The sequence below is a fragment of the Camellia sinensis genome, chromosome 8 (assembly GCF_055761805.1).
Source record: "Camellia sinensis isolate YWXY chromosome 8, ASM5576180v1, whole genome shotgun sequence".
Taxonomy (NCBI): domain Eukaryota; kingdom Viridiplantae; phylum Streptophyta; class Magnoliopsida; order Ericales; family Theaceae; genus Camellia; species Camellia sinensis.
The window spans coordinates 51,364,876-51,436,964 of record NC_138968.1 but is presented as its reverse complement, the minus strand read 5'-3'; the positions used below and the strand labels follow the sequence as shown (position 1 = coordinate 51,436,964).

Here is a 72,089-nt window from a genome sequence, read left to right as displayed (position 1 = left end):
AGTTAAAGCCTCAGTCAGTTGCGTCTGAAGCAACTAGAGTTAAGAAGGATGACTACGGTGGTTCACCTAGTGAGAGTAAGAGTGAGGGAAAAACACTTAAGAGGGATGACTTAGTCCCTAGCACTTCATTTAAGCCCAAGGCACCCTTTCCCAAATGCCTTGATACACCGTCCCCTTTTAATAAGAAGGCGGTATCTATGGAGGCAATGATGGAGGTCTTTAAACAGGTAAAAATCAACCTCTCCCTGTTGGAGGCAATTAAGCAAGTACCCTCCTATGCCAAATTTCTGAAGGACCTTTGTACGCAAAAACGTAAATCTAGGACACATGTGTCCCAAAAGGTCCTACTCACAGAGCAAGTAAGCTCCATCTTGTTGAATGACACACCTCCTAAGCTTAAGGACCCGGGTGCCCCAACCATTGCATGCATTATAGGGGACCATTTCATTGATAGGGCCTTATTGGATTTAGGGGCTAGTGTCAATTTGTTGCCGTACTCTGTGTACGAGGAATTTGGGCTTGGTGAGTTGAAGCCCACTACTGTTACTCTTCAGTTGGCTGACCGGTCCCTCAAAGTGCCACGAGGCATGATTGAGGATGTGCTAGTTAAGGTTGACAGGTTCTACTTCCCTGTTGACTTTTTGGTTTTAGATATGGAACCGGTAGCCAGTTCTAGGAAACAAATCCCGGTGATCTTGGGTCGACCTTTCTTGGCTACGGCCAATGCATGCATTAATTGTCGAACCGGGGTTATGGAAGTTTCATTTGGTAACATGCAAGTGAAACTTAATATTTTCCAAGCATCCCAACAACCTCATAAGAGAGAGGAGTGCTTATTAGTGGATGTTTGTGGATGAGATTGTGGAGGAGGCTTTGCCCTCAATTCTTGTAGAGGACCCTTTAGAGGCTTGTCTAGCTCATTTTGGGTTTGAAAATTTTGATATTAATGGGTCAGTTGAGGAGTTAAATGTCTTGCTTAATGCTTCTTCTACACCTGATTTTCCTCCATGGAAAGCCCGGTTTGAGTCACTTTCTCCTCTGTCAAGAGAGCTTGCCATACCATCTTTAGTCACACCACCTACACTTGAGTTGAAGCCACTCCCAGCCACACTCAAGTATGCATTTTTAGGGCCCCAAGATTCTTTACCAGTCATTATTGCATCTGACTTGACTGTAGAGCAGGAAAGTCAGTTAATGAGTGTTCTCGTGGCACATCAGAGTGCTATAAGGTGGTCAGTGGCTGATTTGAAAGGGATAGATCCCTCCATGTGCATGCATTATATACACCTAGAGGAGGACACTAAACCTTCTCGCGAAATGCAACGGAGACTAAATCCTAATATGAAAGAGGTGGTGAAGAAGGAGGTATTGAAATTGTTGGATGCGGGTATCATATACCCCATCTCAGATAGCAAGTGGGTGAGTCCTACACAAGTGGTGCCCAAGAAATCAGGCATCACCGTTGTTAAGAATGAGGGAGGAGAGTTAGTCCCCACACGAACCACTACTGGATGGCGAGTGTGCATTGATTATAGAAGACTAAATTCCTCGACTAGGAAAGATCATTTTCCTTTACCTTTCATTGACCAAATCCTAGGGCGGTTAGCGGGGCAGGGTTTCTATTGTTTTCTTGATGACTACTCAGGGTATAATCAACTCCCGGTGTACCCCGCTGACCAGGAAAATACCACATTCACATGCCCTTTGGGCTATGTAATGCACCGACGACTTTTCAACGCTGTATGATGGCCATTTTCTCCGATATGGTGGAGAAATTCTTAGAGGTTTCTATGGATGACTTTTCGGCGTTTGGACCGTCTTTTGAGGAATGCCTTAGGAACTTGACTAGAGTGTTAGAACAATGTACTGAGGCAAACCTAATCTTGAGTTGGGAAAAGAGCCATTTTATGGTTCGTGAGTGTATAGTGTTAGGACACATTGTGTCCCCTCGAGGTATAAAGGTTGACAAGGCTAAGGTTGACCTCATTGTAGGACTTCCTTCACCCAATTCGTGCGTCAAATTAGGTCTTTCTTAGGGCATGCAGGTTTTAACCGTAGGTTCATCAAAGACTTTAGTAAGATATCACGTCCTTTGTGTAGTTTACTGGTTAAGGACGTGCCTTTTGTCTTTGATGAGGCATGCTTAAAGGCATTTGAAACACTGAGAATGGCCTTGATCACCGCCCCAATCATGAAATCACCAGATTGGTCGCTTCCCTTTGAAATCATGTGTGATGCCTCCGATTATGTTGTCGGGGCTGTGTTCGGCCAAAGGGTCAATAAGGCACCATTTGCTATATATTATGCTAGTCGCACTCTCTCGGATGCACAATTGAATTATACTACCATCGAGAAAGAGTTACTAGCTGTGGTCTTTGCCTTAGACAAATTCCGGTCTTATCTCCTAGGTTCCAAGGTCATAGTTTTCACTGATCATGCCGCGTTGCGGCATTTCCTATCTAAGAAAGAAACTAAACCTAGGTTGATTAGATGGATTTTGTTGCTTCAGGAATTTGACTTAGAGATCCGTGACAAGAAGGGATATGAGAATGTTGTGGCGGATCACCTCTCCTGAATCCTTGTTGAGTGTACTAGGGACCCTCTTATTTTGCATAATTCGTTTCCAGACGAACAACTCTTAGAGCTGTCACAAGCGAGCCCCCCCTGGTTTGCACATATTGTGAATTACTTGGCCATTGGGCAAATTCCGCAGACTTGGTCTAAGCAAGACGAAGACCGATTCTTTTCGCAGGTCAGGTATTACTTTTGGGAGGATCCGGAGTTGTTTAAATATTGCTCCGACCAAGTGATCCAACGGTGTGTGCCGGAGAGTGAGGTGCATAGCATTCATACATTTTGTCATTCTTCTGCATGTGGCGGTCATTTTAGTGGGCATAAAACGGCCGCCAAGATTTTACAGTGCGGGTTTTATTGGCCCATAATTTTTAAAGATGCCCATCAATTTTGTAGAACTTGTATGCGCTGTCAGCAAATGGGTTCCATGTCTCGGCGTGACATGATGCCAATGTCCCCTATTCTTGTGATAGAAATATTTGATGTTTGGGGGATTGATTTTATGGGCCTTTTCCCGTTGTCATTCGGGTTTGAGTACATTCTCTTGGCAGTAGATTATGTGTCTAAATGGGTGAAGGCGATAGCTACCCGAACAAACAATCATAGAGTTGTAATCAAATTCTTGCATGAAAACATCTTTAGTCGTTTTGGGTTTCCTAGAGCCATAATAATTGATCAGGGTACATATTTTTGTAACCGGTTCTTTGAGTCGGTAGTTAAGAAATACTCTATCATACATAAAGTTGGCACTCCATACCACCCTCAAACTAGTGGCCAAGTGGAAGTCTCAAATAGGGAGGTAAAGCACACAATAGAGAAAACGGTGAGGCCGAATAGGAAAGGTTGGTCACAACGGTTAATCGATGCATTATGGGCTTACCGCACTGCTTATAAGACACCCATTGGGATGTCACCATATAGAGCGGTTTTCGGGAAAGCTTGTCATCTCCCAGTTGAACTTGAGCACTGAGCATTGTAGGCCATAAAGAAGTTTAACTTCGATATGGCCGCGGCTGGGCTCAACCAGAAATTGCAACTCAATGAGCTGGAAGAAATCCGGAATGATGCATATGAGAGTTCGAAAGTTTTTAAAGCTCAGACTAACAAATTCCATGACAAGCACATTAATAGAAAATCCTTTGAACCCGACCAAAAAGTGTGGCTTTTTAATTCAAAATTGAGACTCTTTCCGGGTAAGCTAAGATCAAGATGGGATGGCCCCTTTGAGGTTGTTGAGGTATTTATTCATGGCGCCGTTAAGGTGCGAGATCCAAAAATTGGCCACACGTTCAAAGTGAATGGCCAAAGATTGAAACCATATATAGAGAGGATTGGGAATGGGGATATGATTGAGTCCATTGCTCTGATGGACCCATTTTACTACGATTGATAGATTAATTTCTTGTTCTCTTTTCTTTCCTTTCTATGCTATTTTGTTTTTCTTTGTTCTCGTCATGCTTTATTTGTGTCTAGGAGACTTTAAATCCTCTAAAGGTGTAATTACTTTGGTGTTAGCCGTGCCCGAACGGCATCTGACGGTCTGGTATAGCCACCTAACCGTGTTTGTAGTGAGTTCCTAGGAGACCAACTGAGATAGTGGAAACTAGAGTTCGAATGGTAAAGCCTAGAACACAAAGGTTTGGGATTTCCGAGACTAGAGTCTGGTTTAAATACCTAGGGGTGTAGAAATTGCTTCAAAACTACCTCGGCTTGAACTCTGTAAGGCAGCCCCATAGGTTGAGGTAGCTTTATGCGCTTCGATTCTAGATACCGAATCAACCTAATCTGTCACCCTGTTGGAGAATAGGAAAAGTTACAAACACAATTAAGGAGAAAAGTAGTACCTGTGGTTTTCGCTTGAAGATTATACCTTTAGTGGGCATTCCGTTATTTTCTTATGTGTTATATTTATTTCGGATGTCAATTGAAGGTAGAAATGCTTAGTTTTGATTTTTTTTTTTAAAACAAAAACAAAAAAACAAAAAAAAAAAGCAAAAAAAAAGGGAAAAAAAGGAGGTTATACTTTTTCATTTTAACATAAATAAAAATAAGAATAAAAATAATTTTGTGTTGTACTTGTTGTAAAAAAAAAAAATTAATTTCCCGCACGTGCGGCACTGTTTACGCACGTGCGACAAACAAGTTGTGCACTGCTAAATAAGCAAGTGTGTACGGTGGAGCGTTGACCAAGCCACACGTGCAGCTTAGGCCCCGCACATGCGGGACGACGATTAAACCAAAAAAAAAAAATTGCGTGAGACAAATCGCCGCACGTGCGGGAAATTGTGCTTTGGTGAGTTTGCACCTTGCTTGATAAGCAGGTGCGGGGCCATGTGCGGAAAATTGTGCATTTGGTTTTATTTTTTATTTTATTATTATTATTATTATTATTATTATTATTATTATTATTTCTTTTCTTTCATTTTAAATTTATTGAAGTTAATAAATTTTAAATAAATACCTAAATAAATTTTACAAATAAATAAATAAATATATAATTATTTTATTTATAAATTTATATTTATTATTATTATTATTATTATATATATATATTAAAATATATATATAAATATAAATACAAAATAAAAAAATTGTATTTTATTTATTTATTTTTATTTTTCTATTTTCTTTTTTTTGTAAAAAAAAAAAACCCTCAAAAATCATGGTACTAACAATAATCCTAATTTAGTTTTTTTTTTTATTTTCTATATTTGTTTAGTTTAAATTGTTTCGTCACTGATTCTCATTCGTTTAATTAGTTTGTGGATTGTTTTATTTTTATTTTTATTTTTATTTGTTTAGTTAGTGATGTTATTTTTATTTTTTCTATTCTATGATGTAATTGTTCCTTTAATTATTAAGTAGTTTAGTTTTTATTTTATTTTATTTTCTTCTCTTCTATTAATTTATTCTATACTTTAGTCTCTTTTGTAGTTTAGTTAATTTATAGCTTAGTTTCGTTTAGTTTATTTTATAGTTTAGTTAATTTAATTTAATATCATTTTTATTCATTTATTTAATTAATTTTGTTTAAAAAAATAATAATAATTTGAAGTGTGTATATCTTACTCTCTGCCTGCCTGGATGTGCGCCTACAATTCTGATAATTTTCTCTCATTTCTCTTTACTTTTCCATTGAGGATAATGTCATATTCAAGTTGGAGGATGAGGGTTATATTTTCTTTTGTGCATTTCTATCTGGTTCATAATTCATGCTTATACATGTTTCACTTGATTGCATTACTTCACTTGATGTGACTTTTTGCTAGTAGGGTGATGATATTTGCATATGTTTATTGGAGAGCATAGTAGACTTGTATGAAAAGGGTTTATTGGGTAGATATTTGCATGCGATATTTGCACGAAGAGAGTTGTCTGTGTTTGTGGTATTAGTACACTTGTCATAAGTATGCCTTAATTCACATGAACACACTATCATAGCGGTAATCTTTTTATTATAATCCCTAGTGTACATCATTGATAATAGCTAGAGTTGCAGAAAAGAATAAATGAGGAGCCAAGATTCTTTAAAAAAACAAAGAAAAAAATAAAAAAAACTGCTTGACTAGTTTGGGTTCGTAGCCTTTTTAACTCGAGTTATTAAGCCCGTAGGGGTGTCTCTACACCTAATGCCCTAAAACCATCGGGTTTGGGAGTCATTGGCTCAAAACTTGCTACATGGGCTAATTAGAAAGCTCAAGGGACTTGGACATTGCATAGTTAAGGAAAAATAAGAAGAATGACTTGTTCAGATTCATAGCCTTTTCAACTCGAGTTATTAAGCCCGTAGGGGTGTCTTTACACCTGGTGCCCTAAAACCGTCTGGTTTGGGAGTCATTGGCCCAATGCTTGTTACATGGGTTGATTAGAAAGCTTAATGGATCAGGACATTGCACAGTCATCAAAACAAAAAAACAAAAAAAAAACTTCTGAGAATCTTGGCTGCAACAGGTTAGTTTTTCTGTATATGTTGGGTGTTATTATGAGTTACACTGGGCTATTATAGTAGACAGTTAACTAATATGGAGATTGCACTTTACACCAAGGGTACTCATGACTTGTCTACTAGAATGCACAAGTACAGGGAACTTTACTTTTGTGTTAACTGAATTGTGGTTTTGACTCGATAATTTCCTTCATACTTGTCCACTGTGCCTTTAACGACTCATTATGTCTCAATATCACACTGTAGTGGCACATGAGTTGATTGTTAGGTGGAGTAGTGTGGTCAATTGTTGTTGAGTATATATGAATATGTTAATATTTGTGGATATCATTTCTGGAAACCCTCACGAGACTTTACTCGTCCACTTGGGATCACTTTGTGGTTTAAAGGCTTGTTGCATATGCTAAATGCAACCGTTCTCTTACGAAAGAGGAACGAGCTAGATTTTGTTTGATTTGATTTTATTTTTATTACTTGCTTAAGGACTAGCAAGTAGTAAGTTGGGGGATGTAATTAAGGCCGAAATGTACATCACTGAGGCCATTAATTAGAATCTTTTAACTTCACTTGCTGGTCAAACTGTATACTTTATGTGTGTTGAATGTCAATCAGGTTGTACATAGTTGGAGCATAAAATGGGCAAAAAGACAGAATTTGGAAAGAGTTGATTTTCCGGCACGTGCGTTGACTTTCCTGCACGTACGGTGACTTTTTCTAGGAAAGTCAACCCGACGTTTTAAACCATTTGGAAGGGATCAAAAGTATAAAAAGGCAAGGAAAAGGCTGGATTAGGGTTCTGAACTTGTTTGGACCTAAAAAGAGAGGCTAAGGTTTGGAAGGGAAGAGAAACTAAAAGCTTCAAGGATGTCTCCCATGGTGATTCCTTCTCCATCTACCTCCTTCCACTCCTCCATGAGTGGCTAGTCTCCTTTTCTAGGGTTTTAATGAAACTCTAGCCATGTAATTATTTAGTTTTCTTTTTGATTTTTAATTATGTAAAGGTTTGAATATTTGTATGGTGATTTAGAAGTTTCTTATATATATTTTTCATTATTTCTTCGAATATTTGACTTTCTGTGATTGTTGAATGTTATTCATACATGAGTTTTCTATTCCTTCACATTCAAGGTATAAGACGAACTATGCTACGAGGAACGAGTCGTATCACTGCCTTAGTTTAGAGTGAATGATTCGTATTACTTGAGATGGTTCGTGCTCATACATTGAATGTGATGATCTTCTTGTTAAATGATTTGAGCTTGTAGTTGTGAGGGTTTGTTTGATAACGTTTACGCTTTCAGTTTATATTTACAAAAATTTTATAAACTGGTTTTTTTTTTTTATTTTTAGAAAAACATAAATTACAAACGCTTTTGGTAATTGACAAAATGTTTAAAAAATTTTAAAAATATAAAAAAAAGTGAGAAATGGCAAGTGGCGGCGGAAGACGGTGGTGGAAAGTGGTGACAATGGGTAACGGGTGGATGGTCATGGTGGGTGGCGGGTGGATGGTCATGGTGGGTGACGGTGGCGGGTGGTGGGTGGTGGTGGTAGTGATGGCGGGTGGTGGTAGTGGTGGTGGCAGGTGGGTGGCAGATGGCGGGTGGTGGTGGGTGGTGGCGGGTGGATAGTGGTGGCGGGTAGGTGGCGGGTGGTGGTGGTGGGTGGGTGGGTGACGGTGGTGGGTGGTGGGTGGTAGTGAGTGAGTGGTAGTGATGGTGGCGGCGGGTGGTGAGTGGTGGTGGCAAGTGAGTAGTGGTGGGCGGTGGTGGCGGGTAGGTGGCGGGTAGTGATGGTGGGTGGGTGGGTAACAGTAGCGGGTGGTGGGTGGTGGCGAGTAGGTGGTGGTGGGGGGTGGTGGCAGGTGAGTGGCGGATGGCGGGTGGTGGGTGGGTGGTGGCGGGTAGTGGTGGTAGTGGGTAGATGGGTGACGGTGGCGGGTAGTGGATGGTAGCGAGTGGGTGGTGGTGGTGGCGAGTGGTGGGTGGTGGTGGCAGATGGATAGCGGATGGTGGGTGGTGGCAAGTAGGTGGCGGGTGGTAATGGTGGCAGGTGGGTGGCAGATGGCAGGTGGTGGCGGGTAGTAGTGGTGGTGGTAGGTGGGTGGTGGGTGACTGGTGGTGGATGGTGGTGGCAGGTGGGTGGTGAGTGGTGGTGGCGGGCGGTGGTGGCGAGCGGTGGGTGGTGAAGGGTGGGTGGTAGTGGCAAGTGGGTGGTGGTGGTAGGTGGGTGGTGAGTGGTGGTGGTAGTGGGGGGTGGGTGGTGGGTGGTGGTGGCGGAAGACGGTGGTGGAAAGTGGTAGCTAGTGTTGGGTGGTAAAAAAAAAAAACTCAAAACTCAAAACGGAAACACATTTTTTGAGTTTACATTTTTTGGCCAAATTTATAAACTGAGACTACTGATTTATAAATAAAAAATTTTACCAAAGAAGTTTTTATTTGAGTTTTTAAAATTTTTGTAAATATAAACAGAAAACTAAAAATATAAGTGTTACCAAACGGCACCGAAGCATTAATCCGTTCAAACCATAGCATAATTGATTTCAATTGGAAACCCTAATTACGTAGCTAGCGGTGGACTCTTTGCCCTAGTTTTTCCCCCAATTCAGTAAATCCATTGTCAGTTATAGTTGATAATTTAATTCCTCAGTTTATTTTATTTGTTATTAAATTAGGTTATGAACAATCAATCTTTTTATCAAAATTAATTTAGGAATTTAACAATTAAATTAGATTAATTTCACAATTGTCCCTGTGGATCGATACCTAGACTTGCCATTATTCTAAAAGAATTTGGTGTAATTTAGTATTAAATTTTGGTGTGTTCAACGACCCATCAATCCCTCTCAAGCTAGCTTCATATATTTTTGCTTCTTCAAATCTGTGAATAACTATATGCTAAAACTCATTCTTGAATTCCTTATTTGTATGAACTCTGATTTATAAATTTCTGGACAAGTAACCCATCAATTTCTGGTGTTGCACATCTTGATAAAGAGAACTTGATTTTTTTCTTTGTGAATATTGGAACAATCAATGTTGAATCCTTGCTAATCCCATCAAAAAAATTTGGGTTTTGTTGTCTTGAAATCCATACTATTGAATCTTGAACCTGTGAGGGAAATGTAGTATTGAAATTCATGTTTTGGAATTTGGCCCTGTGTTAATAAATCTGACATAGATATAGTATTAATGTGGCAAATGAGGGATTGGTGTTGCTACTGAAAATTTTGTTAGACTTGTTCGTTTTGAAATTTGTAGATTAAATAAATGTTGTTGCAAAAGAAATCCAAGGAAATAAGTCTCTTATATTGTATATAAATCTTCTTGTCGGATAATTGATTGTTGTGGCTCCGAGAATAGTGAAACCCGATATTGAACTTTATATACTTGATGAATGAATTCCCGATATTCATATTCGGTGAATGTTTCGCTTGGAAGAATAAACTAATGTAACAGAGAATAAGAACATATATTGATGTGTGCTAATTTTGTGGACACTCAGAGAAAATAAAATGTTGATGCCGAAATTTTGTTGGAACATTGTTGCTTTATGTCGGCTTGAGAGGAATCGTCCCGAAGAGACAAAATCTTGATTGTTGCATTTTTCATGAACTCGCTTAGAGGAATAAAATTGTTGTAGCTTAAATAGATCATTATTATTTGTTGATGTTGCCCCATTTCGATAATTCCTGAATCATAATCTGAATTCGATATTATCTGTCTCATTTGTTGGCTTCACTATTTCAGGCAAATGAATTCTTGATCGAAATCCATGACCTCGGGGCCCTTAGAACCCGCACTAATGAGAGCAAGGGTTGTTCCTCGGAAGTCTGAACGGAAGCAAGACTGTCCCTCGGGAGTCTGAAAGTAGCACACATCCTACTTCGGCAAGAAAGATCCCTCTGGAAGGTAACCGAGTCTACCAAGCTTGCACCAACAAAAGTAAAGATTGTCTTTTGGAAGTCCGAGCAGAAGCAAGGCTCTCCCTCAGAAGTCCGAGCGGAAACAAGGCTGTCCTTCGGAAGTCCGAGTGAATGCGCACTTCTACTTCGGCAGCTAATAGAAGCAAAGGCTATCCCTCGGGAGTTCGAGTAGGAGTCCACTCTACTTTGAAAAGAAAGATCTTTGGAGCTCGTATTGATGAAAGTAAGGGTTGTTCTTCGGACCCACACTAATGAGAGTAAGAGTTGTCCCTCGGTAGTTCAAATGGAAGCAAGGTTGTCCATCGGGAGTTTAAATAGTAGCATACACCCTTCTTCAACAAGAGAGATCCTCGAAGCTCGCACTGATGGAAACGAGGTTCATTCCTTAGAAGTCCAAATGAAAGCAAGGGCTATCCCTCGGAAGTCTGGGCGGAAGCACACTCATTTCTTTGGCAAGAAAGATCCCTCCTGGCTGGCAATCAAGTCTACAAAGCTCGTACTAACAAAAGTAAAGATTGTTCTCTGGAAATCCGAGTGGAGGCAAAGTTGTCCCTTGGAAATTCGAGTGGATGTAGACTCTCTTCTTCGGTAATCAATGGAAGCAAATGCTATCCCTCGAAGCTCGCACTGACGGAAGCGAGGTCTGTTCTTCGAAAGTTTGAGAGGGAGCACACACTCTACTTCAGCAAGAAAGATCTTCGAAGCTCACATTGATGGAAGCAAGGGCTATTCTTTGGAAGTCCGAGTGGGAACACACACTTTGCTTCAACAAGGAAGACCCTCGAAGCTTACATTGACGGAAGGAAGGGCTATTCTTCAGAAGTCCGAGTGGGAGCACACACTCTACTTTAACAAGAAAGACCCTCAAAGCTTGCATTGATGGAAGCAATGGTTGTTCTTCGAAGGTCCGAGTGGGTGCAAAACTCTACTTTAGCAAGAAAGACCCTTGAAGCTTACATTAAAGGAAACAATAGCTGTTCTTTGGAGGTCTGAGTAGGAGTACACTTCTACTGCGTCAAGAAAGGTCCCTTCAGGTTGGTAACTGAGTTTACTATTCCTTTTTCTTTTTTGAAGAACAACAAAAAATTGAAAACTGTCTCAAACAACATCACATAATGAAGATACACAATATAGAGAGAATAAATTTCTTCGTAACATAAGAAAGATAGAACTTCTTGGACAATGCAGTAAATACAAATTGTAAATGTCATAGATAAACTTCTTCTATGGAATGTTGACATTTGCCCCTAGAGTTGTAAGATCATTTGGAAAGCTTTCACCAGTTGCTCGGGTTGTGGCCATCATGCACTATCATAGCCATATCTTCTAAGATATCCTGGGGCTCTTGTTCTCTGAACTCTATCTCATGTGCTTCGACTTTCTTTCTAAAGATCTTCTTAAGCATTCGGCACTTTTCTGTAGGATGTCCTAGTGATCGATGGAAAACATAATAATTAGGACCCTCGTGGTCCTTCTTCGGCAAAAGCTCTTCGACATGAGGCAACTTCAGTTCCCCATCTGCCACCCATTCATTAACTAAGGCCTTCACCTCCTCGACACTACACGGAAAAATGAGTGTTATCTTCATAGTTTTTCGTCTTCTAACCTCTGAATTCCTCCCCCTGCGACTTTCGTGTAGAAGACGTGGAAGCCGTAGTGACAGAAGGTCCTCGGGATGACTTGAAGTTGGCTTTATAACTAGTCTCGAACCCGATCTCCTGAGATTGAGGTATGTTGATGTTCCGAGATGCTTCAATTAGTGCCAAGAATGTGGGTAGCTTGTGATTAACAAGAAGCATCTTGTATTCGTTTAATGCCCCTTCAACACAGATTTGGACCAAGTAGCTTTCCTCCATAGCCTCATGACAGTCTACGGCTTTGTCTTGAAACCTCTTCACATATTCGAGAATGTCTTCATCTTCCCGCTACTTTTCCTTACATAGGGTAAGTGCGGTTATCTTCTCAGCCATTTGAAAGAATTTGGTGTGGAATTTGTTGACCATCTCCTCCCAACTCCGAACAGAGTTTGGGGTCAAGTTAACGTACTAACTATATGCTCGGTCGGTGAGGGACTTGGAGAATTCTCTCAGCTGGAGGACGTGGTTTGAACCATGAATACCCAGAGTCTCGATGAACCGCACAACATGTTCTCGAGCATTTCCTTGTTTGCCATCAAATTTGATGAACTTCGGCACCGTGTACCCCTCCGAGTATGGATAACTCAACATCTCGATAAGGTAAGGTGGCTTGACATTCGGATCAGGCAAAGAGGGTAAAGTTCTCTTGCCCCGTTCGTTCGAGATCGAACATGGCTTGCACATCGGTGAGAGTGAAAAATTGTTGAGGGAAAGAACATGATGGTGGTATTCCCAGAACTTGGCTTGTAGACCCGAAAATTGAACTTGGAGCGACTTGGCCATTTGGGTGCTGAGAATTCATCATCAGTGAAGACGCATGACGATATTGGCCATCGGCACCTATGGACATGCCATTTGGTGATGGGGCGTTGCATTGGGTCCCATAAAGTTCATTGGACGCCACAGCTATACTGGGTTGGACGTGCAAACTTGGCGTCGGAGCCAAAGAAGACCCACTCAGTACATGAGTAGAATTTACAATCGGTGGAACAAAATTAGGTATGGATGGAGCACTCTTTTGTAGAGAAATCTCTGTAGGCCTTCCTTGAACTTCCACATTCGCTGGAACACCATTCATCGCGCTGAAAACTCCTCCAACCACCGATGGACCATGGCTCGATCCTCCAGGCGCGTGATTTTGTGCTCCATGGGCCACAGGTTGGCCATGACTTGTTTCTCCTAGCACTTGATTTTGCACACCATTTTGTACAGCCTCAGGGAGAATTTGGAGTAGATCTTGATGGTTTGGACCATTTCTAACATTACCATGAAATTGTTGATGCTTGTCAGTGCCGACTTGACCTTCATTTGTTGCGGGTGGTGCGAAATTCGAACCCATCACCAATATGATGTGGGTGAGATTTTGAAGGGTCGTGAGAATCTCTTGTTAAGTGTGTTGGAGTTCTTGAATGGCTTCAAGGATGAAAGGTGAGTCTTGAACTTGAGTCCTTTCATCACCACCATTGGAAGAGCTTTGTTGATGAGTCTCATTATATGCCATTTTTGTCGGTGTTGTATGAGTTTCAGATCTCGTTGAGACCATTAACCAATTCGCCTCCCCAGTGAAGTCGCCAAATGTATGAGAGGGTTCAAGAATATCGTTGGAAAAATTCGAAGATCTTTGAAGAACAACTTCGAATTCTCTAGAAGATGATGAGAGGCTAAAATTCTTCAATAGTCTCAACTTAAGAACACAAGAGTAAAGGAGATGATGAAGATAAGAGATTAGGTGAAGAAGGAGGCAAAGTAGCTAAAGAGAGAATAATGGCAAGGCTCTCCCATGGATCTCCCACTTTCACTCTCAAGGTTGATAATGGAGAAGGGAAATTAGTTCTTTCCCAAGAGTTTTCTCTCCAAAATCCATCCCTTGTAAAGCTATGGGTGGGTGCTATTTATAGGCACCTCATGATGTAGGATGGAGCCCATGTGTAAGGCACATGGGGAATATTCTCTCTAACCACCTTGTCTGAGGAGGTGACATCTCCGAGGATGAGGAAAACCCCGAAGAGGAGATCAACCTCTCGGCGAACCCTTCTTCTTAGCCACACCTAACCAATGATCCCCGATCATCCTAAAGGGTCAGGGGTAGTTCAAGAGAACGCCCTGCCGCAAATATTGCCAAGTCTCAGGGACCCCCTAGATCGTGCTATCTCGACCCGGGTCTGGGCTAGTTTAACCGAAGAGTGAATTTATCTCCACTCACCGTCCTCGGGATCGGGTCCTTTGTTCGAACTCCATTATGCCCATGGTTCTAGTGCGTAGATCCTGGAAAGCTTCAATCCCGCAAGTGTTCTGGGACTCATTAACGGAGCGACTTCTAGATTGCGCCTGAATCCGTTCGAAGTCAAGTGCTTTAGATCTCTAGGTTTGTGGATCCGAATCCTTTCGAGTCCGAGTGCCTCGAATCTCTAGGCTTACTCAATGCCCTTTCTAGTTCGGGCCCGAGTAAGTCTCTAAGTTTGTGGATCCGAACCCTTTCGAGGCTTAGAGCGATTCAACCCGTTTGATGGCGATAAATCTGAGCCTGTAGACACCTCATTTTTGACCGACCTTAAGCCTCAGACATCACCAGTTGAGCGTTTGGTGATACTGCATATCGTGCTCATCTAGAAGTTTTAGAGTCTCGGCTGCAAGCCTTGCCTCCGGACTTCCGGACTCTTTTGTGCTTTGCCTCGGTTTGCGAACCAGGCTCGATTTTCTCTGTTTCTTTTCCTGAGGGGAGGGAGAGGTCCCGAAGACCATCTCTCAGTGGCCGTGGGCTACATTTGGTGGCCGTAGGCCATTTTGCCCATTTCGGAGTCTGGTTTCCGGTTTTTCGGGACCGTTGGCCGTGTGCCTCGGTTCGGGACCGCTTAACCATCTCCGTTTGCTCTAAATTTTGGCATACATCTTATTTTCTCCCTTTTAAGGGACACTGGGGCCTGAGAAACCCACTTCGTGGCCGAACGCCACTTTCGGTGCTTGGCAGCCCATTTTCGGGACCCCGAATTGCGTGTTTTGGCCCCCGAGCATTCGTTTTGCATTGCTTTTCGTTCATTTTTGGCAGGTGCCTCTGTTTCATCACCAGGGAGGTCACTGGAGGGTGGGAGGCCAGCAATTATCTTGGCAACCAGTTATGTTCCATTTTCGCCCTCCGACACCCGTTTTTCGCACTTCCGGGCCAATGTTGAACACCTTGGAGCCATTTTCTTCAAACCCAAACCACATATTTGTGATGTACACACATGGGAGGACCCTAAAAGTTCATGGCCAGCCACTAATGTTTATTGACCCTTTCGAACCCCTCCTTCCGAGCCAATGTTGAACACCCTTGGGCCACTTTCTTGAATTTTGAACCACATATTTGTGATGTACACACATGGGAGGACCCTAAAAGTTTATGGCCGGCCATTAATTCCATTTGAACCCTTTGAACCCCTCCTCAAAATGGCTTGTTCTCTCTCCTGTTTTAGAGTTTCCAAATTCGAACCACAGGGTTGTGAAGAGGAGACCTGGGAGGCCACCAATATGTGGTGGCCGGCCATTAAAGCAACTTGGCCTTTTTGACCCTTGGTCGGCCGGCTAGGGGAGGTGGTCGGATGGCCACATCCAAGTCCAATAATGGGCCGGCCATGTTCCTCTCTCTGCACACTTTACAGCTGTATAGCTGTTTCCCCCAGAAAATATCCCAATCCGGGGGATATTTTGTAGGGGAAAGCTTGCCTCCTTTTTCCCCCACCTTTACACCCTCTTTTTGTGCCTTATAGCCAGCTGCCTACACTTGTATGAGGGGTTGGAACAAAATTGCTTTGAAGTTTTACATACAACTCTCCCTCTATCTCTCTCATTTTCTCAAAAATATCCAAGTTCTACACCTCATTTTCTTCATCATCATCAAGCTCTACCACCACCCCTCCATTCCAGCAGCAAGGGGAGGAATTCCAGCAGCTTAAAGTCATCAAAGTTGGTCCAAGAAGCAACAAAAGCATTGGTCTTAAAGGGTGAGTAGCATTTCCCCCTTTTTGGTCCATTTCTTGCACCTTTTGTAAGCCATACATGCTTATTGATTTGAGCTCCGACCAAAACTGAAAAGGTCATTTTTTTGAGCTCATTTTCTTGTTTCATTAAGGGCTCAAGCCGGTTTGAGCCCTCCATATTGCACTTGCTTCAATATCCTCCTTGAATGCCATTTTCTTGCATGCTTTGGAAGCCTATCATGATTCTGTTTTTGGTCTTTTTACAGGCCTAGAAATAGTCTTATTTTGACCTTCTTAACATGTTTCATTAAGGGTCTTTGGCTGTTTGATGAATGCTTTGCATACTTTGTGTTATAGCCACCTTTTGAGCCTCATTTTGCATTGCATTTTTAGCATGTTTGTATACTGTTTTGGAGTTTTTACAGTTCTGTAAATATGCTTATTTTTGGTCCCTCTTCAATGTTGTAGAAGAGAATTTTTCCGTTTGGGCTGTGCATATACCACTTGCCTCTTTGGCCACCTTTTGGCCCTTTTTCTTGCATGGGAGTGCAGCCATACTTGTGTTTGTTTTTGAGGTTTTTACAGTTCTGTAAAGTGGCTTATTTTTGGCCCCTCTTCAATGTTGTTGAAGGGCCCTAACCTATTTGGAGTTAGCAGCTATGAGTTGCTTCACAATCTCATGTTTAGGGCCATTTTTGCATGCCATTGTTGCCCTATCTTTGCTTGCTGTTTGGCCATGATTTGTACTGTAAACATTCTTATTTTGCGGCTTTCTTGCTTCTGTCTTTTCATTGCATGTTCATATTGTGCATGTTTGGTATAGCTATAGGCCATTTCGGGTCCCAAAATTCAGGTTTCGGAACCATTCCGTGCATCGGGTGTACTTTCGCCTCGTTTCGGGGCTGTTTTCCCCCACATTTCATTGCTGAAAATCCATTAACATGTTTGCATGTCATTTTCCATGCATTTGCATTGCACATACCATTGCCTCGATTTGCGTGCCCGTGTGCACGCGTTTCGAGGCACTTCTTTTTCATCTACCGGCCTCTTATGTGAGTGTGGCTGAGGCTCTCTCATGTTAGTGTAAGCCCATATCATGTTTTCATGTCATTTGCATTGCGTATGCCATTGTCTCGGTTTGCGTGCCCGTGTGCACGCATTTCGAGGCACTTCATTTTCACCCACCGGCCTCTTATGTGAGTGTGGCTGAGGCTCTCTCATGTTAGTGTAAGCCCATATCATGTTTTCATGTCATTTGCATTGCGTATGCCATTGCCTCGGTTTGCGTGCCCGTGTGCACGCATTTCGAGGCACTTCATTTTCACCCACCGGCCTCTTATGTGATTGTGACTGAGGCTTTCTCATGTTAGTGTAAGCCCATATCATGTTTTCATGTCATTTGCATTGCGTATGCCATTGCCTCGGTTTGCGTGCCGGTGTGCACGCATTTCGAGGCACTTCATTTTCACCCACCGGCCTCTTATATGAGTGTGGCTGAGGCTTTCTCATGTTAGTATAAGTCCATGTTGCATTCTATATGTCATTTCCATGCCATTGCATTGCGTATGCCATTGCCTCGGTTTGCGTGTCCGCGTGCACGCATTTCGAGACACTTCATTTTCATCCATCGGCCTCTTATGTGAGTGTGGCTGAGGCTCTCTCATGTTAGTATAAGTCCATGTTGCATTCTATATGCTATTTCCATGCCATTGCATTGCGTATGCCATCGCCTCGGTTTGCGTGCCCGCATGCACGCATTTCGAGACACTTCATTTTCATCCATCGGCCTCCTATGTGAGTGTGGCTGAGGCTCTCTCATGTTGGTGTAAGCCCATTATTGCATTGCATATGCCATTGCCTTGATTTGCGTGCCCGTGTGCACGCATTTCGAGGCACTTCATTTTCATCCATCGGCCTCCTATGTGAGTGTGGCTGAGGCTCTCTCATGTTGGTGTAAGCCCATTATTGCATTGCATATGCCATTGTCTCGATTTGCGTGCCCGTGTGCATGCGTTTCGAGGCACTTCATTTTCATCCATCGGCCTCTTATGTGAGTGTGGCTGAGGCTCTCTCATGTTAGTGTAAGCCCCTATCATATTTCCATGTCATTTGCATTGCGTATGTTATTTTCTCGGTTTGCGTGCCCGTGTGCACGTATTTCGAGGCATCTCTTTTTTACAGCATAGTACATACTAGGTTATATCTTAAATTACATTCTGTCATTTTCTCAGTTTGCGTGCCTGTGTGCACGCATTTCGAGACATCTCATTTTCATAGCATTGTGCATGCTAGGCTGTATCTTAGTTGCATTTCATGCATATTATGCATATTGCATCGTGTTCGGGATAGGAGTTAGCCCGGGCACGGGAAACGAGGTGCGTTTCGTACTCCGAGTGACGGAACGTGTCTCAATTCCCTAGTCACCGACACTCCGGATCATCCATGATGGAGTTAGGTTCTTGTTGTGTTTATACATGCATTCATTCTATATTGAGTTGCACATTTCGACTCATCTGCCATCATGCATCGATGTGCGTGATTGGTGGCACGAGGATCGAGGCATGCATATATCTGTAAAAATACATTGCTATGCCCCTTTCCTGCTCTCTGTTGCAGCAAAATGAAGAATCAGCAACTTTTTGGAGTTTGGCGCGCATTTCAAGGAAAGGTGTAAACAGAGGCTAATTGGGGCATCCCAGTGGATTTCCGCGCAAGGCAGCCCAAACGTACGTCATTCATCATAAGCAAGGCAGTCCCTGGCTTGCACGCCAGTTTTACAACTTTCTTAGTTAATTTGATTAATTAATTAGGAATTTGTATATTATTTGGATTGTAATATTTGGACTGTAATATTCTTTTATTCGGGACTGTATATTTATTTGGACCCTCTGCACGAGGGCACAACTGTAATAAGTGTGCGTGTGTGTGATGTATGTCTTCCAACCCCACGTCTTTCTTCCTTTTTATTTATCCTCTTATGATGGTTAGGTTAGGGCATACTTCAATTAGCATACAGTATGACAGCATGTTTGCATCATTCATCTGTATTGCATGCACCGGGCTCGGCGCATCATACTAACTGCATTGTATTTTCAATTCCAAGTTGAATACATGATAGTTGTAGCATCTCATATACCATGTTGTGAATAGCCGAGCCTGCTATAGTTTGCATTTTTGCATGTGTTGCATTAGGCATTTCTGTATACTTAGGGTCATGCATGATTTCTAATACAGTTTTTGTTTTGGCTTGGAGTAGTCGGTAAGTTTTTATGCTTTAGCATCCTTGCATGCGTGTGAGTGACTGCCATGAATAGCATGTTTACCATGAGGCTAATTGCTTATGTGATATAACTGCCTAAGTGCCTGTGGGTGAATGTTGGGTTATTTGAATTGGAATAATTCATCAAATGTGTGTTTTAAGCCCACTAGATAGTGGCAAAATCATGTTTTCTAAGCCCACCCGAGGGTGGCAAATCCACATCTTAGCCTAACTGCGGGTAGCACCATCAAACCATTTTCAAACAAACAAACATGAAATGTTTTGTTCCAATTCAGGCGATCCAGTCTATACTTGTATGTTGTGCGCATCACATAGTAACCTAGGCTAATAACCGGAATAAAAACATACAATGTTTTCAAAAATAGATATCATGGTTAGTAGAGGCCGGTCTCTGACCGGGCGAGCGGGGGTGCTCACGAAGTGACCTTCCCCAATCGTACCCAAGTTCCCGAGCCGAGGCAACTTTGGTGATGACGGACACGTGGCCTTAGGCAAACGAGTCAGGGTTTCCTAAATTTCCCAAAAATAAAATATTTAGGTGGCGACTCTGTATCTGGCAAAGCAGTCCATGTTTGGCACTTCTTTCAAAAATCTGTTTTTTTTCTCAAAACGATTTGCCGGATTTGGACTCTTTGGTTCAGATTTAGAACCGTGACAATTTGAGAGTCCTGAGCTGTAGTGACCCCAATATGAACAGAACGGGAGCTCGTTCCTCCCGGGGCGTTCAGGGACGTCTACAGAGCCCACCAATCTTGGACTTACGACAAATTAGGGCCTGCCAACCTTGGACTACTGGGTCTAATTAATTTAGTTGGCTAAAATTAGTTCCTCTTACAAGCAGCAATAGCACTGGAAAAGTATGGCAAATAAAACCCCATCAACAAACATTTGTTTTGACAGAGTAAAACAAGAACACTTTCTCTCTTTCTAAACTTTCATTTCTTTTCAACTCTCTCTCTCTTCTCTTCATGTTTTCCATCTAACTTCTACACCTATGACCAAGCTTTTCACAGATAGCCTTTCAACCAGATTGAAAGAAGATGTCTTTAGTGGCTTCCACCTGCTTGGTGTAGCTTTCTTCGGCATTCTTAAAGCTATGGTCCTCGGTCTCTTTCTCTGCCTCATCCTTCTTCTTCTTTAGCTCCTCTAGCTCGGCGCGCAATGAATCCCTTTCTTGCTCGACGCTATCGAGCTGGCCGAGGAGTTTGGCGTTATCGACATTGGCTATTTTAAGTAAAGTCATAGCTCGCTCTAACTTGGCTTCTACGTGTTTCCCCGCCGCTGTAAGGTCAACCACCTTCTGCTGTAATTTGATAACTCAGTCCATAATGAAGTGGATCTTTTGGATCTCCTGTAAGAGAACAGGAAAATGTGAGACCGAGCAAATAAATCGAGCCAAGTAAACAGTTGAAATTTTGAAAGATCATACCCTTGTCATGGACTTCACCGCGGATTTGACCATCCGGGTGTCTGGGACATGGTCACTCCTAGTTGTGTCACTCGACAGGAGCAAAGCCTTGGTTAAATCGAAGGCTAAGAGATGCTCTTTGTCCCCATAAATAAAAGCGTTGATCAGGATCCCCTTATTGTAGTGTTTGAGCTTCGACTCCCAAGTAGGTGTGGGCTTAACCTCTTGCACTTCTTGCTCGGTGCTCAGCTCGACGATAAGCTCGGCGGAAGGGCCAGTTGTATGGGCCCTCTTGCTAGTCTAGCGTGACTCTGCGCCAGTTGATTGAGTGTTTGAGGCCAGAGCTAGCACGGTCTTAGCATTTTGACGAGTGAAAGGTAAAGGTTGTGTGTTTGTTGGCAGCTCAGACGAAATGGCAATGATAAGATTCGTAAAGCGACTCTCTTTGACCATCTCTTCTTCCTCGGTCAGTCGGATCAAGGGGACGTCGGGGAGAGTTGGATCTGGTGGAGGCAAAGGTTCTCGCAAAAAATTCGTAACCTTGCTCTTCCGCTTAGTCGTGTAACGATAGCTTGGCAGGTAAGCAAGAAGCTCGTGGCAGCTACGGTGTTTGTATCTCAGCACGGTCCTAACCGTGTCCTCGTTGTCATTAGGATATAAAGCCTGTAGCTCAGCGATTTCTGCAAAAAGAAGGCTGTTAGTTCGATAAAATCACAACATAATAATATGACCGGATAGTAAAACTCGGCTTACTTATTGATCCCTGGTTTTTATGGATATACTAACCGGGCACATTGGCGGTTTCGTAGTTCTCGGTCACCCAGAAAAAGCCATCGCCATGAAGATCTTTGTCCAGGGTGCCAGTCACCAGGTGTTCGCAGCCAGATCTTACTTTCAAGTACTAATTGAAACCATCATGTGTATGGCCAAGTATGTGTTGTCGTAATATCTCGTCTAATCCTAAGTTTAGGCCAAACCGGTTGTTCAGCTCGACAACCCCATTTATTATTCGGTATGTGTTAGTAGACACATGTGTGGGACACAGCCTTATCTATCTTAAGAACTCGTAGATCAGAGGTTGAACAGGGAAGTGGCGACCCCCTTCGACTATAGATAGCACGGTGAAGGGACAAGCGTCCTCTCTGTCCCAAAGAAAGACCCCTTCTTTGCCGAGCTTGAAGTGAACATCGGTTGGGACGCCATACTCCTCACGAAACTCAGCCAGTCTTCTTGGCGTGTTTACAAGGAAACAATAATGCCCCATAGAGCCCGGTTTAATGTGCTCAGCAAAGCGTGTTGGATTAATTACATAGCGGTTTCTCGACCAGTGAGAGCGCCTATTTTGGTGTGCCTGGTCTCCTAGGATTCTGCATAGTGTAGTAAAAATGAAGTGTAAGTGGTAGAGTAGTCTCACAATTGAGCTTGATTTTAGCTCGGTCATTTTGAGTACCCGGATTGCAGCTCAGTTACTCATCTAAAGTGGATCTTAGTTCGGTCGTGCGAGTGAGCCAACTATTAGCTCAGTCGTGCGATATTCTGTGCAATTTAATAGCTCGATCATGCTTATGAGCCATGTGTTAGCTCGGTAGCCCAGTATTGAATCAAAAGGCTCAGTTTCTTTTAAGTGTCATAAACACAAAATTTGTCTGGTTGAGTTAGATTTTTGGATTGATAAGTGGTTTTTTTGCCCGGCCTAACCTAGGTCCCTTCGTGTCCATCCCAAAAGATGAACACTGAGTTAAAAAATGATGACTCCCAACATCGTTTTAGCAATGAAACTAATACGAGGGCCTAACCACTTTAGTTTTACCTAGACCAATTAGGAGTTTGTGGCATTATCATCAGATTTCAAGGAAAAATAACACAAATGGAACTCAAAAACATATAGAACTTCGAAGAAAATAGTGGAATGCCAATGGGTATGGAAAACTTACTTGGTAAAGCCTTAATCGGTGCTCCAATCGACGGGTAAGGCTTCGACGGCAACGGCGGTGCACAGTTCACAACAAAAACACCACTATTTGGGCGAGGAATACGAGAAAATGGTGAAGAGGTCTCTGGTTCTCTGTGTTGCCGATGGAAGAGATGATGAACAGTGGGGATGAAAAGTTTGATATGATGATTAAATATATGGAATGAGAAAGGGCGCCGAGATTTGAATTCAGAGGGTCATTACGCGACAGCCGAGCTGCTCATACGGGCCGGAGATGACACGTGTCCATGATAAGACTTATGTTAGCCCTGAAAAGGATCGTAAAAGCAGAGGGTCGATGGAATGAGCAAAGTAAGTGACCGAGCATGGATTCCAACTCAGTCAAAGAGTGCAACTTCAGTTAAGCGAGCAAATGTGGAATTAAAGGCAAATAACTGAGCAAAAAGTCTAGCCTGACCTAGAAATGTAATTCTGGTCACACAGGGGTTGACAGAATTAAGGGACAATTGAGAGAGGAGTTTGCGCCAGGCAAATAGACCGAGCTGGTTGTTGTAACAACCCTCATACTGCTTACCGATTAATGACTGATTAGTTACCGATAAACGCCGATTACCGTGAAACTGAATTGATCATGACTGATAATTGAACTGATTAAAAGTACTGAACTGACTGACCGAAATTGAAACTGAATGGAATGAATACTTCTGTTTGAATTGCATTTTATCTGTTGACTGTATGATTATCTGTTCATGTTTATATGTTTAAACTGCTAATTGAAGGCCTTATCGGCGGCCGAACTGGGAATTGATTAATGTTTTATGATCCTCATAATTAATGTGATTTTATGGTGTATTTACCAGAAAACTGATTAGGTATGATTAAATTAGATTAAAATGAGTTAATCACATGAATTGGACTTATTTACCAAACTAGCCTTCTAGTGGGCCACTACCTCAAACCTTTTGAGGCTTATTACACTTAATGCATTTGATTAAAACCAACATTTCATCAGCCTTTGTGTTGCCTCTAACCGACCAAGAAGAGAGTTAGAGAGAGAGGGAATTGTTCTTGTTGATTTAGCTTGAGAATCTTGAAGAATTGAAGGAGTTTTGTACAATTGAGCTTCCCTATCCTAAATACAAGACTTAAGGTAGCTCCATTGTCTTCTTGTTCATGTTTTGAGTGGATTCTTGCATGGTTCATGTCATATTGATGGAGTTTAGAGCCAATCATGGGTTAGATGTTGAATTGTAGCTTGATTGTTGCATGCATGTTGCCATTCTTGAGTTTTGAGGTTGTAAGTTCATGTTTCCTCACATGCATGTCCATAATTTTGTAATGGTTCATGATTTCATCATGTTTTGGAAACAATTAGCTCCTTAGAGCATCAAATTGAAGCTTTGAATTGGTTTGAATTCATGCATGTTTGCATGTTCATATTGTTCATGAAATTGGTTTGAATTGATTTGAATTAAACACCCTTGGGCTTTGATTTCTCAAATTGAGCTTTGAACCATGTTATTCTATGTGTTTATAAATGTTTTCCAGAAAATGAGCCCAAGAGGATCGGTTTTGAGTTGTTAACAACTTGAGTTTGAGCTTGGAGGTGCAATCTGGGTTTTCCAGATTTCGCACTTCTGCTCGAGCGGGGAAGTTCCGCTCGAGCGTGGAATCCGAGCATCCAGCATCTTTCTGCACTGTTTTACAGTCCGCTCGAGCGGAGGATTGGGAGCTCGAGGGAAGTCATGTCTCAAGCTCGAGCGGGCGTCGAGCGGAGATTTCACCCATCCAGTACTTTTACAGTACGCTCGAGCAGGAAAGTTTACGCTCGAGCGTGTACCTTTGTTGCATGACCGCTCGAGCGGGGAAACTTGCACTCGAGCGGGACTCTATTTTTTTGAAAATGCTTTTAAATGTGCATCTTTGCATCCTCATCCCATTCTAGGCATTCTTAGGCCTAGTTTAAGACATCTTATTGAGGATATAAATGTAGAACACACCGAGGCATCTTAGGGATTAAGTTGTTATCTTTCCCAACTGTGTAGCTTAGTGTGTGTTCAACCTGTGAACTGTGTAGGGTTGGTGACTGGGGAGACACGCTCTAGCCTACTGTAGCCCAAACTCTGTGAGTAACAATTGTGTAAAGATATGTTCAAAATGATTATCTTCTGAATACTGAACTGAACTGTTTACTGAACTGATACTGTTTACTGAATGAATGTATGTCCTATATTCTGAACTGTATTGTGGCATCCTTAGCACCTACTGTTTACTGTTACTGTTACAGAGATCTCTGTCGGTTCCCTCGTGGAACCACTACTGTTTACTGACAGATGGCCATCATTACTGTTCGGTCTTTAAGACCTACTGTTTACTGCTATGCTAATGGATGTACCACATATGACTGAATAACTGTTCTGACTGAAAGACTGAAGTATTGTTTAATGAACTGATTCCATTACTGTAAGGACATTTCATTCATAACCTCTTTACGCATTATGTTATTCACTGGGCTTTAGCTCACTGTTTATATATATATATATATATATGTAGGTGCTCAGCCACCAGACCGGAGCTAGGAGCGTGGGTTAGACTCCAGTTTTGTCAAGCCAGCCTATGTGCCTCACTGCGAGGTTCCGAGCCTATCGTGTTAAGGCTTAGGGGTGTTTTACAATTCCCCCTTCTGTACCGTCTACTGTTCTGTATAGACTGAATGTTTACTGTACTGTTATCAAGGGATTAGGTCCTTGTACTGTGTGACTGTAAATTTTGTATAGACTGTACTGTTTGTATATGTGAATGCATGAAAAATCTTTTTGGCATACAGACTGACACAGCTCAATGGACATTATTCATTTACTGTATTGGCTTCCGCCAGGCCCTGCACTCTGTTTTACTGTACTACTGTTCTGCAGGCCTTTGGTAATCTCGGATTACTGGCCGGTTACGGTGCTAAACCCATAGGGCCGGGTTTGGGTCGTGACAGTTGTGAATTGGGCCATGTCTTTGGGCAATGCGACCGAGCTGGCATAGCTTGGTAAGATTTGGGCCGATGTCTTAGATCACACGATTGGGCTGGCTCGAGATTTGGAAGTTAGATCAGGCTAGTTGTTAGCCTCGTGTCGCGAGCCAAGCTAGTCATAGTCGTGCCTTCGACCGGGGCGGACGCCCCTGCAGACACTCCATTTTGACCGCCCTTAAGACTTGGGCGCCTCACGCTGAACACTCGATGATGAAAATGTTATGCTGTGCAATTATTCAATTTCTTCAACAAAAGGATTCAGTTTTGAGCTTTAAAACCTAAACCTTGCACCCCCTTTGAACTAAAACCTTATTTTTTTTCTAGCCTAACCACTCAGAGAAGAACTGGCCAACAAGTGGCCGACAGGCCATTTTCAGGTGGCCAGCCATACCCCTCCATGGCTGGCCGACCGGCCATGTTTAGCACAGACAGATATTTTATAGCAGCCAGCTATCCCCATGTGCATGCCTTGCACCAGCTGTCTCTTTACAAATATTTTCGACGTGAGATGTTGTTTTTCTATAAAAACAAGCCCCCTTCACGGTTTGAGGTTAGAAAATTTTACGAAGAGCCATAACTTGTCCAACATACTTCACCTTTCTCTTACAATATACATACACTAGACATACACATTCTAAGCTTAGACTTGAGGCTTTTGTTGAGGTTCTTGAAGATAATTTCAGCTCATTGAGAGTGCTCAACTTGTGGTTTGTGAACTACGAAGCTCTTCCTCTCTTTTAACGGGTAATCTTTGAGCTCTTTCACCATTTTTCTCTCTTTTCCTCGTGTTTACTTGTTGTTTTCAAAGTGTTTTGAGGCCTGAAATATGTGCTTTACAGTCACAAAAATAGGAGGGGATAGTCACCATTCCTTAGGCTTGTTTGTTGGTTGAAATCCCTTGGTTTTATTCCATATTTGCTCACTTTTTCCACCTCTGAAACTTGATTTTCAACACTATTTTTGTACTGTTTCAATGCTTTTTAATGTGTTAAATTATGCTTTGAATATTATACTTGTGTTATTGTAAGTTCTCATAGATTTGGTGTATAGGCCATAACTTCCAATCCCTTTGAGTTGATAGTCTTTTTTTTTTAATATTTTTTTTAAAGCTTTCATGTACATATTCGCACCATTGTAACCATCCACTTGTTCCTTTATACTTTACAATCTCCCTCATTTCTTTATTTCTTTTGATTAAGAGTTGTATCAAACAAAAAATTATCGCCCAAGGCATAAGAAAGAGACATCTCATGCTAAATGGTTCAATCTCCTCGGAGGTTCATTACCAGGGCATTACATCTCTCTTATGCTAAGCACAATCTCTTGTTTGATACCTCTCTTTATCGCCGGTGCATTTACTTCTAAGGGACTAATTTTCCATTTAGACCCTTGGAAATCATAAAAGAAAGAGTCATTATAGCTTATTATCAAGTTTGGATTTGAAGTCATTATCGCTCATTTCGAGTTTGACTCCGAGTTCATTATCACTTGTAAATAAGTTTAATTCTTCTTTTATAATTTACCCCCGTAGAAAAGGGCTTAAAGAGTTAATTTCTCAGGTCAAGTTATGCTTGTTATTCCTTTTTGCTTTTGGACTTAGTGGACGTAATTATCACATTTGGACAAAAAAGAGTAAAAGATAAGAAAATGGAAAGGTAAAATAAAAAGGTTAATAAAATTGGAGTAAAAAAAGGGTAAAAAGATAATAAAATTGGTTAGGTTTAGTCGGACGTTATACTGAACCTATTGCATCTTGAATCATCGCATACTATTTAAGTGATGTTTGGTGATTCGTGGAGCAAGTTTACCCCTCCCTTGAGGTAACTCCAAGATAGGGAGGAGGTATTGTTTGTCTCTTGTTCCATTTCATTGGGCTCTTGTCCTATCATTTCTAAAATCATCACATAACAAATTTGCGATAATTGATGATTTAATGATCGAATATATTTCTCCCTTGATTATCTTCATGATATGAAAGGGCAGAGATGATAAACATCTCCTAGAAACACTTTGTTTTTGCTCTATTTCAACTCTGTTGCAGTAGGGTATTTCCCAGAAATAATGGCTGTCCGGCCATCATTATTACAGCCGACCACTTCTCAAGGCCAGCCAACCACCAATTTTGACTGCAAACATAGTTGATCTTGGCAGCAAATAGAGAGGTTTTCGGAGGATGTTCTCGGTTGGTACGCATGTGGTTTCTCGTCTCCCATTCAAATCCATTAGATTAACAGCTTTTAGATTCATATGTTATAACTAATTAATTGTTTTGGTTTCATTCGAACTTGTAATAATTAGTTAATTAATTCATTCAATTGTGTTGTAATAATTAGTTAAGTAGGTCATTCATTTGAACCCTCTTGTGCGAGGGTCAACTTATAATATTTGTATATCTTCTAACCCCCATTTCTTTCTCCTTTTTATTTATATGTTTACCATGGTTGTATATAGTATCATGTTTTTGTTTCATATCATTATCATGCTTTGTATCTATTTTTGCACACATAAGGTTCGGTTCATCGTTTTTTGAATGTCATTGTCATTTCCTACTTACTTGAATACATGCGTTACTCCATCCTTTGAGTTAATCCATATGACATGTTAATAAGCCGAACCTAGTAGTTGCATTCTTGTATGTATTGCATTAGCCATTTTGCTTATAGGAACACGCATTTTTTCTAATTATTTTCTTTCCTTTGGCTTGCCTCGGTTGAGTACTAGGTGAGCATTTTTGTTTTAGCATATTACATATGTGTTTGTGTTGCCATGCCCAGCATACCACCCTGAGGCTACATGCTTATTTGAAATACCTCCTTGAATGCCTGTAGATAAAGGCTATTTCGCTTATGTTGGAACAACTTTGATAAATGTACATACAAGCTTGCTTTTTTAAGTAGCACGTATTCAAAACTCTTTTCAAACAAACATAAAATCAAAGCATTCCAAAGTAGGTGACGTAGTCTATACTTGTGTACCTTATATAGTAAGTTAGCATAATAATCAGAACATGAGCATATAATGTACATAAAAATCACATCATGATTAGTAAAGGCTGATCTTTGATTGGGCGAGTGGGGTGCTCAATTCATGACCTTCCCCTCTTATAACTAAGTTCCCAAGTCAAGGCACTTTGGTTATGACGGACAAGTGGCCTTTGGCACGGGTCACGGGTTTCTTAAATTTCTTAAAAATATTTAGGTGGCGACTCTGAAATATGGCAATGTAGTCTATTTTTGGCATCTCTGATGATTAATGGATTTTTAAAGATTTGCCAGACTTGGACTCTCATTTATTTTCTGTTTCACATTGCACTTGTGAAACCAGATTCGAAACCACGGGAGTCTGAATGTAGGGTTATCGTATCTGAGGAGACTAAACCCTCTGAGGAGCATGGAAACTAGCTATAGTCCCTGCTATATGCCGATGTCAAGCAAGGTTTACCTTGATGAATAGATGTGGCTTACGTAAGCTGTGTGGTGAGGTTAATAAGCTCGGCCCTAGATGTTGATCAAGGTTAAGGTTGGGACACATTGGGTTGAGCATATCCCGATGGGAATTGCCACGTGGTCCAATCAAAGCGTAGTAAGGAGATTCCGCTATCTGTATGCATCAATACCGTTAGGCTGTTTTGTTGATGTTGTTTGACAGTATTTGTGTATACACGTGTAAAGAGACGAAAGGGTAATACATCAACATGTCCAAGGAAGGACGAGCAGAGTAGTGCGCGCATAAACTATATAAACCGTGTGGCGCCTTTATGCAAGAGGTTTGGAATTCTTGTTATCAGAGCTACCTGCCTTCTGTCTTCTTTCTCTATCTTTCTTCTTCTCTAAGTGTACTAACTTGATCATCGGAGGGGTTTTTCGGCTGTACACCCGATGGGTAGCTCACCGTTGTTTTGTTTTTAGGTTTAGCATCTTCATTCGGAGCTATACAAAGCTTAGACCCAAGAAGTACGGAGAGCGACGAATATTTCCTCCTCGTGCAGTGACAAATGGCAACCATGTTAGTGCCAAAATAAACTGAAAACTAACATTTTTGCCCTTTCATTTTTCCTTTTTTTAATTTTTTTTGAGTCATTTTTTTCTTTCTCTTCCATTGTGCATTATCTTCTCTCTCCTGTTTGATTTCCTTTTCTCTTACTTCCTTCAACAACCCAACTCACACCGCAACACACACTGTATACACAACCACTGAAATAGGTAATTGATTTGGAATAAGTTATATTTTATAGATATCATAACAGCTGATGCGTTGTTGAGAAATCTCAAAGAGGTATATGCCTTAGAAAATTATTTTTGGTGGGGTTGGCTTTCGATGATTGGAGTTCCGATTGGGTCGATGATCAAATGTTTTCACAATAGGTTGGGAATGGAGTGGTATTTTCTGCTATCATTTCTCAAGAAGTTTATACTTATTTTTATCTCTCTACAATCTCTGCCTACTGTGTTGTGGGTTTTAGTTTGTTTGAGAGCAAATAAGATGTGTATATATATAACTATGGATTCATTTGGGAATGTGACTACTTTAATAATCTATTTTAGTTTTTAACTATTTTAGTAGTTTAAAATTTTTGTGTTTAGAAAGATGATTGAATTTTTTTTATAGTTAGATGTGATATTTGTGAGAGAAAAAGTGAAATGATTATAGATTTGATGTGATATTTTATCTTTTTGGCTATTTTAATCTATTTTTTCTTTTTATGAATTTTATGCCTCGTTTGAAAACAGACTATTTTAATAAATTTTTGACTTTTTTTATAAAAATATGTACAGAAAAAATAGAGAGAGTGATGTGATAATTTATAATGACTTTTTGACTTTTTTACTAAAATATATAATTGACAAACGAGATCTTAATTAAAAAAAAAAAAGTCATAAACCCACTTCCCAAACATGGCCTATATATATGGGTGTGTGTGTGTATATATGAATGCATATGGGGTTTCATGGTAGGTTCAAATAAAGCAACAAAATGTTACGTTTGGTTTAGTTTTAAAATCGTGATTTGAGTGTAGAGTTATGTTTTGAGTTTGTGAGTTTTTAAATTATAATTTGAAAAGAGAAAATTTGTTTGGTTATGAGTTTTGAATTAAATTTTGAATTTTTAAAATGACTTTTAAAATGAGAAAAGTTGTTTGGTTATGAGTTTTGAAAAGAGTTTTTAAAACTTAATTCAAAAATTTATAACTTATAACCAAACACATAACTCAAAACTCTAATAAAAATTCTGTTCAAAACTCATAACTAAACTATTTTTAAAATTTAATTCACAAAAAAAATTATTGAAAAAAATAATTTTTTTATGTAAAAAATTAAAAATATTTTGAAAATGTTTTTTATTTAAAATATTAAAAAAATATATATTATTTTTTGTTAAAAAATATAATCAGAATTATCAAATTTCCATTCACCTCTTGTTGTCTGTGATTCTTAGCATCAAGAATCAACTCCTCATCTTAAGATTCAGTAACAGTTTGGTGAAGAATATTAGTCGGAAGATCCAAATAACACCCACCAGGCTGACTCGAAATTGCAGTGATCGCAGGAGCCGAAGATCATGACTATAGGCCAACTGTTGACAGCGGCGTTAGAGAGGCCAGAGAGGCTGTGGACGTAACCGGGGCTGGAGAGGTGAGGAGGGTACCAGGGTGGTCAGTGAGGAAGCCGTAGGCGAAAGTGGTGTAGTCGGCGGATTGCTCGTTGTAGAAGGAGATTAAAAAAAAAGAAAAAAAAAGAAGGTGCTGTTCTGGCCAACTGACCGAACGACTGGTTGGACGTTTGGATAGATCCAATTCCAAAATTTAAAATTCAAAAACTCTACTATGCCAAACATGTTCTGAAAATAATTTTCAAACGTGGTATGGAATCAATTTTTAAATACTATATTCAAACACCACTGAAATATGAAGGTGGAATTAAACCAAACATAGTCAAAGTTTTCTCCCTGAAAAAATTTGAAGACAAATGGTAATTGGTAATGTAGTTGGAGGTTGAACAGTTTTCAATGGATGAATGAAAAAGAGACAAAGAAGAGGAATAAAAGAGGGCAAAGAAATGGAAGAAACTGAAAGGAGAGGAAATCTAATTTATAATGGTATTGAAGAGAAAATTAGAAAAAGAAATTAGGGTAATATAGGCTATTTACATAAGTTATTAATGCTATGTTTAGATTGAGTGATTTGGAGAGAAAAAAAAAAAAATTGAGAGATATGTATTTTTCTTACTTGTTTGGATAACTTACGTGGAGGGAAATTGGGAGAAATGGAGAAAAACTTATTTCTCTTGTAACTTTCATTTTCAATCTTCTCAAAAGTGGAGAGATTGTGAGAGAAAAGAAACTAATATTTTCAAAATACAAATTTTATCCCTATAAAAATAAAAGAAATAAAATGATAGAAAATATAAAAAGATTACTTTGATAATATAACATAAAATAATTTTTTTTTAATTTATGAAATCTAACGAAATAAGAAGGAGAGAAATCATAATCATTTATTTTATTTTATTTTTTACTTATCCAAATAAGAATAAGAGAAATTACAATTATTTCTTTTATTTTATTTTCTTTTATAATTTAAGTAATCATTTCATTGCTTTTTTCTCCTATTTTGGGCTATTTTGGGAAGTTGGCTTTTAGCCACTTTTTTTGGTTTGTAACAAAAGCCAAAAGTTGGCTTTTTTGTCTTTTTTTTTCATTTGGGAAGTTAGTTTTTAGCCAACGGTGAAATTATAATTTTACCCTCATAGGTCAAAATGTGTTACATAGGTGAAGTTGTAAATATTTTAAATAAATGGGGGTAATTTGGTCATTTTATTATGATTTGACATCATAAACAGACATTAATAAAAAAAGTCAAAAGTCACTTTTTACTAACTTCCCAAATCATTTTTCTAAAAAAAGCTAAAAACTTAATTAAAAGTCAAAAAAATCACTTTCTACCAACTTTCCAAAACAACTCTTCGTGCATTTCAAAATTAGAGGGGGGGGGGGGGGGTGATAATGGGTTTTTGTACTCAGCCACAGAGGTAGATTATAATTAACCCTTTCAACATCACCGTACAAAACTTTATTCAACGGCCCTAGTTTTTGATCCAAACCGACTGAAACAAGCTCCCGTCCTCTCTCTCTGTCCCCCCTACTCCATACCCAACCGAATCTCGAATCCCTCGATGTTGACAACACTCCAATCCTCGATCTCTCTCTGAATCCAACTCACTTAGCACCCCCAAATCGATCTTCGCGTGTTTCAGCGGACATGGAAATGCCTTCGATCTCTTCGAGTCCCCGTACTGTCGAAGAGATCTTCAAAGACTACAGCGGTCGTCGCGCCGGCGTCATTCGGGCTCTCACATTCGGTATACACTTCTGTACATACATACATATATATATATATATACATACTCAAACCCTAATTTCAATCTTCTCACTTCTCTCTCTCTTCCCCTCAGATGTCGACGAGTTCTACTCACTTTGCGATCCAGGTTGATCACAACTCTCCCCCCCCCCCTTTTCTTTTTTCTCTGCATTTGCCTGTTTGTTTGTGTATGTAAATATGTGTATATATTTGAATTTGGTCACTTTGATTTGGATTGGATTTGTTCTGTCTGTAGAGAAGGAGAATTTGTGTTTGTACGGACATCCGAATGAGACCTGGGAAGTGACGCTACCGGCGGAGGAAGTTCCGCCGGAGCTTCCGGAGCCAGCATTGGGGATCAATTTTGCGAGGGATGGAATGAATCGGAAAGACTGGCTGTCGCTGGTGGCTGTGCACACTGATTCCTGGTTGCTTTCTGTTGCTTTCTATTTTGGAGCTCGCCTTAATCGCAATGAGAGGTACACTTGTTTTTGCCTCTGTAGATTGTTGCTTGGTATCATGCTACTATACTAGTTACAAATTTGAATGTTGAGTGCATTTTTGTACATTGTTGGAGCAATTAGATTGTTTTTCCTTGTAAGGGTTATTGTTCTCTTTTATGGGTCAAAATATTAGTTAATGTCTTCGTTGAATACATCTGAGACATTGTGTTAGTCCTAAATGCTAATCTAAATTTCAGTTAAACGGGTCTTAATCTTAAGCCGGATATTTTCAGTTCCCAGTTGCCAAAAGTTTATATCGACTTTTCTTCTTTTCTTGAACTTGTATTGTGCCCTTTACATTGGGAGTGCGATGATGCTTGATGTTTTTAGTTACTAAATTTTGTTGATATATGAATGAATAGTTTTTTGGGAAAGTAAGTCATAAAATAAAACAATGAAATATACATGTTTACAAGGGGCATGCCCCTAGGCAACTACAACTCTCTATAATTTCCAATGTCACCCCTTAAACTAGGTTTTTTTTTTTTTTGGAACTACCCCTTAAACTGGGTTAGTGGGGACAAAAAACAAGATGCTAACATAATGTATTGACAATGTATTATAGCCCCTAGTTGCTTCTGCCATCAAGAATGAAGACAAAGAAACTAATTGTGATACATTGGCAACACAAAAAAAATGACCGATTAAAGCTAGTGATGCATAAGCCCAAGTTATGCTCATTCTACCAGCAAAACAGTCAACAGGAACCACAAACACAATCATTATGCACCTCATCTGTAAGTACAAGCACAACCATTTGTTCCCCATCAACTGTCTTTGCAACATCCAGTCTCTACCACATGAATCACATGAAGTTGCATGGTCAATCATAGGAATCCAACCCACTAAGCTGAGTAGCAGACAAAGCCTCCTAAGGTAAACACCACCTCAAAATAACATGGCATTACCCACCAAGCACAACAGCTGTATAAACAATAAAAGCCAATCAAACAATGTCAACAAACTTCACACACCGCGCCAACCCCCCCCCCCCCCCCCCCCCCCCCCCGCATCTCTACCATGGCTAATCATGGAGCCTCAATTCCTCATGACAGCCAAGAAAACGAGTGCAAGTGAGAGAGAGAGAGACCTAAAAACCCTAGGGATCGGAGAAGTGTTGTCGTAGCCAAGTCTTTCCTTTGAAGTGAGAGAGAGTCGATTGTCTCTCAATATTATCTCCTTTAATTCGAAGTTGTAGCAGCCAAGTTTCCTTTAATTTCGATTTTTATTTATTTATTATTTTTATTGCAAAACCAAATGGTTGCACACCTCCACAAATTACGTGCAAAATGTGCATGATGTGCTGTTGAGGCAAACACCTTGGAACTTTAGGCGTACGCATACCTGGTGTCTGCATAAAAAATCAAGCATCGGAGTGGTTTTTAACACTTCCCATCATTGTGCGCCCCAATTGCGCCTTTGAAAACTTGGGTTAGGTTTTTGTCATTGAAATTAAGAAAAATGAAGAATAGACTTAATGAGGCCTAAATTGTACTGTATAATGCTATTTTGCTTGTAATGGTGTTAGTGTATTACAACCAGCTAGGCTGTTGACTAGTTAGCACTCTCACCAAATAATCTAGCTGCGAAATCAACTTTTTTTTAATTTATTTTTATTTTTTTAAATTTATTTTTATTTTTTAAAAACAAACTTTGTCCCCAGAATGTCAGATTTATGCATAGGTTAGATTTATATGGGATTTTGATATATTGCATAAGGTGTGCCACCATTTTGTCTGACCATCGCCCTCGTTTTGGCATCCCCAATAGCTAATTGGTCTGTTTGGAGAGTGATGAGTTAGGCCTTTGACGAAGTTAGCATTGATATGGTGCACATTTTTCTTGCTCAATTAGGCCTTGCAAATTATCCTTTGTGTACTAGACACAAGTCGGTCTATTGGCATGGGATCCTCAAATTATCTTGGCACTATTGGCTAGTTAGCTTCCTTAGGTGGTGCCATATTCTTTTTGTTCTAATCCCTCTTTCAAGTCATAACCAAATACGCTATTATATCGTGCACATATTGGATACAAAATTTTGAAAGTAATGCACATTTGGTAGCCAATGAGGCCTTTTTGAGTGACAAGCCCATTGCACCTAACCTTGAGGTCTTCTTCAAGTTTGGGCACTTGTTTGGGGATGCCATGATTGAACTTAAAGGTATTGGGCATTGAATGGATTATTCTTGAGCCACCTTTTTCTTTATTTAGAATGTGTGCAATTTTGGAGTTTTAGAATTTGACACTGTGGGAGCCGAATATAATTAGATCAATAGGGACGAGTAGACCCGTCCGATCCGGAACGTAGCTTCTATTCAGCATTGATCTTAGTCAATCGAAGAGCCGAATAAAGTAACCAGCACTCCAGCCAGTAGAGCAAAGGCCGAGTATAAGTACGTGTAAAGGATCATGAATGGGCCTGGCCATAAGGCCCAAAAAGAATACTATAAATATGGGATCATCAGTTAGAGAAAGGTATGCGAGAACTATTACACTTAACTTAAAATATAAGTAACTTAGAGAGCAAAGACTGACTTGCCCGTTGGAGTGCTAATTCTGGCACCCCTAACCGGATTGTTAATTCTTTTTCAGGTGGCTAGCTGAGGATCACAAGCGTCCCCCAAGATCAGAAGAGTATTTCCAAACCACTTCTCCACAATTGGCGCCGTTTGTGGGAATACTCAAATACATCCATGGCGGGCGTGACAGAAGACCCTCCGATAGTCACTGATGAAACCACGCAGAGAGATGACCTCACTCCAACAACCATGCTTGGACCAGAGACTATCGTCGCAAGATGCGCCTTGAACTTCGCTTCACCCTCGACTTCGGAGCATGAGACAATGCAGGCGATCATGGAACAAGCAAAGCAAAATGAACAGAGGTTAGAGAACATGATCGCCGAGAATGAACGTCTCCGTCAAGATTTGACCTTGGAGGTGGCGAAGTCCAAACAAGCTGTACGCCTAGATCCTGAACAACCTCTGAGGGCAGGTGGTTGACGACCTCGAGCCCGACAAGATGACATTGATAGTGACTCCGACTCATTATCCTCGGAGCCCAAGAAGAAGGGGCGACTTGAAACTACTAGTTCTTCTGAAGAGAGTCCCCGTATAAGGCATAAGCGAAGAAGAAACAGTTCAGATGAAGAAGACCAGCACGATCCCTTTGTATGATGGATTGCAAAGGCAGTGCTACCCAAGAAATTCAAAGCACCGTCATTCACCTTGTACGACGGTAAATTAGACCCCACCGATCACATCTGGTATTATAAGCAAGCCAGGACGCTGCATGCAGACGATGAGGCTCTCATGTGCAAAATATTTCCGAGTAGTTTGGGACCACTAGCTGTCAGGTGGTATTATAAACTGGAGCCGGCTTCGATTAAAAGCTTTCACCAACTCCAAAAATCCTTCAAGGCAAGGTTTATCACTAATGAGGTCCAGCCAAAGCAAGTCGATTCCCTCTGAGCAATGCAGATTCAACCGGGGGAAACCCTTCGTGCGTATTCGGCGAGGTATTGGGAATGTTTTAATCTGGTAGACGATGTTTGCAATGACTTCATGGCCATCACCGTCTTTAAGATGGGGCTACATTCCGCCAGTGCCCTCTGCAGCTCTTTGACCAGACGGCCCCCCAAAACTGTTTGGTCGTTGATGAAGAAAGTTGAAGAATACTGTAAAGTGGAAGATGATGCCTTGCGGTTTAAAGCCGGAAATGTGACCAATAAGACGGCTCCTACTGAAATTGCTCAGCCATTAAATTTTGTAGCACCTCAGAGCCCTGAACCGCGGCATCGGGCAAAACGAGATAAGAGACGGGATTCTCGCTGATCAAGCGACCAATGCTCCCACCGAGCAAATGAACAGCTGCAAGTCGATAGTAGGCGCACAAGGCGCACCGACAAGAAATATACTGAGTTGTTAGAGCCAATCAGTACGGTCATGTCCAAAATCCAACATCTTCCGTTCTTCAAATGGCCGTAAAAAAATGGTGGGACCTCCCGACACGCGAAAACGGGATAGGCGGTGCGAGTATCACAAGGATCATGGCCATGATACTGAGAGTTGTTATGCCTTGAAGGATCACCTGGAGGAATTGGTGCAGGATGGTCAGCTACAGCAGTACCTCCGAAAAAGCATCTCAACCAAAGCAATAGCCTTAAGACATGATTCCCCTCCACTCGGCGTGATCCACATGATATACAGCCTGCCAATTTCATCCGTGGTGCATACGATTTAGTCGAATCCCGATCCTCAAAATCAACTCACTCTGGCTAAACGGCCCCATGAAGTTGCAAGCATTACTTTTGATGATTCGGATTTGGCCGGAGAGACACTTCCCCACATCAATCCCTTGGTAATTGAGTTACGCGTAAACCAATTCACAGTTGAGCGCGTACTCATTGACCCGGGGAGCACATCGGAGGTTATGTACTACAAGACATTCACCAAATTCGGCTTCTCTGAATCGTATCTCTCCCTGACCCCTTATCCACTATTCGGCTTCAACGCCAATCTAGAGTACCCGTTGGGGAAAATCACACTACCCATTCGGGCGGGCTCCCAAACAGTGGATGTGGAGTTCTTGGTCGTGAAGTTGTCATCGCCATATAATCTCATCATGGGACGGACTTGGTTGCATACTATGCAGGCTGTGTCAAGCACTTATCATCAGCTGTTTCGCTTCCCGACAGCTCGCGGCATTAAGTAAATCCGTGGTTCACAGAAGTCTGCACAAGCATGCTATATCCTTGCTGAAAAGACGCCGAAGGAGTTGCAAGTGAATTCCATTGAGGTACCGGATTGGGAGAGCCTCGATGATGTTGGGCGGCTCCCGAGTGAAAAGGCCACGGAAGCCCTAGATCGAGTCGAAATCGGCGGAAACCCAGACAGGTTCTTCATGGTTGGCGCCTCCCTGAATCAAGCCGACAGACAGCAGCTTATTTCCTTCCTACTCAGCAACCTCGATGCCTTTGCATGGACTCCTTACGAGATGCCGGGTATAGATCCATCCGTTTCACAACACCGTTTGAATGTTGACCCTAAGTGTAAGCCGATCACTTAGAAAAGCCGGCGGTCAGGCGCAGAGCACAGTGCTGCCATCGTTGAGGAGGTTGATGGGCTGCTTGATGCCGGGACAATCAGGGAAGTGACCTACCCTACATGGCTCTCTAATACAGTGGTTGTGAAGAAGAAAAATGAGACTTAGCGAGTATGCGTCGATTTCACGGACCTAAACAAAGTCTGCCCCAAGGATTGTTTTCCCCTATCCAGAATTGACCAATTTGTAGATGCGACGGCACGCCATCAACGTATGAGCTTTCTCGATGCTTATAGAGGCTACCATCAAATCGCCATGTATCCAGAGGACCAAGACAAAACTGCATTCCTCACCCCAAGAGGAACCTACTGCTACAAGGTTATGCCTTTTGGGCTGAAGAATGCAGGGACAACCTACCAAAGACTGGTCACTGCCATGTTCAAGGAACAACTCGGCCACACTATGGAAGTGTATATTGACGATATGGTGGTCAAGTCCAAGGAAGAGCAGAATCATATAGCCGATTAGAAAGAGACATTCGGCATTCGGCATTCGGCATTCTACGTAAATACAGAATGAAGCTGAACACTTCCAAATGTGCGTTTGGGATCGGCTCTGGCAAATTCTTGGGTTACATTGTCAACCACCGGAGAATTAAAACCAACCCAAGGCAAATCACAGCAATCCTAGAACTCGGCTCCCCTCGATCGGTCAAGGAGGTTTAGAAGTTAATGGGGATGGCCGTCGCACTCAACAGGTTCATCAGTCGTTCCACGGACCGCTGCCGACAATTCTTCCATACACTACGGCAGGGCAAGGCTTTCGAATGGTCCGTCGAGTGCGAAACCGCTTTCAACGGTCTGAAAACTACCTCCGATCAGTCCCTCTCCTGACAACACTTTTGGCAGGCGACCCGCTTATCTTGTATCTGGCAGTTTACGACCGGGCCGTCAGCGCCGTACTGATAAAGGAAGAGCTGGGGGAGCAGCGGCCAGTGTATTATGTAAGCAAGGTAATGGTCGACGCCGAAACATGCTACCTGCCGCTGGAAAAACTCATTCTAGCTTTGGTCATGGTGGCAAGAAAATTGATGCATTACTTCCAGGGACACAACATCGGGGTGTTAATAGATTACCCCCTCCGATCAGTACTACGTAGTGCGGAAGCATCAGGTCGCGTTTCAAAGTGGGCTCTTGAACTCGGCCAGTACGACATTCAGTTTCTACCTAAAACCTCAATCAAGGGGCAGGTGCTTGCCGACTTTGTAGCCGAATTTACCGAGGGTCTTGCCAGCTTCAAGTTTGATGAAATTTGACCTAAGCCAAACTGGAGAATTTATGTCGAGGACATTTGGCAGCTGTACTGTGATGGGTCATCTAATCAGCGGGGCAGTGGAGCCGGAGTAGTAATCATGGCTCCTGACGGCGCAGTAATTGAGCAGGCCGTCAAACTCGGCTTCGAAGCATCAAATAACGAAGCCGAATACGAAGCCCTTCTAACCGGTTTGCGGAATGCACATCTTCTGGGTGCTCGGCGTCTGCTTGTATTTTGCGATTCAAAACTGGTGATTAATCAGCTGAAGGGAGAGTACGCGGCAAGAAATGACCGTATGGCGGCTTACATGAAAACGGCTAACTCCTTGCTGGCAAAATTTGACCATCACGAATTGAATCAGATAACACGCGACCAGAACATGCATGCAGACGCCCTGGCCTGCCTAGCCTCCGCCATTAACTTAGAGATCAAACGGACCATCAAGGTGGGTTTCATTCCGGAGCCAAGCATTGGTCCTTCAGAGGAAGTCCAGATCAATGTCATAGAATCTGGACCGAGTTGGATGGATCCCATTGCCGCATTCCTATCTTCCGAACAGCTCCCAGAGGACAAGAAAGAAGCGCACAAGCTGCGAAACAAAGCCTTACGTTACTACTTGGATCCGCAAGGAAAGCTTTATAAAAAGTCCCTTTCTGGTCCATACCTAGAATGCGTGCATCCGGACAAAGTTGAAGAGCTTCTGACTAAAATACATGAAGGCAGTTGCAGCGCACATTCTGGCGGGCGCTCTTTGGCCCATCGAGCTATAATATAGGGGTATTATTGGCCGACAATGAGATCTGATGCTGAATGCTATGTGAAAAAATGTGAACAAGGCCAGAAGTTCTCCTCGTTAACCCATCTGCTTGCTGAAGAGTTAAGCTCTATCACCAGTCCCTGGCCGTTTGCCTAGTGGGGCTTGATATCGTAGGACTGTTGCCGAGGGCCCCAGGGAACAAGCAATACTTGATCATCGCCACTGACTACTTCACAAAATGGGTCGAAGCGGAGGCATTAACGCACATTCAAGATGCTGATGTCAAGCGCTTTGTGTGGAGAAATATCATAACATGATTCGGCATTCCAAGAGCTCTTATCGCAGACGACACCCAGTTTGATTGTGGCGTCTACCGGGAGCTGTGCAGCAAGTATGGTATCCGGCCCTACTTTTTCACGCCGGCTTACCCCCAAAGCAATGGTCAAGCCGAAGCCTCTAACAAATCCATCTTGGACGGCATCAAGAAGAGGCTGGAGAAAGCTAAGGGCAAATGAGTCGAAGAATTACCGAGTGTATTGTGGGCACATCGAACTATGCCGAGGCGATCCACTGGAGAAACGCCGTTTGCTTTATGCTTTGGAACCCAGGTAATCATACCCCTGGAGATCGGCCACCGAACCCTGAAATCGTAAGTTTTTGATATGGGCCGAAACGACATGATGCTGGCTTTGGATCTGATTCTGATCAAAGAATGAAGAGATCGCGCCCTCGCCTCCATGGCACGATACCAACAACAACTTGCCAAGTTGTACAATCAACGTGTTCAGCTGTGCCGCTATACACCAGGAGAGTTGGTCCCGAAGAAAGTACTTCCAGCGGCCAGGAAATCGGCTGATGGAAAATTGGGCCCTAATTGGGACGGCCCCTATCAGGTCGATTCAATCGCAGGGGTAGGGGCGTATCGGCTTAAGGACATGTCTGGAAGGAGTTTGCCACGGCCTTGGAATTCAACGCATTTACGAAAATTCTATCATTAAACCCGACTTGTGGGGAATGATACTAGTTCTGAATTGTTCAAGGCGTACACGCTCCACTTTTGTAATGCAAAGATCCTTGTTTACTCATTGCGAAATCCAGTTTGAAAGTGTTTCGATTAAAGCCTCCGGATTCGGAGTGCCCTTCGTGGATATCACGATTGGCCAAATAAAGTCTCCGAATTTGCAGCCCCATCGGCGCATGACATCTTTGGGCCGATAAAGCCTCCGGATTCGGAGCGCCCTTCGTGGATATCACGATTGGCCAAATTAAGTCTCCAAATTCGGAGCCCCATTGGCGCATGACGTCTTTGGGCCGATAAAGCTTCCGGATTCGGAGCACCCTTCGTGGATATCACGATTGGCCAAATAAAGTCTCTGAATTCGGAGCCCCATGGGCGCATGACGTCTTTGGGCCGATAAAGTCTCCAGATTTGGAGCGCCCTTCGTGGATATCATGATTGGTCAAATAAAGTCTCCGAATTCGGAGCCCCATGGGCGCATGACGTCTTTGGGCCGATAAAGTCTCCGGATTCGGAGCGCCCTTCGTGGATATCACGATTGGCCAAATAAAGTCTCCGAATTCGACGCCCCATCGGCGCATGACGTCTTTGGGCTGATAAAGCCTTCGGATTCGGAGCGCCCTTCGTGGATACCACGATTGGCCAAATAAAGTCTTCGAATTCGGAGCCCCATGAGCGCATGACGTCTTTGGGTCGTTAAAGGCTCCGAATTCGGAGCCCCATGGGTGCATGACGTCTTTGGGTCGATAAAGCCTCTGGATTCGGAGCACCCTTCGTGGATACCACGATTGGCCAAATAAAGTCTTTGAATTCGGAGCCCCATGAGCGCATGACGTCTTTGGGCTGTTAATGCCTCCGGATTCGGAGCGTCCTTCGTGGATATCACGATTGGCCAAATAAAGTCTCTGAATTCGGAGCCCCATGGGCGCATGATGTCTTTGGGCCGATAAAGCCTCCGGATTTAGAGCGCCCTTCGTGGATATCACGATTGGCCAAATAAAGTCTCCGAATTTGGAGCCCCATGGGGGCATGACGTCTTTGGGCCGATAAAGCCTTCGTATTCGGAGCGCCCTTCGTGGATATCACGATTGGCCAGTCTCCTGATTCGGAGCCTAATCGGCGCATAATGCCTTTGGACCGAAAAAGTCTCCGGATTTGGAGCCAGGGCCATGCGTAACGCGTATATGCCGAATAAATATTTAATGAAGAACGCTCTGTTATGTCGAGCCGGCAAAAACCATTTACACATTAAAGCATATAAACATTCGAAATGGAATGCTTGATTAACTTGGGCCGGTCAATGTCTATTCAATCATTTAGAATACATTTATTCAAACATTTACACAACGAAACGCAACATGCAAACATGTGTGTGCCGAATAAAAATTGCAACGAAACAAACATTGAAAATAAAACATTTTATTTGATTAGCCAATGATTACATAGTTTTAAACGCAACCTGCGTTTGAGCATTACAAATGAGTATTCTTATCCGGCGTCTCCCTCATCCTCACTCTGCTCGACTTCGAAGGCGGAAAAGGGAAAATGATTACGTTGGTACAGTGGCAACGCCGAATCAATGCCCGACGCTCGGAGAGCTTTCGCGGCTTGAAATGCCTTGATCCAATCGTGTTTAAATCCACGATTTTCACATCGGCAAACTTCCTCGGCGAGCTTTTCTCGGGTCTTCTCTATCCCCACTTTCCGGCCTTCATGGAAGCCTTTTTCATAAGCCCTCCCCTTCGCAGATTCTATGGCAAACATGCTCGTCGTATCACGATCGGCAAGTGCAGTACTGATAAGCCACTGGGTCACCCTTTCTTCCACGATTGGGTTAGCCTGTACGGCTGGTTGTGTCTGAGCAGCCTTGACCTTCCTTAGCTCTCGCTCAGCCGCTTCCGCGTGAGCTTCCAAGCTTCGAATGCGTTCATCCTTCTTCTTTATTTCTCGTCGTGTAGCTCGAAGGCACATGCCGATTTCATAGGCGGTGTACAGCCCTTTCACCACCCCATGAACGCCCTCTCGAAACACCTCGAAGTCAGGTCGACCAACCATCGATTGCTGTACTTTCGGCGGAAAAATCTATTGGGCGAATTCGACCGCCACGTTCGGGTCCCGGATGATGGAATCTGCCTTTGTCATCGGTTTGTTCCCAACGAACACAGAAAAGCTCAATGGGCGTGGTGGTCCGCTGGACTCACCTCGCGAACGAGGAGAACTCCCCCTCTGGCGCTTCTCCTTCCTCGGTGACTTGTTGCGTCGACGCGGAGAGTGGCGCCTCTCGTGCTCTGCAGGTGCCCTACCACCCGTACGGGGAGGCTCACCACTTCGATTCATTGATGAATCTAGCTCCGCCAAAGTCCTGCCTTCTCCCTTACTATTAAAGAAAAGTCTAGTTGACATTTATACTTTTCCGGCCACGAAAGACGAGCAGAATCGAGTCGCTTTATGAAACCTAGATGGAATCTCCCAACCCCTTTTTAATCACTCGGGAGTGCGCCTCACTCCCGAGGCGACATCATCAATGCGCGCACTCCAGCAACCGCTAACATTATTGATTCATTCCAATTTAGAAGTGATATTCGGCTTTCGAAGTTCATACATTGGCTGGGGTAAGGGCAGATTTATTAATCTGATCGGTAAAATATCTAAGCCTAATGCCGACCGATTTGTGCTGCAGCCACTCCATGAACTCGTTCTGTTCGGCTTAAGTAGTTCATACATTGGCTGGGGCAAGGGTAGATTTATTAATCTGATTGGCAAAATACCTAAGCCTAATGCCGACCGATTAATACGATCGGCCAAATACCTAAGCCCCATGAACTAATGATATTGGGTAAGTCTACACCACGTTTGTCTGACGCGCGAGAGACATCAATAGTTTTACCCAAAAACAAAACAGTAATCTTCATTAATAACCACAATTAAATATAGGAAATAATGCAAAGTAAGGAAAATATTCATTCATAAATTGAGTACAGCATTGTCGTCATTTTATACATGAAAATTATCCCAAGCAAATAGTTGTTAAAAAAAAAAAAAAAAAAAACAACAACAAAACATGATTGCAAAAAGGTACATTGAAAGTAGCTAAAGTGATCCCCAAATCAATCCTCGCCATTAGACTCAAGCGGCTCAACATCCACTTGCTCGTATGGAATCGACATGTCCAATGTCACTCCAGCGGCAGCAAGGGCTTTGAGCCAGCCATGCTTGAATCCTCGATTCTCGAATTTGGGGACCTCTTCTACATAGTTTTCGAGAGCGGCGCTCTTCCCAGCCTCGAATGCTTCGGACGCCTCGGAGTCGGCTTTCTCCTTCGCCGCCTTCAACTCTGCCAACTCGGCCTCCAACTTGGCATGTGCCTCCTTGGCTAACTTGAGCGATTCCTCGCTCGTGTTAGCCCTCTCCTCGGCTTCCGCTCTTAGTTGGTCGGCAGTCCGCGCCTTTTCCTTTTCTGCTTCGGCCCATACACTTTCCATTGTCGCTCTCATCGCCTCAAACTCGGCCCTACTCCTCTGACCCTCCACTTCTGACTCCAAACGGCCAATCCTTTCAACGGAATCGTGCTGGCGGTGGCCTAATTCGGCAATCCTTCTGACCGTCTGCAAAACAAGTTGGGATCGTCACATACCAACAAATACCGCTTGCAAACAAAACCAAAACAAGGAGTTGCAATGAAGTTACATGCCAGGAGGGCCGACTGGGCAGCTAATGCTATCGCTACAAAATCCGGCTCCGCGCGAAAGGTTGCCTTGTCAGCTGGCAACGAGACCGAGGCAGCCAAGCTCAAAGCTACAGCGGGATCCTTCAAGGCCGACTCTTCGGAGGAGATCGGCATGTTTTTTATCTTTGGTTGAACAACGAAAGGAACAACCACATCCAATTCCTCTAAGTGTAGCCGTTTATCGGCAGGGTTCTCCTCAGAGCCGACCTCTCCTTCGGCGGCACGTTTCTCTCCCCGATCTGGAATCGACCGTTCTTCTGGATTCGGAAGATCGACCGCCTTTTCCACCTCGGCCACGTCAACGTGAGCCGTTTCTTCTACAACAATAGGTTTGACAGATTCAGTTAGGACAAGTTCGGAATAGATGGCCTCGGCTTTTTGTCGGGCGGCCATGCGTTTGGCGTTTCTCCTTCGTGCCATCTGCGTGAGACTTTCCTTAGCCATATCCTCAGAATAATCGCCGGGAAGGTCTCCCAAATTTGTAAAAATATCTTCGAAGGCGTCCTCTCGGCCTGATGTAGACGGAGGGTCAGAAGAGTTCAACCCGGCTTCCTCAAAGGCCGAGTTAATAGCTTCGTCATCTTCCGCTGCTAACCGGTCCGGGTCCTCATCGATTGGTTCGACCTCTTGTTCTTCTACGTGTTCAGAGTCGGATGTTTCTAAACTAATCTGTCTCAAGTTCTTGAAGCTGGGGAAGATGAGGGCTGTGAGATGGTTGTCGCCTCGCGCGATTGGAATGTTGTCCGTAGCCGAGAATGTCGTGTAAGTCAGCTTGTACCGAAGTAGAATGTGGGCCGCCCTCCCCTGTTTTTGAAGGTTTGGACGGCCAACGAACTGTAGCGCAGTTTTGATTTCTGCGAGCACGACGTCGTCGTCTGAAACCAACACTCTCTTCAAGTGCCTGCATGCACAAACAAAACAGTTAGATATATATAGTGCCGAGTACAGATATGGAAATAACAGAAACAAAATTGGTCTAATTGGCCACCTGGTTCGCCTTTTCGCCTTTGCACCGGGTCTAGACGATCTTCACCTTCGCCAAATTCCCAATTGCTGCGGAAAACGACCATCACATCATCGACACGCTTGCCAGAGCTGGCAAGCATGGTCACCAAGTGATGATCAGTATCCTTGGCTCTACGGAAGTAACGTCCTAGCCGGCCAGTGGATTTGGCTAGGACATAACAATGCCGAACGGCGGGTATACCTAAATTAATCCTAAGATGCCGATTCAGCTCTATAATTCCCATTATGATATGGAAGAAATTCAAGTTGGGCTGGGAAGGGATTAGACCCTAGTATTGTAAAACGACTCTAAAAAACGGATGAAGTGGAAAACGGACTTCGCCCTCAGCAATTGACAGGAGGGGAAAGACGATTGTGCTCTCGTCATCCCTTTCCATGTCAGTGGTGCTGTCTGCCAAAAGTGACAGGTAGACATCGCTAGGGATGGAAAAATGGCGACGAAAGCTGGAGACTCGGTCCGCTGAAAGGATCTCCTTCAGATGTTTTGCCATCTCAACCAGTACGAGGATTATGGAAAACTAAAAGCAAACAAGGAAGCGAGATCGAAAATGAGGGAGAAGAAAACTTACAGGAGGTGAAGAGAAAAAACGAGAAGCAAGGAGTTGCAGAAGCTGCGAAGTGAAGAAGTTGCACTAGAAGGCGAACCAGATATCTTTGAGTACTCAGAACATACATTCAAAGAGACAATTTCAAATCACATTAAATGGAGGTAGTGTACGAAGGGGCGGGAAAGCGTTACAATGACCAAAAAGCGTGTGCGCGTTCTGACACGCATTGGGAAGAGGATTAACCGTCGAATTTTTGACTTCCCAGGCTAGAAACCAAACACGCCGACTAACTGATACTAGTGGGGTGTTTGGGGGACAATTGTGGGAGCCGAATATAATTAGATCAATAGGGACGAGTAGACCCATCCGGTCTGGAACGTAGCTTCTATTCGGCATTGATCTTAGTCAATCGAAGAGCCGAATAAAGTAACCGGCACTCCAGCCAGTAGAGCAAAGGCCGAGTATAAGTACGTGTAAACGATCATGAATGGGCCTGGCCATGAGGCCCAAAAAGAATACTATAAATATGGGATCATCAGTCAGAGAAAAGGTATGTGAGAACTATTACACTTAACTTAAAATACAAGTAATTCAGAGAGCAGAGACTGACTTGCCTGTCGGAGTGCTAATTCCGGCACCCCCGGATTGTTAATTCTCTTTCAGGTGGCTAGCTGAGGATCACAAGCATCCCCCAAGATCAGAAGAGTATTTCCAAACCACTTCTCCACAGACACTACCAACTTGTGTAAATGGAATAAATGTTAATTTTCATTTTGCCCATTGCGACGGAATCGGTCTTCCCTTGGATTTATGTATTCAAATGGGTTCGGTAAAAGAATATTGATGAGAAATAGCTTGTTTAGACATTCTCTTTTGAGGCAATTCACCGTCTTTTAAGACTATTTTCTCCTCTGTGGCCTTTTCTCCTTTCTTGCTGCCATTGAAATTATTTTTTTGTAAATCTATACCAATCATGCTGCTATTTTTGTAAATCTATACCAATCACGATGCTATTTCTTCTTATTCTTCTTCTTCTTCTTCACATACAACATAATTGACATTAGCATTATTCCTTTTGATCTTGGATTTTTGTGATGGCAAAGGATAACCTAAACTGTCACGATCCAAACCCACCCCTAAAGATTTAGGCCATGACCGGCATGGGCTTAGGCCTCAAAGACAAAATTTCAATTTTTTTTTTTATTCAATTGCGGGGCCTTAAGCAGAAGCAGAACAAAAATAATAAATGTCCATTGAGCTGTGCATACATGATGACCTGAAACAATTAAACCATTTAACTACAATTTCAATATTTACATACACAATGATAGAGCTTATACATATTTCTCACACTATATGAAAGACTTCAAACAAAACTGGGTTTGACGAAATAACTTCTTCTTCTTCTGACCCAAACTCGCCCCTAAAGATTTAGGCCATGATCGGCATGTACTTAGGCCTCAAAGACAAAATTTCAAAATTTTTTTTATTCAATAACGGGACCTTAAGCAGAAGCAGAACAAAAATAATAAATGTCCATTGAGCTGTGCATACATGATGACCTGAAACAATTAACCCATTTAACTACAATTTCAATATTTACATACACAATGACAGAGCTTATACATATTTCTCACACTATATGAAAGACTTCAAACAAAACTGGGTTTGACGAAATAACTTCTTCTTCTTCTGACCCAAACTCGCCCCTAAAGATTTAGGCCATGATCGGCATGTACTTAGGCCTCAAAGACAAAATTTCAAAATTTTTTTTATTCAATAACGGGACCTTAAGCAGAAGCAGAACAAAAATAATAAATGTCCATTGAGCTATGCATACATGATGACCTGAAATAATTAAACCATTTAACTACAATTTCAATATTTACATATACAATGACAGAGCTTATGCATATTTCGCACACTATATGAAAGACTTTAAACAAAACTGGGCTTGATGAAATAACACTATGCCTCTACACGGAGGCACTTCATGGGTGGCTTGACGGAGAGGTGGACTCTAGGATGAACTCTAATGCTGATCCTTCGATTGCTCACCTACATATATATATATATATATATGGGTGAGTTAGAGCCCAGTGACTAATAAGAAAGTAAAGAGGTTTATGAATGATGTTCTTAACATTAGAAAAACATGTCTTAAAATTTCGAAACGTATCTTAAATCATTTTTAGAGAAAACATTTATCGTATCAAAATCCATGCTTTCTCAAATGAAACATGTATCTAAATATAATTAGTTCCAAGATATAAAGATCAAAACATATGTTTTTCTTAAGGAATTCATGAGTTCTATTTCTTTTCTCTTCAAATTCTCACTTCCACCCTTTCAAAGCATGAATCAAGCTTTCAAACTCTTAGAAATCATATAGATACATGAAGATAAAGCCTCTAATGCATCAAAAATATCAAAACCCAGATGGAATTAGCATGAATCATGGGCACTTAGCTTGTTCTTCATCCTAACCTTTCTTTTCCATTTTCTTCCTCCATAACTTTGTTTCTAACTCAAATTAATCCTAATGTCTTCTTAATCTTTAATAATAGGAGGCTTTTCCAGAGAGATTAAGTCAGGAATCTTACCTTGGACTTGTTAAGAATTGAGTTTTGATGCAATTCTTTGAACCTCTGTTCTTTCCTCTCTTCTTTATCTTCTTTCTCTCTCTCCTTTGGTTCTTCTTATCTTCTTCAGAACCCTTTCTCTCCCAAAATATCTTCTTTGTTATCTCAATTAAGGCCCATATACTCTCATATATATATATATATGTATATAAAATATAATATTTAATAAAATCAATTTAATTCATTCTGAATTAAATTTTTACAAAACTTCATACTGGGCTCTAAACATCATGCTGATCATAAATATTTAGGCCTCGTTTGGGAATATTTTAGTAACTTTTTGGCTAAAATATGAGAGAAAAAAAACTAGTATGTTTGGGATATTTTTGGGCTTTTTACGAAAAGATGTGCAAAAAGTAGAGAGAAAAAAGAATCTTTGACTTTTTGGTATAAGTTGTTGGCTTTTTGGTTTTTTTAATAACTTTTTGACTTTTAGGCTAAAACAGTTACTTGCCAAATGAGGCCCAATTAGTTTTATTTTCCGGCACCTCTAAGGTCCTCAATTTTCCGTTTGAAGCTATAATTTCAATAGATTTTTCTACAATCAACAGATATAACTTCAAATCCTTATAATTCACATCCTTGGACATGTAATTCCATAACGACGATATAATTAAACTAATCATGACTAATCACAAGTCGCACAAAATTTAATTAACCTAATTTGACTTCCATTAGAGCCCAATTAATTATATTTAAATTTATTAGTCTGAATCAGATTTTTTAATCAAACTCCCAAAAGGCTAAATATCAAATTAAGCTTATTTCCATCATCAATTTGATTTCTCACATCAGTAAGGCCTTCAATTTCAGGTCAAACTTAAGGTCTCCGTCAATAAATTATATACTTGAATTGAATCCCTTATAAATAAATTTAATTCGCAATAATCTTAATTCCCACTCCTCATAACGTAATTAACTCTAATTCAGACCCAATTAATCAAATCTTAATTTTATAAGTCTGAATCGAATATTTAATTAAACTCCTCTATGGTCCGATACTCGAAATTAAAATAATTCAACTCACTAATTATTTTTTTTTGAGCCAATTAGGATTTCAATTTCTAATTCCAAAATAAGGCCTAGTTTGGGGTGTTTAAAAAAATCCAAAAAGTCAAAAAGTTACAAAAAAAAATAAAAAAGTCATCACTATTTACAAATTAAAAATATAAAAAAATTAATATACATAATATTTTAATACAAACCAACTTTACACCACTCAAGGTACTGACGTGAAAGGAAAGTATAGAGAAATGAACAAAAAAAAAATTACATATATATATTCACTAAGTTCGATGGTAATGTTGGGCCCATGGGGACCCCTTACGAACCGTTCAATATGTAGAACTCGTCTAGTAATATATGCCTATAAAAAATCACGTTGATCGGATATCGCTAACTACATGATCAAATTAATTTTGTATAAAAAATGGATGGTGTTATAGTTAACAGTTGATAAAAAAACTAACACGATTAGATAACTATTGATATCCAATCAACGTGATTTTTTACAAGCATATAGTAGTTGACGGGTTTTACACATTGAACGGTTTCAATTAGCAAAACGGGACCCTGTGGTGGGCCCCCACGGTCCGAACAACACCGTCCAATTCAAGCCCGAAAAGGAGGCAATCATTTCCCATTTCCTAACCAGCCCACTACACTGCCCAAACTGTATGGGCTACTTCACTAAATTCTCCTATACACTTATTTATATAATTTTTTAATACACATTTTTTCGTAAAAAGTCAAAAAGTTAACCCAAACATCCATATTTTTTCCCTCAACTTTTTAGTCCAAAAAGACAAAAAGTACACTTATTTAAGACATCTCAAATAACCCCTAAATCTTCAATAGAATCGTATACGAATCAGTCTCTATAATTTTCATAATTTCCAAATTAAATCAGAATAGTAGGCAGTGAAAATTCAAATCTCCGTCATTAATTAAATATAAAGTATTACATGATGGGGTTATCACATAAACCTACCTAGGACATGTTTCCACCATGAGTTGGAGAGAGATTGCTGTATCATTATATTTGTTTGATTTGTGTTGTAGTATTTATATTTTAATTCTAGAAGTAACTTATTTTTAATCCCAAATTTAAAAGGAGGAAATTTAGTAGTCATGACATTTTGAAATCTAGAATCTCCAAATCCTTCACCATCTAAAAAATAAAAAAAAAGAATTTGTCAATTATTTTGATTTCTAAATTCTCAAGAATCAGACGGCCTCAAAAAATCCTCTTACTCTTTGATTGTTAAATGCAACTAAATTGGTGATTTGGGTTTAAAAAATTACATGTCTGCTGAACAATTCAAGCAAATTCATTTTACACAAAATGCAGTTCCCTATTTATTAATTTAGTGCGCGATGGTTACCATGGTTTTTGATTAAGAGCTTTTAGTTATTTGAGTCATTGCTAAGGGGTTGCACTTGCCTAGGCATTTCATGTTGGTTCACCTCGCATGCTTGGTAGTCACCTTGTCTTGTCAAGATTCCAACTCCAAAATGACACCCTGATGCTATATAGCCTGTTTAGGCTGAGAGCAAGGCCTGGGACCCCTTCAGATTCAATGCCTCGTTCATAGGGCACCTGAGCGACACATTACCCCACATGGTATCACCAAGTGTACTTGTGGATGAGCTAGAGCTGAGGGATCATCAATATTATCCAGCTCACCCCTCTGGGTAACCCCATTTGAATAGTCTTAGACATGAGAGAGGCCTCTGCACAAAAACTAAGATGACCAAGTCATGTGATACCTTGAGAAGTGTATCACCTCTACTCAACGCATCCCACAAAAGTATGCTAGCTTCCATGGCCCAACTCTCCTATAAAAGTAGGTCTTCCCCTCCATATACAACAAGCTCTTCGACACACAAGAGGGTTCCTCCATACATTAGAGGCTATCCTCCTGCACTGCCACTCTCTCTCTACTCTTAAGGCTGTTCCAACTCTCATGCCATCTTAGTGCCAACCATGATTTTCAGAGGCCCCGTTTGTTTGGGGTTATAGGGAGGGGATTAGGATTGATAGCGAGGTGGGACTACTATATGGGGTGTTTGTTTTGAGAGATGGAGAGGGGACTCCTAATCCCTTGGTATTAGTAAAGGCCTTGGAAGGGGGATTGGGAATGAGGAGGTAGAGATGGTATTAGAAAAATAGTGAGGGGATTAGAAATTTTTTTATTTTTTTACTTTTTTATATATTGGGAATTTTTTTAAAAATATTAATGTTTAATTTTTTTATATTTTTTTATTTGTTTTATTATTTTATATAAAAATAATTTAACAATTCCTCACTATTAATCTCCTCACTATCAATCCCCTCACTAACAATCCCCTCACTATTAATCCTCTCCATTCTACTTTTGAAAACAAACGGGCCGAGAAGGTCCATGACCAAGCTTTCACAGACTGTATTTCCCACTGAGAGATATGAGAAAAGTAGTAGTTCTAGTTTTATAGTTCTACAAATGGATGTTTAGTCATGCAAGGGACTGTTGTGGACCAATATGTCTATGATGGGGAAAGTGAAACTTATGATATAGATGGAAGATATGAAAGGGCTGAAGAGCAGAGGCATATTGCATGTACATGGAATTATAATGGGAGATTAGAGTGCTTTTAATGCAGTGAAATAAATGACCCTCTCTGGTCTTAGAACCCGAAAGAACTAGGCTTACCCTTTCTTCACCTGAAGCAAAACTCTGATCGAGTGGACTGGAGATCTAGGTCCTGGAATAGTTGATAAGAGGCTTGGTTGGTTTTCACCATTATGATGTTAGCTACTTCAATTCTGTTTATTTTTATTTTTATTATTTTTAGTTATTTATAATTTTCTAATTAAACATTGGCTTTTTCAATTGAAGTGATTTCTCTTACGATGTTGCAATTTAATTTAGTTAAAGTCTCTTACATTAGAGGATCTCTAATGGCATGCCAATGAGTTGCCATTGCCAAAATTTAGCAAGATTTTAAGAAAAAAGCTTTTTACTGACATGCAAAGATGCTATAATTTAGCCATGCTGAACTTTGTGGCATACTTAGCACACAGTTTAACGTTGCCAACTCTACTTCTTTAATGATAGGGCCAACATATGGCATTTGTATTTCTCATTGTGTAAGTAAAATAGAAGGAATGAAATTTGACTAATTGGAGCAACATTGCTCAATTTTAGAATTTGGGTACCGTACCATACCAAAATGTTTGGTTTGACACTGCCAAAATGGCAAAATCACTAGAGATGCTCTTAAAACTTATGATCAGAATAAATATGGGAATAATCAAGACTATTTTAAATTCACATTTGGTTAGGAATCTTAATGATCAATCTATAATATTTTGTGATTGGGAAACATCATTCCTATGTATTTCCCATCCTTTAATAGGAGTTCTCACATATTTTCTATGAAGCATGGTCACCACTTCAGATGCTACATATTGGTGGCTGATGTGGACATGTGCCGGGCACACTCCGAACATGTGTTGGACACACTAGAGGAAGTGTCTCTTATTTTACCATTTTTAGTCGGACACGTTGGGGACATGTTAGGGACATGCTGTGGCTCATTTACTTTTTCAATCTTTGCACCGGAGTGGCATACCCAAGGTTGATAAATTTGACGACAATAAATATTTGACATAGAATAAATAAATATATATAAAATTATATGTCTCGCATGTGTCCCTTGCGTGTCATATCATGCATTTTTTTGAAAATTTGTATGTCCACGTGTCTGTGTCGTGTCATGTGTCCATGCTTTTTAGCATATCAGAAATCATACCCTTTGATTTGTCAAATTTTTGGATAAAGTTTTGTCATGAATCTACGTTGTCTTGAGTTCAAGTTGTTTTGTACACTTTTTAAAATGATAATGGAATTACCCAAGCAGAGACTGCTATGATAGCCAATGATCGATTGACAAAGATTACTGAATGACAATATTTTGTACAAACTATAACTTGCTATCTTGACTTCAAAGGTATATGAAACTATGCCTCTGGTTTCCCCTATTGAACTAATTAATTGCAAGTAACATGTTTGGCCTATTTTTAGGTGATAATAATGTGAGTTTCATTTCATACTGACACTGATGGGAATGGTTGTGAAAGAGTTGAGATGAACTAGTTGGGCCCTAGAGGGAGTGAATAAGCCAAAACCAATTAAATTTGTCTATTAAACCAATTTAATATTCAACGTATTTCTTGGTTTGTTCTATGCAAAATGTATCAAAGGCATCTCTACACATCAATCACATTAATATAAGAAGGGATCCAACGATTTTAAAATGGAAAACCTTGAAGAAATGTTTTAATCACTCGGTCATTGATTTTACTAATGAGATATCCTTTGAGTCTATCGTATCATTTACTTCTTTTGAGTCCATTGCTTGTCTTTTTGTCTGAAGGTTAGAATTCACTTGAAACTGTTTCTAATCATTTGGCTAATGAGTCCCTTAATCCTGTTTCTTTGCCTAGTAGTGTTAATAATATTCTTGAGGATTCTCTTGATTATAATAAGCACTAGGGCATTACCAATTCCCCTTCACCTCAAACTTATTCTTCATCGAACTGTTTCATGTTAATATTTGGTGGTCATGATTTTGCTATTCTTGAATGTACACTTAGTGCATGTTTTATTAATTTACCATTGAATTCAAATATTGCTCCAATTCCAATGTTTCAAATAGACGAGGATATGTTACTTGATCAAGAAACTTCAAAACCTTCTGTTTTATTTGTTGGTGTTGTTATTGGAGTTGCTACATTTTCACCACCATATATTCTTCTAGGTTCTTCTTCTCAATCATTCTGCAGATATTTGTTTATGATGCCATAAAGAGTCGAGACATTGTTTTCTTACATGGTGCTTCTTTGTATTATCTTGTTGAGGAAGTGTTTTGCTGGCATGAGCTTAATTTCTTGGAGTACTTTTACTATTGCCACTCTATAGAGAAGAGTTTTTCTTAGCCAAGGAGCAATGATTTGAATGAAGAATAAATTGGAGATTTGATATTGTTTTAGTATTATTTTATTTTAGGTTTTTTTGGGTTTAGTTTATTATAGGTTTTAGTATTATTTTATTTAGGTTTTTTTGGATTCAAGTATTTTCATGTTTTATTCTTGGTAACTTGTTATTAGGGTTTAGGATTGCCAATAAATAGGCTTTTATGTAATGTATTGACCAATGTTATAAAAACCGGACCGGTGAGCAAACCGGAAAATGAATTGGGTGGATGGGCCATTGGTTCAATCGTCAGGTAGAACCGTGACGTCATAGTTATTTTATGAATATATTAAAATTATTTAATAATTATATAAATATAAATATAAATATAAATATAAATATATTTATTAATTATAAAATATATTAAGTAGACATGATGTTTGAAAAAAATGTAATAAAGATATAAATAATGCACACAATAAATAAAATATATGGTACATTTATCAACAAGGAGTATTGTGGTTTTATGGAAAGTACTCAAACATCTTGCTTGAGATCTTGTATTCAAAACTTGGAGCTTGTTTTTTGCAGAAGCAAGCGCCAGTTTCCAATCCGCTGGTTCGATTGAACTGGTACTGGGTCATCTGGTTTGACTAGTTCAATTAAAGGAGGCTGGTTTTCGAAGTGAAACGGGTTAAAGGGTATGTTTGGACTGGAACCTAGACTGGTTGATGGGTCAACTGGTCGAATCGGCCGGTCCGGTCTGGTTTATAAAACATAGGGGTGTTGACTATGAGTGTTGTATCTCTTCTTTCATATATCTCTATTCTCTCTCTCATTCTTAAATCGTCTTTGACTTTCTTGGCATCACTTCTCTCTTCTTTATGTTCTGCTATCTTATCTCATTGTTTTCCTATATTCTATCTTCTCTCTTTCATTGTTTTCATATGTATCTTGTAATTATATAAAAAAATCTTCATATCATTTTGCTCATTACAAGTTCAAAGAGATCTGTTGAAAGTCGTGCTACATCAATTTGGTATCAAAACCAAAGATCCTTTGATTAAGAATCTTCTCAATGGTGAAGATTGGCAAAACTCGAGATCGAGTTTTCTGCAACAAAAGGTGATTGATTTAGCCACGCACAAGAAATGACAAGATTTCTGGTAGTTTTAATTGATTAATATTATGAAAAGTTTTTAGATATGTTTTTTTTTTATAGATATTGTTGCTGTATTTTCTTCCTTTTAGGACTTGTCAGTGGCTTTGGTGATAGGATTTAAGTTCAACTAGGTATCTATGTTGGGTAGGAAGGGTTTTTTAACAAGGTTTCTATGAGTTATTGGATTTTTCTTGAGCTGTATAGGCTATATTGCTGTAAAACAATTGCGGGTTTACAATTTTGATCTCCCACAGATAAACAAAGTTCAGATTTGATTTGATTGTGGGTTTACAATCTTCTTTACCATTATCTATTTCTTTTCTTAGGTTGATACTCTCTTCTCCTCTCTATCTCTCTCTTCTTTATCTCCGGCTCTCTTCATTACTCTTCATCTCATCTTTTTCTCTCACATCTTCTCTCTCATTTATTTCTAATTTTTTCTCTCATCTCTTCTACTTGATTCCTCTGACTTTCTTGCTATCTCCTCATTTCTCCTTTATGTTATTTTCTCATCTAATCTCGTTAGTGTCGTCCTCCCATATTATGTTCTCTCTCTCTCTCTCTCTCATAATATTAAAAAAAAAACCCACAAATAATTGTATCATTTTGTCCATAACATACTTGAAGAACTCGTCATGAAGGTCATGCTACATCATAACATTTCTAGGGTTCTTGATCCTACAGACTTGTTTGGTTTTATTAGTTGTTTTGATCCGAAAGGATGCCAATGAAGAAAAGGTGATTAAGAAGACAGACTAGATCTAGAGAAAGCACTTCAAGAACAGAGTTTGCTCTACTACTTCAATGCTGTTTTTTGATTTGTGACTTGTTGAATAAAGAATGCAAAGGATGGGCAGGTACAATTCATGAGACCTCTAGAGAATGTTGTTTCTCTGAGAAGTTGATGAAAGAAAATCTCTTTTGTTCTTAGGGTTCCCACATTTAAATGGGTTCTAGAATTCATCAAAAGTGGATGGATAAAATACAATTAGTGATGGGGATTTAATGCTGCCACCAAACTAGCGGAGCAGGATAATGCACACTAAAACTGGTTTTCACCTTCCCAAACAGCTCCCTCCCTCCCTCCCTCCCTCCCTGCCCAACTTCCTTCTGTTTCTTTTTTCTTTTTCTTTCTCGATGCATAATCTAGGCATGGAGATATTCCTATTGGGGGGCCATCACTATGACTGCCTGGCATGCTGATTTCATTTTGTTATTCTTTCTCTTCTTTGGGTACATAACTCATACAATGTGTTGAATCAAGTTTCTTTAGGAGACCATTAATGAAAACATTTGTTCATTTCACTTAAACAGGAAACGTTTATTTAGCTTGATAAATGATCTTCCTACCACATTTGAAGTCGTAAAAGAGATGAAGCCTGTAAAGGACAAGCCAAGTATGGATAGCGGAAGCAAATCCAAAATCAGCACTAAGGTAAACTGTTCAATTACATAAAAGATAGTTTTTTCTCTTCTCCATCCTTGAATCATGACATGGTTGTATAAACCCTGAACTCTGCACTGCAGAGATCAAGTGATGGACAGTCAAAAAACAATCTGAAGCTATATGATGAGAGTTATGAGGAGGATGAAGATGAACACGGTGAAACCCTTTGTGGGAGCTGTGGGGGAAATTACAGCGGTGATGAGTTCTGGATAGGCTGCGACATTTGTGAGAGGTGGTTCCACGGCAAGTGCGTAAAAATAACACCAGCCAAGGCAGAAAATATCAAGCAGTACAAATGCCCGTCTTGCAGCACAAAGAAGAGCAGGCAGTAGTGGCTGAATCAAGCTTTTGGATGGGTTAACCTGATTGTTTAGTTGACTATTAGGGGCTCTAAACCAGTTCCGTTGTCTAGTAAAGCTTCTTGTCCTTCTCTCTCAAGTTTCGACCCTTCTTGTCCTCTTATTTTTTGAGGGTCCGTTAGTTGCTACAATTGTTTATTGGCGATCATATCTCTTCGAAGTTCAAGGTTCGGGCTTGCTGCCCTTGCGAAGCATACCTGTTTGATGTTTCTGTATAAGATTATAAATGTTTGATGTACGTTGGTTTCAATTTTAAGAGAATGTTGGTTTGTAATTTGTTTGTTTAGGGCCTTTGTATCGTATCTATCTGTTGCCATTTCCATCATGAAGGGCTATAATTTGATTTACTTGGTTTAAAGGTTTATAATTTATATTTTTATCTATTCAAAGTACAAACAAGAAAGGTGCCATCTCTCTATTCTCTATTGTCTCAATGCTCGTTTTGCTTTTATCAAATTAGTCTTCCCTTGCCCTCAATGTAATTGCTTTTTCATCACATACACTTTGTTTTGTTCACACATGAAATAAATTGAGTAATAGTATGTTGATAACACGAGCAGGCAGATCCTCTGTCCTAGATCTCACCTTGTTGCAGGGCACATGATATTTCTCTCTGATTTGATCCTATGGTGGGGAAGGGCACACGATAGTTCTCTTTGATTTGATCATGTGGTGGAGAGTCTTGGATAGGGGAGCTTTTGGACACAGAATCTTCTGATAATCAACTATTGGCATCGTGCTATAGTAATTTAAAAACAAATAAATTAATTAATTGTTTAAGTTTAATTTAAAAATATATTTAAATTTGATTTATAACAAGTCGATTTGAAACAAGCATTAAGTAGTTGAGCGATACGAAAGACTGCTTGGTATTTGCATCTTGTATTGTAAAAAAATATTGGGCGTCACTATTACTGCTTGGATTGTGATACTGTTATATATTGGGTTATTTTGAGAAGTAGGTGAAAAGTTAGTTTTTAAATTTTTTTGATTTTTTTTTGAAAGTAAAAAAATAAAAAATAGAGAGGTGATATAACTCAAAAGAGATTAAAATTTAAAAGTTAGTTTTTAACCTCTTTACAAAAGAGGCCACTGTTGCATCTAATAATTAGGACTCATTTGACAATTTTTTATTTTAGTTAAAAAATCAAAAAGTCACTATAAATTATTACATTCTTTCTACTTTTCTACATATCCTTTCATAAAAAGTTAAAACGTTATTAAAATAATTTATTTTGAAATGAGTTTCTTGTCGTGAGCCTTTTGAATACTAGTATTTTGAGATTTTTATTTATTTATTTTTTGAAAGCAACTTACTTTTTATTTAAGGTATGCTAAAAAAATAAGTTTCGTTTTTCTTATTTCTTTTTTTTTTCTTGAATTTTTTTTTTAAAGCGACTTACTTTTTATTTAAGAAATACTACAAGAATATATTATGAACTAATTGAAATACAAGTACTTGAAAAATGATTTCTTCATAAATCTCCCAATTTTAATTTTATCATTTCGGTCTTCAAAGTTGTCGATTCGAATCAATTTAGTCCTAATTCATCTACATTGATAATGGGAATAGTACGGATAAAATACAATTTTAGTTCTTAAAATATGCGTACATTGTCATTTTAGGCCCTTAAGTTTCAATTTTTATCATTTTGGTCTTTAAAATTGTCAATTTAAATTAATTTGGCCCTAACTTCAATCATATTATGTCACATGTCTATTTAGCTTGAATATATACCCTATTGTACTGTATCAACAATCTAAATTACTGTAATATCATTAAATGGCTAATAATTTATATATATATATATATATAATATTTTAATATTTATATGTATAATTTGGATTTCGGATTGTTCAGTTTGTTTGATATCTTTGTCCAAGTCCTTCTAAATTTAATTCGGATTTCTAAATTTTTGTTCAAGCTCACACCGGATTCAAAAATATTTTGTCCAAGCATTAAAAAAAGTTGGGCTAGGGTCAGGTTGACCTTGCCCAAGTTGTATTCGTAATGTAGACAGATGGTAGAGATAGAATCAAATTGACAATTTTGAGGATTAAAATGACAAAAATTAAAAATGACAAGAACCGCATACTTTATGGACTAAGATTGTCTTTTATCTATGTTCCCATTATCAATTTAGACGACGTTAGAAATATGATCAAATTGATTCAAATTAACAACTTTAAAGATCAAAATGATAAAATTAAGCTTAAATGACTAAAATGACAAATTACAAAATTGAATTGAATTGAAACTTAAGAGCTCTGGCTTGAAATTAAATTACTTCTACTTTTTGCTTCTTTTTCTTTTTCATATCTGGAACTACACTTTCTGGGAAGCGTATAACCAAATCCTATTTTCAAGGATTCCAAACCCAATCCAACAAGTAAACAGAAACTCTGGAAGGTAAAAACCCAAACCAAACCAAACCCAACCACATAGAAGTATGGGCCCAAATAAACCAGGTAAGCCCAAACTATAATTTGATAAAAGGAGAGACTGGCTCTGACAGGTGGATGGCCATGTGATTAGGGTAAATCCAACGGCTAAAGACGAATAAAAGTTGGCCACTACTGAAATATCTTCTACTGAAATGGCCTTTGATAAAAGGATATTCGTTCGATCAACAAAGATCAGTTGATCATCCATAAGTACAAGTTGGCCACTATCTTTGACATGTAACCAATCATTTAATCAATAAAAATCGGACCATCAATAGCACTCGTATGTTGGCCATTACCAAAAGTGACCGCTAACAAAGAGCCGACCACCCGATCGGTAGATATCCAATGGTTGACGACAATGCGTTTATTAACAAAAATTTCGTTTGGATCAAATCGACAGAAGAGATTCGATAGGGAAATTAGCTTTCACGAACAACTCAATTAGACAATGTGGTTGGTGTCTTATAGCTTGACAGATTTAAAGACTTTTTTGGAGATTGTAATGTGAATAAACAAATACGAACACATTAATATTGGTAATAAAATTGAAACTTGTTACTTAATTGCATTAATCAAACAACAAGCACAATTTTTGTTACACAATTGACATAAATAAAAAAAGTTACAAGAACCGAAACTAACTATTAAAAGCTACTCCTAAATTAAGATAATCTACTCCTAAATTAAGATAGACTACTCATAAATAAAGAACTCTCATAAATTTGATGTTTTGTTGATGCCCCCACTTATTTCTCCTTCAGCCTATTTATAGGCTTAACATTGCCACAAACTACTGCTAAACCACGTTGTCACAAACTGCTCCACCATGATAGCACGTTGCTGCCACATAACCATGTTGCCCCACTTCCTTGGTAAGTTGGTACCATGATCTTGCACCAAACGAAGAATAATAATAATAATAATAATAATAATAATAATAAATAAAAAGAAAAATAATAAATATGTGGCCATAATTTTATGTTAAAAATAATTTATGATCGACAAATCAAAATTGACTGGTCACAACCAATGGAATTAAATTTGGCCATAGTTGACAAGTCACAATCAATTAAACGAAACTTGACCATAATCAACAAGTCATAACATATAGAAAATTATTTTTTAATGTCAACAATGCCCCCCTCGTTTAAGGTAATAGTAAATTTTGTCTTAAATGATATAAAGGACAAAATCTGGATCAATTCATATTTACTAAAATTTATTTTGGCCATAATCGACATGCCACAATTGATATAAACTAAATTATAATGAAAACCATACCTTTCAACTCTTTAAAAATGAGATCACTCGAATTGTTTAAAATAAATGCTAGTCACTCATCTAAGATGCAATATTAATGAAAATGGCTTTTGCAGTTAAATAACATCTTTGAAGCCATTGACTTCTTCAACTAATCTTTAGCATCCTCTCATTTCTAGGCTTTTGAACACGTGTACCTCTAAACCAACGAATAGAACACAACCTTTCTCTGTCTTTTTCTTTTTCTTTTTTTTATTTCAAATTTGGCATGATAATCGACGGAATGCATATGGCGAGGGCCAATTTTTGGCCAATTTTCTTTCACTCAAACCAATGAATAATTTAAAAGAGAACACAATTAATTATTTTCCCAAAGCCACTTATTGTCTTGGCCTGATATTCGACGGGATAAAAACAAAGTGAGCCAAGTTTTGGCCAATTTTCTTTCACTCAAAAATATATGTAAAACAATCGAGATACTATCTAAATTTTGGTTTTTTGATTGCCACTCCATCAAATTTGTATTTTGGTGTAACTCACAAATTCAAAATAAATTTTGAATAACAAAAGTCGTAGTATAAATTGACTTTAAAAACTCGTATATTTCATCATTTTGAATGATATCAAAAATGTTGAATTCATAAACAGTAGGTTGTTCATCAATTTTAGCCATGTTTGATTCTAAAACTTGTTTTTCTCCCAAATAATTTTTATCATCTTTTATCAAAAGGGATTGTTGTTCATCATTTTTTTTTGTCCTTTTTGTTCATCATTTTTACCCATATTTAGCTTAAAATTATACCACCATGTTCATAATTTTTAGCCATTATGCCCCCTAAGTAAATCTTCACCATCATTTTGTGATGAACATCTTTGGGAGAATGGGCTATTTTTTAATTTTAGCCATTGTTGGCTTATGAAAACTCTCTAAAGTCATGTTATCTTCATGACTTGGTGTGTTGATCTCTTGAGCCATATTATTTTCATACCTTAGCTCTTCATGAATAACGTTTTGCATTTTGCGAGCCAACTTGAATTTAAATATGGTGTTTAGTTCTTCAAACAATTCTTGCTTTTCATGTGGAAGCTTGCTTTCCAATAATTGCTCTGTTCGAAGAAGAAGAGCATTTTTGAGTTTTATGAATGAGCCTCCAGTTTGGCCCAAGCTGAATCTCCATGCATATCCATTTGCTCATTCTTTGCCATCACTTCAAATTAGATAGGTCGCACTGGACGTGCCAAAATATGTTAGTAAAAATATGGTTTGAGTCAAATCGACAGAAGAGATTTGTGTAGACACCCCATTTTTGACCGACCTTAAGACTCAGACGTCACCGATTGAGCGCTTGGTGATATTACATAACGTGCTCGTTCAGAAGTTCTAGAGTCACGGCCGTGAGCCCTGCCTCCGGACTTCCGAACCCTCTTTTGGAGTTTCTCATGAACTGTAAGTAGGCTTATTTTGAGCCACTCTTCAACATTGAAGAAGGGTTCATCTTTGTTTGGGACCTCCATGTACCACTTGTCTTTATATCCATCTTTGGTCCCCTATTCTTGTATGACTTGGCAGCCTATCTTGGTTCCATTTTTGGTCATTTTACAGAGCTAGAAAGTCCTTATTTTGGCCCATTCTTCATGTTTCATTAAGGGCCTTTCATGGTTTGAGGCATATTTTATACACTTCATGTTATATCTCTCTTTTAATCCCCATTTTTGCATGATTTGTTAGACTATCTTTCTTCGGTTTTTGGCATTTTTACAGTACTAAAAATAGTCGTATTTTGGCCCATTCTTCATGTTTCATTAAGGGTCTTTGGCTGTTTGATGAATAATTTGCATACTTTGTGTTATAGCCACTTTTGAGCCTCATTTTGCATTGCATTTCTAGCATGTTTGTATACTGTTTTGGAGTTTTTACAGTTCTGTAAATAGTCATATTTTTGGTCTCTCTTCAATGTTGTAGAAGGGAATTTTTCAGTTTGGGCTTTGCATATACCACTTGCCTCTTTGGCCACCTTTTGGCCCTTTTTCTTGCATGGGAGTGCAGCCATACCTGTGTTTGTTTTTGGGGTTTTTACAGTTCTGGAAAACATCATATTTTGGGCCCCTCTTCAACTTTGTTGAAGGGCCCTAACCTGTTTGAGGACAGCAGCTGTGAGTTGCTTCTTAATCCCATGTTTAGGGCCATTTCTTGCATGCTAGTTTTGCACTGTTTTGCTTGCTATTTGGCCATGTTTTGAATTGGAAAAATGCTTATCTTGGGATTGCCTTGCTTCTGTATTTTCATTGCATGTCCATATTGTGCATGTTTGGTATAGCTATAGGCCATTTCGGGTGCCAAAATTCATATTTCGGGACTATTCCATGCATCGGGTGTGCTTTCGCCTCGTTTCGGGGCTGTTTTCCCCCACATTTCAGTGCTTAAATTCCACTAGCATGTTTATATGCCATTTCCATGCCATTGCATTGCGTATGTCATCGCCTCGGTTTGCGTGCCCGTGTGCACGCATTTCGAGGCATTTCATTTTCATCCATCGGCCTCTTATGTGAGTGTGGCTGAGGCTCTCTCATGTGAGTATAAGTCCATGTTGCATTCTATATGCCATTTCCATGCCATTGCATTGCGTATGTCATCGCCTCGGTTTGCGTGCCCGTGTGCACGCATTTCGAGGCATTTCATTTTCATCCATCGGCCTCTTATGTGAGTGTGGCTGAGGCTCTCTCATGTGAGTATAAGTCCATGTTGCATTCTATATGCCATTTCCGTGCCATTGCATTGCGTATGTCATCGCCTCGGTTTGCGTGCCCGTGTGCACGCATTTCGAGGCATTTCATTTTCATCCATCGGCCTCTTATGTGAGTGTGGCTGAGGCTCTCTCATGTGAGTATAAGTCCATGTTGCATTCTATATCGCATTTCATATCATTTGCATTGCGTATGCCATTGCCTCGGTTTGCGTGCCTGTGTGCACGCATTTTGAGGTATCTCTTTTTTACAGCATAGTGCATACTAGGTTGTATCTTAGATCGCATTCTGTCATTTTTTTGATTTGCGTACCCGTGTGCACGCATTTCGAGACAGGTCATTCCATAGCATTGTGTATGTTAGGATTGTATCTTAGTTGCATTTCATGCATGTCATGCATATTGCATCGTGTTCGGAATAGGAGTTAGCCTGGGCACGGGAAACGAGGTGCATTTCGTACTCCGAGTGACGGAATGTGTCTCAATTCCAAGTCACCGACACTCCGGATCATCCATGATGGAGTTAGGTCTTGTTGTGTTTTCATGTGCATTCATCCTATATTGAATTGTGCAATTCGACTCCTCGGCCATCATGCCTCGGTATGCGTGATTGGTGGCACGAGGATCGAGGCATGCATATATTTGTGAAAATACATTGCTATGCCCCTTTCCTGCTCTCTGTTGCAGCAAAATGAAGAATCAGCAAACTTCCGGAGCTCGGCACGTTTTCCAAGAATAATTGTTAAACAGAGGCTAATTGGGGCATCCTGGTGGATTTCCGCGCAAGACAACCCGGACATGCATCATCCATCAGAAGCAAGGCAGTCCCTGGCTTGCACGCCAGTTCTATTTACTTTCTTAGTTAATTTGTAAATAAATTAGGAATTTGTATATTATTCGGACTGTAATATTTGGACTGTAATATTCTTTTATTCGGGACCGTATATTTATTCGGACCCTCTGCGCGAGGGCACAACTGTAATAAGTGTGCGTGTGTGTGTTGTATGTCTTCCAACCCCACGTCTTTCTTCCCTTTTATTTACCTGCTTATGATGGTTAGATTAGGGCATATTTAAATTAGCATACAGTATGACAGCACGTTTGCATCATTCATCTGTATTGCATGCACCGGGCTCGGCGCATCATACTAACTGCATTGTATTTCAATTTCCAAGTTGAATACATGATAGCTGTAGCATTTCATATGCCATGTTTAGAATAGCCGAGCCTGCTATATTTGCATTTTTGCATGTGTTGCATTGGGCATTTCTGTATACTTAGGATCATGCATGATTTCTAATGTAGTCTCTTTTTTTGGCTTGGAGTACTCAGTGAGTTTTATGCTTTAGCATCCTTGCATGCGCGTGAGTGACTGCCATGAATAGCATGCTTACCATGAAGCTAATTGCTTATGTGATATAACTGCCTGAATGCCTGTGGGTGAAGGTTGGGTTATCTGAATTGGAATAAATCATCAAATGTTTTAAGCCTACCTGCGGGTAGCAAACCATTTTCAAAAAGTGAACATGAAATGTTTTGTTCCAATTCAGGCGATCTAGTCTATACTTGTATGCTGTGCGCATCACATAGTAACCTAGGCTAATAACCGGAATAAGAACACACAATGTTTTCAAAAATAGATATCATGGTTAGTAGAGGCCGATCTTTGATCGGGCGAGCGGGGGTGCTCACGAAGTGACCTTCCCTAATCGTACCCAAGTTCCCGAGCCGAGGCAACTTTGGTGATGACGGACACGTGGCCTTTTGGCACCGAGTCAGGGTTTCCTAAATTTCCCAAAATAAAATATTTAGGTGGCGACTCTGTATCTGGCAAAGCAGTCCATGTTTGGCACTTCTTTCAAAAATCTGTTTTCTCAAAACGATTTGCCGGATTTGGACTCTTTGGTTCAGATTTAGAACCGTGACTACGAAATCGAGTTCGTGCTGTGGTTGGTGTTCTATATCTTGACAGATTCAAGAATTTCTTTGGAGGTTGTAATGTGAAAAAATAAATACAAACACACTAAAATTGGTAATAAATTGAAACTTGTCACTCAATTGCATTAATTAAACAACAAGCACAATTTTTGTTACACAATCGACATGAATAAAAAAGGTTACAAGAACCGAAACTAACTACTAAAAACTACTCCTAAATTAAGATAATCTACTCCTAAGTTAAGATATACACAAGGATTCTCATGAGTTTGATTGATGCCCCGCTTATTCCTCCTTCAACCTATTTATAGGCTTAACTTTGCCACAAACTGCTGCTAAACCACATTGCCACAAACTGCTCCACCATGATAGCATGTTGTTGCCACATAACCATGTTGCCCCACTTCCTTGGTAAGTTGGTACCATGATCTTGCACCAAACGAATAACAATAATAATAATAATAATAATAATAATAATGATGTGGCTATAACTTTATGTTAAAAATAATTTATGACCGATAGACCAAAATCGACTGGTCACAACCAACAGAATTAAATTTGGCTATAGTCGGCAAGTCACAATCAATTAAACGAGACTTGACCATAATCAACAAGTCATAATTGATAGAAAATTATTTTTTGGTATCAACAGTGTTATTGACTATAAAAGAGGACCAGGTAAACATACAAAGGGGACACAAAAAACAAAAGACTAAGAATAAATACACATCCACTATATCATTTCTTTCTTTGCTCAATCATGTCTGACTGGACGCTAACTTGATCGTTAGAATGTCCTTCCGACCTACCTAAGTCAAGGGTGATCTCTGACGTTGATTTCTCTAGAAGGAGCAAAATAAGGTGCATTATCTAGCTAATCCCAATGGATACAAATCCACCGTCTACAACAACAATGAACAATCAATCCAAATTTCAAAATGGAAGCAAATAAAACCATCAAATTTGAAATAGAGTCACAAAATAAAACTATAAAAAAAATGAAATTTGAAAATATGAAGCAACTTTTGCAAGCAAAACGCGTATTGGATTAAGGCCAAGTTTGACATGTGGCCAAAAAGTCAAAAAGTTACTCAAAAAATTAAAAAGTTATCACTATTTATCAAGAGTCAAAAAGTACGGCTGCACAATTCTCAATCATAATATTTTCCTATACACTAATTTATATAATTTTTTAATACACATTTTTCTATAAAAAGTCAAAAAGTTAATCCAAACAATCATATTTTTTCTTCAATTTTTTAGTTTAAAAAGTCAAAAAGTGCACTTATTTAAGACATCTCAAACAACTCCTACGTTATCTATAACTTGATTAAAAGTAGAGCACTGAAAATCGCAAGATGAAATTTGAAACAACAATCAAAATTGAATGGATTGGTAAATAAGATTTGAAAATTACAAATCCCAAAGGAAAATTTTTAGATTAAATATATTATATTTACTATAAATCAAAATTCTTGAAAAATCAAGGTTGTGTTTCGTAGAGTTTTGTAAATATGATTAAGTTTTTGGATTAAGTTTTTTGAAAATTGACTTTTTTGGTTTTTGTGTTTTTTTATTTTTAGTGAATATTTTTTAAATTTTAAACATTTTTTTTTTTACTTTTTTAGATGCACCTTACTTAGATGTATCTAAAAAGTAAAAAATCTGTGAAAAAATATTTTAAAAATTAATAAATACATAAAAATATAAAAAATATACTGAATTCTTGTATTTTTTTTAATATTTTTGGTATTTAGTGAATTTTTAAAAGATTTTTTTTAAATTTTTTTTTACTTTTTAGGTGTATTTATGTTAGGTGTGTCTAAAAAGTAAAAAAATTGCTTAAAATATTAAAAAAATTCAGTAAAAACAAAAAAACACGGAAAATAAGAAAGTAGAATTTTCTGAAAAGTGTTTTGGAAAATTGAAAACCAAGCAAGGTGATATTTTGAGTTTGTGAGTTTTGAAATTATGATTTGAGTGTAGAAAATTTGTTTGGTAAAAGAGTTTTGAAAAGAGTTTTGAATTAAATAGGAAATTTTTGATATGACATATGATATTTGGTACAAAAACTTACAGCTCATAACCAAACATACAACTCAAAATTCTATTAAAAGCACATAAAAAAATTTAAAAAATTCGGAAAATATTTTTTTCGAATATATAAAAATTAACATATTAATTGAAAAAAAAAAAAAATTGCACTGTTCTAGTCAACCTACCGGACGACCGGTGAGATGTCCGGTGGGATGACCGGTTAGGCCAAATTTCAAAAAAAAAAAAAATTGAAAATCGTGCCTCAGACAGAGTTTTCTGGAAAATTATAAAAAATTAGTTTCACATATCTATCCAAATATCATATTCAAATGTGAGAGTAGAATCAACGTTTGGAAATCGTTCCAAATAGAGCCCGAGTTTGTAATTTGATTTTTAATTTTTGCTAGGATATTTTTCCGTCAATGATAAGAATCACAAAAGTTAGCCTTAGAATTTTAGAGGATTCAAAAAATTGAGGTACAGAAAGTCAGGCTCCAAGACAATTTCTCATGGCAAAGCACGAAAGAAGAATCAGAATAATGTAAAAGTAGTGTTGTTGATGTATGGTTAATAGTGGGCTTTTTATTTTATTTTATTTTAAATTATTTTTATTTCTTTCAGTTACTGAGGAATTTTTAAATTTTTATTTTTTAGGGTCTTTTCTTTGGATCCAGTTTCTCTCTGATCTGAAAACAGATTAGACAATACTGTTGGTCTGTGGTGGACTTGATTCCGGATTCATCTTGATGATCCAAACCGTTAATACGTAGAATTTGTTGACTACATTATCTTTGTAAAAAATTATGTTAACAGATATCGATAGTTATTTGATCAGATTACATTTGTATATACGATTTATTTTAAAAATCATAATTGCTGTCGAAACAAATATAAATTGATCAAATAACTATCGATATCTGATCAACGTAATTTTTTTTTAAAGATAATAGCAAGACTTGAAAAGACTCAAATCCCGGATTGAATTTATTTCTTACTAAGACTAAGAGTCGTGGTTCTATGCTGATTCGTTTGGAGCTCCTAGTAGCCCTTCCCGTTCATTGCCATTCTTGCTCTTGGTTGGGTACGCCTCCCAGGGGATGTCTGCCTTAGTGGCTGAATGTTGGATCGTGTTCTAAGTCTTCTTCCTAGCGGCCTGGCTCTATGCTTGCTTGCTCGATACACTTAATAAGTTCTACATATTAAATAGCTTAAATCATTGATATGGGTTCAAAATTGGACCCACCATTGCTTAACAACACTGTCCAACCTAATTTTAGATTGGGGAAAAGTTGTGGCCCTTTTCTTTAGGTTAGGCTATTTGCTTTTAGTTTGGGCTTTCTGTCAGCCTATGAATATAGGAATATTTTAATTTTGAATCATGTAGAAAAGTGCTGCACAGATTTGGGGCCCTAATTTTGGGCTATTTTTTAAGGGCCTAAGGGCCTAAGTGGTTGCTTTGTGCGCTGTCGACCAGGACTTGCCCTATATACATCAAGCTTCTTTCAAGTTAAAAAAGAATTTGACAGGTTAATGGGTTGATTATAAGTCTCATTTTAATATTTTAAATAATTTATTTGGTAAGATTCTTAATATATATCATTTATAAAAAAATTGAATTTATCTAAAGTTGTAACATTTTTATTTTATTGTTGAGAGGGTAATTTTTGGGAAAGAATTGGGCCGAGCTGTGAGTTGGGCCCTGCGGCCCAAAGTGTGAAGGAATCGATAAAAAGCCGTAGTATAACTTCGGCCCATAGAGGTGAGATTACTCCGGCTCAGAGAAGAAATAGTTACTTCGGCCTAAGGAAGAATAAAGCTACTCCGGTCGGAGGCAACTTGGAGTTAGGCCGGTCTCAGAATTAGTCCGGTCGCGATATGTACAGGGAAGGCTGGTTTCGGGATTAGTCCGGTCGTCACATACTATGGTTAGGTCGGTCAGAACTTGTTACTGGGAAGGTTGACCTAAGCACATCAAGGTTGAACAAGGGCAGCCGAAGTAACGAGTTAGAGGAGAAGACCGAGCTAAGGATAGTTCGGCCTTCTATGTGGCTCAGCAGAGCCAGTGTTATTTCGGTCATGTTATAGTTCGGCCATGAAGAAAACCATCCCACTTGGTTTAAGCAGTGGGGAGGGTGTAAAAGGATAAGCATTATCCATAGGAGAATGAATCCTAGGAGGACTCTGCATGGAGAAATACAAGTCCTACTAGGATTGTGCCGCGGGAAACTTATAAAAGCTCACAAGCATCACCTTGGGGGAGGTAATTGAACACAATCTTTCTGAGAACTTAGAGCTTTGTCTATTTGTCAAGTTTTCTGACTTAGGCATCGGAGAGGTTTCCGGCACACACCCGCCGGCTAGCTCACGTTTGTGTTTTTCAGGTGACAAAGCGACGTCGTACGGAGGAGCGTGGACTTGGTCAACAGGATTATACGAGGAGAATTATTTCCTCCCTGTACAATTGGCGCCGTCTGTGGGAAGAACAGACAAGAACAAAAACCTCTTGACTAAGCTTCTCCTTTTCTCATGGCACACATTGAAGACTTGCCGCAGTCCGCCGTCGACGGACAAACTCCAGAAGGGGGCGCAAGGCGTGAAGGATTACCTGGCGTCCCTCCCATGGCGGACTTGGAGCCCCAACAACATAATTCCAGGAGGAGTGGCAGAGGAAGGCGGAATGGCAGCCCTCGTCACTCTCAAAGTCCCGACAGGCAAAGGAGGAGGATTGATCCTCAAGCCCTGGAAGATCGCGTAAAGGAACAGGATGAACTAATTCGAAGGATGACGGCGGACATGGAGGCCTTGAAACGCCAGATGAAGACCAAAGATGTGGCGACAGGAGAGGGGCGCAAGCACAAGACGCCCCCTCGCCACTCAGAAAGTCGTAGTAGGAATACTACACCCTCTCAAGGAGAGAGCAGAAGCCTCAGGACAGGCGACACTCACTCCTTATCTTCAAGGACTCGTCACTCCAGGTCTGAGAGGACGAGATCCGAAAGATCATACACTGAAGGAAGCACGTATTGGCCTTCACATTCACACCAAACCAGATCCAGACAAACCGAGCTACCCAGGTCATCCGACTTACGAACCGTGCTAGAAGAAAAAGCACGATGCAAGG

General features: G+C 39.9%; 1 protein-coding gene and 1 long non-coding RNA gene across 2 annotated transcripts; both read left to right on the top strand.

Moving 5' to 3' along the window:
* Positions 1 to 32,667: 32,667 nt before the first annotated feature.
* Positions 32,668 to 58,944, top strand: LOC114322442 (PHD finger protein ALFIN-LIKE 1). Its single transcript, XM_028269745.2, has 5 exons — positions 32,668 to 33,039; positions 33,133 to 33,165; positions 33,295 to 33,517; positions 58,050 to 58,170; positions 58,263 to 58,944. The coding sequence occupies exons 1-5, from the start codon at positions 32,940 to 32,942 to the stop codon at positions 58,512 to 58,514; spliced, it is 729 nt and encodes a 242-aa protein (XP_028125546.1). The 5' UTR covers positions 32,668 to 32,939; the 3' UTR covers positions 58,515 to 58,944.
* On the top strand, positions 46,843 to 47,999 carry LOC145796923 (uncharacterized). Its single transcript, XR_014337668.1, has 2 exons — positions 46,843 to 47,524; positions 47,638 to 47,999. It is a non-coding gene; the product is annotated as an uncharacterized LOC145796923 (long non-coding RNA).
* Positions 58,945 to 72,089: the final 13,145 nt, after the last annotated feature.

Bases quoted from the DNA above. Each gene is read 5' to 3' on its own strand.
- LOC114322442 (XM_028269745.2), top strand. From the start codon at position 32,940: ATGGAAATGCCTTCGATCTCTTCGAGTCCCCGTACTGTCGAAGAGATC. The intron at 33,040-33,132 runs GTATACACTTCT...TCTTCCCCTCAG, and splicing joins CATTCGGGCTCTCACATTCG to ATGTCGACGAGTTCTACTCA. The intron at 58,171-58,262 runs GTAAACTGTTCA...TCTGCACTGCAG, and splicing joins AATCCAAAATCAGCACTAAG to AGATCAAGTGATGGACAGTC.